This window comes from Bombina bombina, chromosome 2, assembly GCF_027579735.1.
Source record: "Bombina bombina isolate aBomBom1 chromosome 2, aBomBom1.pri, whole genome shotgun sequence".
Taxonomy (NCBI): Eukaryota; Metazoa; Chordata; class Amphibia; order Anura; family Bombinatoridae; genus Bombina; species Bombina bombina.
In genome coordinates this window covers 1,247,742,330-1,247,814,418 of record NC_069500.1, presented here as the reverse complement: position 1 = coordinate 1,247,814,418, position 72,089 = coordinate 1,247,742,330, and the positions used below count along the sequence as shown (strand labels likewise).

The 72,089-nt window shown below is 38.3% G+C and overlaps 2 protein-coding genes across 2 annotated transcripts; one reads left to right on the top strand and one right to left on the bottom strand.

The window, feature by feature from the left end:
- Window positions 1-19,094: 19,094 nt before the first annotated feature.
- Window positions 19,095-29,057, bottom strand: RPL9 (ribosomal protein L9). Its single transcript, XM_053704047.1, has 8 exons — window positions 28,968-29,057; window positions 28,112-28,158; window positions 27,906-28,021; window positions 25,201-25,296; window positions 22,764-22,896; window positions 22,188-22,268; window positions 21,276-21,380; window positions 19,095-19,145 (listed from the first exon to the last, which is right to left on the bottom strand). The coding sequence occupies exons 2-7, from the start codon at window positions 28,155-28,157 to the stop codon at window positions 21,277-21,279; spliced, it is 576 nt and encodes a 191-aa protein (XP_053560022.1). The 5' UTR covers window position 28,158; window positions 28,968-29,057; the 3' UTR covers window positions 19,095-19,145; window position 21,276.
- A 69-nt stretch (window positions 29,058-29,126) lies between these two features.
- On the top strand, window positions 29,127-65,246 carry LIAS (lipoic acid synthetase). The gene is made up of 11 exons (XM_053704046.1): window positions 29,127-29,340; window positions 31,746-31,912; window positions 32,787-32,880; window positions 43,854-43,934; window positions 45,146-45,302; window positions 56,906-56,963; window positions 57,616-57,744; window positions 58,981-59,126; window positions 62,398-62,468; window positions 62,597-62,708; window positions 64,572-65,246. Exons 1-11 carry the CDS (start codon window positions 29,287-29,289, stop codon window positions 64,622-64,624), a joined length of 1,122 nt encoding a protein of 373 aa, XP_053560021.1. The 5' UTR covers window positions 29,127-29,286; the 3' UTR covers window positions 64,625-65,246.
- Window positions 65,247-72,089: the final 6,843 nt, after the last annotated feature.

Sequence of the window (72,089 nt, the reverse complement as noted above, 5' to 3'; positions counted from 1 at the left end):
ATTCAGGTTTGAGGTTTATTGGCATTTTGGATTGTCTAAGAGCACTGTAGTTGTTCAATAATTAAATTAATCCTTGAAAATACAACTTGCCTAATAATTGTGCACACAGTGTATGTATGATGTGTATTTACAGCTGTGCAACTTGTCCAACACTCTTCAGAAGCGAAATGCAAGTGTTGCAGATGTCCATAACAGTTTGGAAGTGAAAAAATAATAATCCTTATCGCTAGGAAGAGGCGAAGATTCCAAAACCCCTCCCACTTCCCACATACCTCAGTCTTCACTTTGCCTTCCACAGATTGCGGAAAAAACAATAACACTATAATACATTTGAGCTACAATTTAATAAAACTTATATAATAGTTCATTATTTAGATTTGACCTTGGAACGTAAAGCTAAGGATATTACATCTAAGAGCTATATGAAAACTACAGCAGGAAATACTATATTGCATGCCACTTCTCAACATCTGAATTTACAAGACTCAGGAGAAATACAAACCCAGATTATGTTTATGATCAACAATCTGAGGAATTGAAAGACAGACTAGTGGGGTATAATGTTAAAGATTTAGAAAAATTAAGAAATTATATCAAACATTATGACAGGAACAAAAATCTTGGAGAAGGGCTAGATAAAGCATTTAATCATAATACAGTATTTTTTTCATCAGAATATACTGAACAGTATGAAACTATTGAGAACATATTGAAAAAAAACACCTGTATATCTTACAAAGTGATGAAGTTAATAGAATTTTTTTTTTTTTTAAAGGCAATTTCAAATGCATTAGCAGAGGGTGTAATACCTGTATTAATATCAAAGTAGGGAATAACTTTTCTTCTAATGTAAACAAAAAGTATTTTCTATTCATTTCCAGGGTAACTTTTGTAGTTAATTTACTGACCTGCAATTTATGCAATTATCAATATGTAGGTAAAACGTCACAAGAAGTGGGGAAAAGATATAGTGAACATGTGCGGGATGTAAAATATTACAGTAAGAAATTTGCAGTAGCCCAACATTTTAACTGTGTTCATTTTACCGTTCCTGATCTGAGGATACAAGAAATAAATATAGTAACAGTGCCATCTAGAGGAGCTAACAAAAATAAAATCTTGGAAAGAAAGTAGTTATATTGAATTCTTAAAGGGACAGTAAACATAAAAAATATGGGCTAATTTAATAAAACTGTTGATGTATACAAAGTTTGCAATTGACATGCATTAGTTATTTTGCTTCTAAGCAGTTACAAATGAGGAAGAAACTTGCTGTGCTTTCACTGCATATGGAGACAATCGTCCTACACACTAGTTAGAGAGCTAGAGTTTCTCCCTCACTCCCTAACTAGCGTGTTTACAGACAGCCCTCCTGCTGGAGCTATCTGTGTAATGTTTCTTTTCTCAGAGCAGGAGGATTTTTTTTTTTTTTACTAAAAACAAAACAACTTTGAAATTAATCATAGAAAACACATAATTTATGTAAGAACTTACCTGATAAATTTATTTATTTCTTGGTGGCAAGAGTCCATGAGCTGTTACGTATGGTATATACATTCCTACCAGAAGGAGGCAAAGTTTCCCAAACCTCAAAAGCCTTTAAATATCCCTCCCACCTCACTCATATCTCAGTTTTACGAATAGCCAAGTGATGAGATGTTTAAGGAGTAAAAAAATACGAGGAGCAGGAAAAAAAGATGTGCTTTAACCCCTTAATGACCACAGCACTTTTCCATTTTCTGTCCATTTGGGACCAAGGCTATTTTTACATTTCTGCAGTGTTTGTGTTTAGCTGTAATTTTCCTCTTACTCTTTTACTGTACCCACACATATTATATACCGTTTTTCTCGCCATTAAATGGACTTTCTAAAGATACCATTATTTTCATCATATCTTATCATTTACTATAAAAAAAAATATAAAATATGAGGAAAAAATGGAAAAAAACACACTTTTTCTAACTTTGTCCCCCAAAATCTGTTACACATCTACAACCACCAAAAAACACCCATGCTAAATAATTTCTAAATTTTGTCCAGAGTTTAGAAATACCCAATGTTTGCACGTTCTTTGCTTTTTTTTGCAAGTTATAGGGCAATAAATATAAGTAGCACTTTGCTATTTCCAAACCACTTTTTTTCAAAATGAGCGCTAGTTACATTGGAACCCTGATATCTGTCAGGAATACCTGAATATCCCTTGACATGTATATATTTTTTTTTAGAAGACATCCCAAAGTATTGATCTAGGCCCATTTTGGTATATTTCATGCCACCATTTCACCACCAAATGCGATCAAATAAAAAAAATTGTTCACTTTTTCACAAATTTTTTCACAAACTTTAGGATTCTCACTGAAATTATTTACAAACAGCTTGTGCAATTATGGCATAAATGGTTGTAAATTTTTCTCTGGAATCCCCTTTGTTCAGAAATAGCAGACATATATGGCTTTGACGTTGCTTTTTGGTAATTAGAAGGCCGCTAAATGCCACTGCGCACCATGGGGTCGATCAGATATAAAGCGTCGCCCGCAAAAGCCGGCGACGCCAATATTTACGCTGATTTGGTATCACATATACGGCGTAACCTAGAAGTTACGCGCGTATATTTCTGCCGTCGCCCGTAGTTTTTTGGGCCATAGGCAGGTATACCAAACCAGCGCAGTTTGGTATCCAATATGCAGCGTAAGGACTTACGTGGCGAAAATGGAGAAAACTTACTCCATTTTCACCTCGCCACAAAAAGCAGCCGTAAGAAGCCTTACGCTGACTATTGGAGCCCCGTAACTCCCTAAACTGGCTGCTAAAATAAATCTAACACCTAACGCATGCGCAATGTCTATCTCCCTGTCAACCGCGATCTTCTAAAATAAACCTAACACCTAACGCATGCGCAATGTCTATCTACCTGTCAACTGCGATCCCCCCCCCCCCGAAATCCCTAATAAAGTTATTAACCCCTAAACCGCCGCTCCCGGACCCCGCCGCCATCTACATAAACGAACCCCCTACTGTGAGCCCCTAAAACCGCCGCCATCTACCTTATCTATCCCCTAATTAGAACCCCTTACACCGCTGTCATCTACCTTATCTATCCCGTAATCTGACCCCTTACACCGCCGCCTCCTATATAAAAATTATTAACCCCTAATTTAATCTACCTACCCCGCCGCCAGCTATATTATCTATATTAACCCTAAGTATATTATAGTTAATATAGTTATTACATTATATATATTAACTATATTAACCCTAATTATATTAGGGTTAATATAGTTAATATAGTTACTATAGTATTTATATTAACTATATTAACTCTATCTAACCCTAACACCCCTAACTAAATTTATATTAAATTAATCTAATTAATTTATAAACTAAAATATTCCTATTTAAATCTAAATACTTACCTATAAAATAAACCCTAAGATAGCTACAATATAATTAATAATTACATTGTAGCTATGTTAGGGTTAATATTTATTTTACAGGTAAATTGTTAATTATTTTAACTAGGTATAATAGATATTAAATAGTTATTAACTATTTAATATCTACCTAGTTAAAATAATTACCCAATTACCTGTAAAATAAATCCTAACCTAAGTTACAAATACACCTACACTATCAATAAATTTAATAAACTACAAACATCTATCTAAAAATACAATTAAATTAACTAAACTAAATTACAAAAAAAAACAAACACTAAATTACAAAAAATAAAAAAAAGATTACAAGATTTTTAAGCTAATTACACCTATTCTAAGCCCCCTAATAAAATAATAAACCCCCAAAATAAAAAAAATTCCCTGCCCTATTCTAAATTAAACAAATTTCAAAGCTCTTTACCTTACCAGCCCTTAAAAGGGCCTTTTGTGGGGCATGCCCCAAAGAATTCAGCTCTTTTGCATACAACAAATACAATCCCCCCCCCCCATTACAACCCACCACCCACATACCCCTATTCTAAAACCACCCAAACCCCCCTTAAAAAAGCCTAACACTACCCCCCTGAAGATCTCCCTACCTTGTCTTCACCACACCGGGCCGAACTCCTGATCCGATCCGGGCGATGTCTTCCTCCAAGCGGCAAAGAAGAATTCTTCCTCCGGCGACGTCTTCCTCCAAGCGGCAGCAAAGTCTTCATTCTTCCGGCGGCATCTTCAATCTTCTTTCTTCGCTCCGCCGCCGCGGAGCATCCATCCAGGCCGACGACTGAACGACGAATGAGGTACCTTTAAATGACGTCATCCAAGATGGCGTCCGCCGAATTCCGATTGGCTGATAGGATTCTATCAGCCAATCGGAATTAAGTTAAAAAAATCTGATTGGCTGATTGAATCAGCCAATCAGATTCAAGTTCAATCCGATTGGCTGATCCAATCAGCCAATCAGATTGAGCTTGCATTCTATTGGCTGATCGGAACAGCCAATAGAATGCGAGCTCAATCTGATTGGCTGATTGGATCAGCCAATAGGATTGAACTTGAATCTGATTGGCTGATTCAATCAGCCAATCAGATTTTTTTAACTTAATTCCGATTGGTTGATAGAATCCTATCAGCCAATCGGAATTCGGCGGACGCCATCTTGGATGACGTCATTTAAAGGTACCTCATTCGTCGTTCAGTCGTCGGCCTGGATGGATGCTCCGCGGCGGCGGAGCGAAGAAAGAAGATTGAAGATGCCGCCGGAAGAATGAAGACTTTGCTGCCGCTTGGAGGAAGACGTCGCCGGAGGAAGAATTCTTCTTTGCCGCTTGGAGGAAGACATCGCCCGGATCGGATCAGGAGTTCGGCCCGGTGTGGTGAAGACAAGGTAGGGAGATCTTCAGGGGGGTAGTGTTAGGCTTTTTTAAGGGGGGTTTGGGTGGTTTTAGAATAGGGGTATGTGGGTGGTGGGTTGTAATGGGGGGGGGGGATTCTATTTGTTGTATGCAAAAGAGCTGAATTCTTTGGGGCATGCCCCACAAAAGGCTCTTTTAAGGGCTGGTAAGGTAAAGAGCTTTGAAATTTGTTTAATTTAGAATAGGACAGGGAATTTTTTTTATTTTGGGGGTTTATTATTTTATTAGGGGGCTTAGAATAGGTGTAATTAGCTTAAAAATCTTGTAATCTTTTTTTTATTTTTTGTAATTTAGTGTTTGTTTTTTTTGTAATTTAGTTTAGTTAATTTAATTGTATTTTTAGATAGATATTTGTAGTTTATTTAATTTATTGATAGTGTAGGTGTATTTGTAACTTAGGTTAGGATTTATTTTACAGGTAATTGGGTAATTATTTTAACTAGGTAGATATTAAATAGTTAATAACTATTTAATATCTATTATACCTAGTTAAAATAATTAACAATTTACCTGTAAAATAAATATTAACCCTAACATAGCTACAATGTAATTATTAATTATATTGTAGCTATCTTAGGGTTTATTTTATAGGTAAGTATTTAGATTTAAATAGGAATATTTTAGTTTATAAATGAATTAGATTAATTTAATATAAATTTAGTTAGGGGTGTTAGGGTTAGATAGAGTTAATATAGTTAATATAAATACTATAGTAACTATATTAACTATATTAACCCTAATATAATTAGGGTTAATATAGTTAATATATATAATGTAATACCTATATTAACTATAATATACTTAGGGTTAATATAGATAATATAGCTGGCGGCGGGGTAGGTAGATTAAATTAGGGGTTAATCATTTTAATAGAGATGGCGGCGGTGTAAGGGGCTTACATTAGGGGTTAATAATTTTAATATAGATGGCGGCGGTGTTAGGGGCTCACTTTAGGGGGTTATAGATATAATATAGCTGGCGGCGGGGTACGGGAGCGGCGGTTTAGGGGTTAATAGCTTTTTTTATTGTTAGGATAGTGAGGGGGGATAGCGGATAGAGGGTTAGACGTGTCGGGCTATGTTAGGGAGGCGTGTTAGACAGTGCGGGCTATGTTAGGGAGGCGTGTTAGACAGTGCGGGTGTTTTAGACTTTAGTCAGGTTTTATAGGCGCCGGCAGTTTCTAACGTGCCGCAAGTCACTGGCGACGCCAGAAATTTGTACTTGCGCAGATTTCTGGACATCGCTGGTTTGTGAGACTTACGGCACGTTAGCATCTGACGGCGACTTATATGGGATAGCTCGAGTTGCGAGCTGAAACTGCGGGCGACGCCGGTTCCCTCGCTTGCGCCGCAAACTGCGATCTATATCGGATCGCGCCCCATGCGTGTATTATGCACAGCAGGGAAGGGGTTAATAAGGGAGCATGTAGGGAGCTTTTTGGGGTAATTTTAGCTTTAGTGTAGTAGACAACCCAAAGTATTGATCTAGGCCCATTTTGGTATATTTCATGCCACCATTTCACCGCCAAATGCGATCAAATAAAGAAAAACTTTAAATTTTTCAAAATTTTAGATTTCTCACTGAAATCATTTACAAACATTTTGTGCAATTATGGCACAAATGGTTGTAAATGCTTCTCTGGGGTCTCCTTTGTTCAAAAATAGCAGACATATATGGATTTGGTGTTGCTTTTTGGTAATTAGAAGGCCGCTAAATGCCACTGCGCATAACACGTGAATTATGCCCAGCAATGAAGGGGTTAATTAGGTAGCTTGTATGGAATTTGCAGGGTTAATTTTAGCTTTAGTGTAGAGATCAGCTTCCCACCTGACACATCAGACCCCCTGATCCCTCCCAAAGAGCTCTCTTTCCTCCCCCACCCCAAAAATTGTCCCCGCCATCTTAAGTACTGGCAGAAAGTCTGCCAGTACTAAAATAAAAGGTATCCTTTTTTTATATATAGCATATTTACATATGCTGCTGTGTAAGATTCCCCCCCTTAGCCCCCAACCTCCCTGATCCCCCCCAAAACAGCTCTCTAACCCTCCCCCTCTGCCTTATTGGGGCCATCTTGGGTACTGGCAGCTGTCTGCCAGTACCCAGTTTGCATGTAAAAATGTTTTTATTTTTTTTTATTTTTGTTTTTTTCTGCAGTGTAGCTTCCCCCCCCAAGACTAATCCCCCACCCCCTCCCAGATCCCTTAGATGACTTTAATCAGGGATTTTATCCCTCCTTTCTCCCCATAATAAAAAAAAACGTTTCTGTAGTGTAAGTGGTTCCCACCCGCTCCCTCCCCGTGCACGCGCCCGCCCACCACCCCCCGTGCACGCGCGCGCCCGTGCGCGCCCCCGGCGATACCGCCCCCGATCCCGCCCCCCTCTCTGACCAAGAAGCCATCGATGGCCGCCCACCCACCTCCCACTTCAGCTCCCACCCACCAACGAATGTGGCCATCGATGTCCGGTGCAGAGAGGGCCACAGAGTGGCTCTCTCTGCACCGGAGGGGTAAAAAATGTTATTGCAGGATGCCTCAATATCGAGGCATCCTGCAATAACCGGAAAACAGCTGGAAGTGATCAGGATCGCTTCCAGCTGCTTTCCAAACCGAGGACGTGCAGGGTACGTCCTTGGTCGTTAAGTGACTTTTTTTAAAGGACGTACCCTGCACGTCCTCGGTCATTAAGGGGTTAAACAAAAATATAAACCCAAAAGGGTGGAGCCTAGTGGACTCTCGCCACCATGAAATAAATGAATTGATCAGGTAAGTTCTTACATAAATTATGTTTTCTTTCATATAGGTGGCAAGAGTCCACGAGCTGTTACGTATGATATATAATACCCAAGATGTGGAAGTCCACGAGTAACAAGAAGGGAGGGATAAAATAAAAAAAACTGCTTTTTTCGCTGAGAAATTAAATCCAAAAACATCAAAATGGTAAAAATTTTTAAAGATATGCAGAGAAGATCAAGTGGCCGCTTTGCAAACTTGATCAACTGAAGCCTCATTCTTGAAAAACCAAAAAAAATAAAAAAATGTGGCAACCAATTTAGAGTGAGCTTTAATTCTCTGAGGTGGAGGCTGACCTGCCTCCAAATAAACTTTGTGAATCAAAAGTTTTAACCAAGAGGCTAAGGAAATAGCCAAGGCCTTCTGGCCTTTCTTAGAACCAGAAAAAAAAAAAAAGAACAGACTAGAAGTCTGTCTGAAAACCTTAATAGCATCAACATAATATTTTAATGTTCTAACAACATCCAATAATGCAAAGAAAAAATGTTAAGCCAAAAGAAACAACATTTTCCAAGAAATTATTTTAATTTCCAATTTTTGCATTGGTTCAAAAAGGAGTGTATATATATATACAGGTAGCCCTCAGTTTACGTCTGGGTTAGGTTCCAGGAGGAATGGTTGTAAATTGAATCCGTTGTAAATTGAAACCCAGTTTATAATGTAAGTCAATGGGAAGTGAGGGAGTTAGGTTCCAGGCCCCTCTCAAAATTGTCATAAGTAACACTTAATACATTATTTTTAAAGGTTTGAAATGAAGATTTTAAATGCTAAAGAGCATTATAAACTTAATAATATAGATTGTATCATCATCAAACTAAGTTTAATGAACAAAAACATTTGCTAAACATCACCTAGTAAAATAATTACACAACAGACTGCATCATCATCATCAAACTAAGTTTAATGAACAAAAAGTTTCTTTACTTGCATTTTTCTGCAATCAGTTCTCTGCATTGTTAGCATGTTAGATAATATTGGTTCTGCACCTATTCTATGCATTTCAATCTGCAGTGATTAATAGGCAGTTAGGCACCCTCACCTCAAGCTGTTGGAAAGGGAGATAATAGGGAAGTGGCTGCAAGATTTTGTTTGATAAGTCTTGTCTGATCTGTGTACACAGATCAATTTCAGACTGTAAAAATAGCTTAACTTTGCTGAAACACAAGCGACAGCTCCACCTACTGGCTATTTTAATTAGTGCACTGATTTTTAATGCATTTCAATAGCAGTCCCATGACTGAAAAAAAAGGTTGTTATTCTGAAACGGCGCAAATTGAACCGGCATAAACCAAGGGCCACCTGTATATATATATATATATATATATATATATATATATATATATATACTGTATGTATCTTATAGCCTGTAAGAAGTTTAATATTAGGTTAAGACTCCTCCAAGGAGGAGCAATAGGCCTAATAACGGGTTAATCCGGATTAAAGTCTGAACAAAACAATGAATATCAGGAATATTAGCCATTTTTCTTTGTAACAATACAAAAAGATCAGAAATGTCTTGTTTCAAAGTACTGGCAGATAAACCCTTATCTAAACTATCCTGAAGAAACCTTGTGATAGATCTTTCTAGAAACAGGCTTGTGGGCCTGAATCATAGTGTTAATCACAGAGTCAGAGAATCCTCTATGACTGAGAACTAAGCGTTTAATTTCCATGCCTCAAGTTTAGAGACTTTAGATCTGGATGGAAAAAGGGACCTTGAGACAGAAGGTCTGGCCTTAGAGGAAGAGGCCACAACAGGACCTTTCTACCTTTAAGACACTCGCCCACTGAAAGCAAACAGCCAAAACAGTACAGTACTGAAACATATCAGCAGAGGTAATGGAATAGGAGTATAACGTCAATCTGTAAAGGGAGGCAGAAGATGAATCCCTGCAACCGAATTTACAGAGAGCCCATGAAAAGATTTCCCAGAGGTGAAACCATGGTGTTATGAGGCAGTACTCCCTTCACTTCCCTCTGACAAGCACTGTACTCTGAGGGGAACTGGGCTTCAATATGTTCTGAAGCACCTTTCACGGAAGAATCAAGCACATCATGCTTTAACCACCTCCTAAGGAGGCAAAGAATAAAAACTGAGGTATGTGTGAGGTGGCAGGTGGGAGTGATATTTAAAGGCTTTTGAGGTTTGGGAAAACTTTGCCTCCTTCCTGGTAAGAATGTATATCCCATACGTAACAGCTCGCTGACTTTCGCCACCTATATGAAAGAAAATACTTTGTCTCTTTAACTCATAAAAACTAGTTTAATGCACAGCTAAATAATGTGGGTAACAAGTAAATAGCTAAAGCATTATAATATGTTATAAACGTTAACAGAGTCTAGGTAGGAGATAGCTCTATGCAAACATCCTCTGTGCCCTCCATTGTATCTCTGCAGGAATTCTCCCCCTTTCCCCCTCCCTGTTAAACAGTGTGTTAGAGGTTCCTCCACTGTCTGCACAATGTAATTAAATGCCGTGGTAACTGGGAGGGGAAAATCCCTGCTGAGATACAACAGAGGGGAAAATAAGCGGAGTTTAACTGCTTCTGTGTATATCTGCATCGTTTCTGACGTTTGCATAGAGCAACCTCCTAGACTCTTTTAGTGCTTATAACATGATCTATAGTGACTCACATAACTCTTGGAAAGCTGTGGAATGAGAAGGGGCGGGGCAACGTTACAACACCATGTGTGGCTGGGAGTCCTGGAAGAAGGCCGTTGCATGGGATGCTGGTCGGCTAAGCGAGCTGAAGGTTTGACTCATAAGTGGATTTTTGGGAAATGGTAACACACGTGTTTCATTATTTTTAAAGTAGAATCTAAATACCGATATATCTTAAAAAGCACTTACCAATATTGGCTACAGATGATGTACTTAGTGAATACACTCATAAATTTAAATTTGTCCCTAAAAAATCTAAGACATTGGGGCAAATATTGTCTCCTAGTATGGTTAAGAATACATCCCAAGGTATGCCAAAAAATTGGCTGTCCAAAAAAGGCACCTATAAATGTGGGGCTAAAATTTGTTATGCATGTCCTAACATCTTACAGGGTGATACCTTTCGTTGCTCTGCTGATAACATCTATAATATAGACTTCTATGCTAATTGTTCCACTCAATATGCAATCTATCTACTTGCATGCAAACTTTGTTTCTGCCAGTATGTAGGCATGACATCACGTCATGTTAGAACTAGATTTAATGAACACATTAGGGACACCAAGAATTATGATTCTGATTCTGCTGTTGCAAATCACTTTATGTTCATTTTTCAAATCAAGCTGAACTGGCTTTACAAATCATAGATATAGCTACAGTTCCCCCAAGAGGAGGCAATGAATCCAAGATTTTAGAGAAGAATTATATTGGATTTTAAAACTCAAAACATGCAATCCAATTGGCATGAATAGGGAATGTGATGTTAGTTATTTTATTGATAATCAAGTATATCTTGAAATTATGAATGTTTGATATCTATGGCTTGTACTTTCTCTTTTGTCCAGATAGAGTTTTCAAGTAAGGTATTTTAATAGGGATTTTCAATATTATATGTTTGCTCATTAGCTAACTTAGCAATGTCCTTACAAGTGTTTTTCCTGTTAGCAATAACATAAAAAACTATACATATAATCTTTTTTCTGTAATTAATAGTGCAGTTTTCTTTATCTTTTAAAAAATACTTTTTCTCAAATCTTTCTTAAGTTTTTCTAATAACTTTTTCTAATATATTTTTTTTCTTATGTATTTTGATGCATTTAGCAGCACTTTTTCTAGTTTTCATATTTATTGTTTGTGTACTTTGAAACCTTGTTAATTATTATTTATAATTATCCTGTTTCTACCCAGAACTATCTATGTTTTTAAGCTGTTTTTATTTGGCTGCTGAGGGGTTAATCTTTTTCTGCTTAGCCTATAAATTGTAAAGGTTGTAACATAGACAACAGTCTATGAGTAAGCGCCACTAGGGGGCACGAAACACGTAAGACCTTGTATGTTCTGTTCCCCTTGCCTGTCAGTCTGCCTTTTAACTTGGCTAAGTGCCTAAATAAAGCTTTTGTATTTTTTACTACCTATGCTTGTGGGTCTGTCTAGTAGTGCCTGCCGCATCCTTTTCATGTGCACTGTCTCACGGGCTAATCCTCCGTTTTTTGGCTACGGCACTCCGTGAGTCTCCTGGGGTCTTTCCAGTGTCCTCTTTCTGAGGATTGCATTTCCGGTTCATGCCGAGGACGCTACAGCTGCGATTACCCACTTTCTCTCAAGCTTCATAGAAGTGAGCTTGTTGCAAACAGAGTGAAAGTTCCAGAGTGCACAAGTGAATGGGGTAGTAGCTTTAGATACAAGAGGAATGCAGATTTTTGGAAAGCTCTTCAAAATATTTTGGCTGAATATCCGCCTTGCAAAATTATTATTGGGGGAGATTTTAATATGGTTCACTCACCAGTATTAGATAGACAAAAATATAATAAGAAGGGCCCTTACTAGCTATCCCGAGAATCTAACGGCTAGATTATGAGTTGTGCGTTAGGGTTAAAAAGCAGCGTTGAGAGATCCCAACGCTGCTTTTCAACGCCCGCTGGTATTACGAGTCTTGAAATGACAGGCTCACCGCTCATTTTTTTGGCCAGACTCGGAAATACCGCAAATCCACTTACGTCAATTGGGTATCCAATATTTTTAATGGGACTTGCATAGCGGCAGTATTACGAGTCAAACCAAAAGTGAGCAGTAGACCCTCTTACTATATCTAATAGCAACCCTTAACTGCTCGTTTGGGCTAGGGGTCTGACAGAGAGGAAACATGCAGCAGAGACAGCAACAGTAAACAGTGAATCAATAATACAAGAAAAGATTCACTGTTTACATGAGCTGCTGTCGGCTCTTTAAGATAGGTGTCATAAAAATTCCTGACCGGAACATTTGTGTGTGAGAAGGGGGTCTGTTGGAATGCTCTACGTGTCAGGTTTCAGATGTCTGCATGTACTCCGTGAGAATGTTTGAGTGAGTACACTGCTGCTGGTTGTATTTTCCTTTTTAAAATAAATCTACAGATACATTTCTTTGCATATTGTAGTATTATGTTTATAAGTGCTCTTCCATCTTTCAGTTGTTTAAAAGATTTTTTTTATATATACACACACAATATATACAGTATATGTATATTTATAGTGTGTATATCTACAGTATATTTATGGAATAGAACAAGTTCATAAAAATCATGGACAGTAATTGTGATGCATCACAAAATCGAATTGAATCGTTGACAGGATAATAGTAATCGAATCGTGAGACCAGTGAAGATGCACACCCCTATTAGGGAACCCCCATGATTTCAGTAGAGAGCTAAGACGGTACACTTTAAAATGAATGTGAGGAACTCTGTGCAAAATTGGGGGAAAAGTATCCAATTATCAAGCTCATAGAAGTCAGTGATGTGTGATTTGAAGGCTTTGCCAAATTTCTATATAGGAATCTGGGAGACCGTAAAGGGCACTGGCTAGTGTGAAGGCTGGGCAGGGACAAGGAGCAACTCCAGGGTTGTGTCTCACTTGGTCCAAAAACTGAAGGGTATCCCGAATTATAGGATGAGCTTTACCTAAGTCTTTTCAGTGATCTGGGGGTATCGAAGGGAGGTCCAGGAGTCCTAGACCTGATGGTAGTGATGACATCTCTAAGTCATGCCAATTCAGGACCTGTTCTATTGTGTTCCAGGTTAGGTGTGATAGTCAGGCATCGTAGTACATGTTGGGTAGGGCTAAGCCCCCCATGTGATAATGGTCTTTGCAAGGTTTGCCTGGAAGTTCTAGGTCTTTTGTTAAAATACACATATCACACTCTAGTAGGAGCTGCTGCTGCTACTTGGTGCCTGCACACGTGTGTCTTGTTATTAGCTAAATAGATATTTTCAGCTTCTTGTCAGTAGCGCAATGCTGTCAGCAATGGATAACAAGAGAATGAAGAAAATGCAATAATAGAATTCATTTGGAAAGTTGTTTAAAATTGTATGTTCTATCTGATTCATAAAAGAAAATTAGGGGGTTTACTATCCCTTTAATAAGCTTTTGAATTCCAGTAGTCTATCAGAGTAATTTTTTGAGATGGTGATGGAGGGATCAGCACTCAAATGTTCCCAAGATTTTAATGGACTGAGTTCCACAAGACTGATCGCTGTAAGTGAACTAAATCTTGCGGGTGTATATTAATAGGTAAGGCTTCCGTTTTGGAGAGATTGGAGTTTATAATAACTTAATGAGCTAAAGTGGTTGAGGAGTCTGAAGACTGCTGGTATGGAGGTGTCAGGGGAAGAAGAGTGATATCGGCAAATAATCACATTTTTGGCTGGGAGCTTCCTAGGGGGTAGCCAGAAATATTAGGCTCAAACCTGATAGCTTGAGCTATTGGTTCTATAGCTAAGAAAATAAGTGGTAAAAAGAGGGAGGGGGGGCAGCATTAGTTATAAGGATACTGGATTGGAAACCTACTCTGTTAGCAATAGGGCAAGTATATAGAAAAAATACTTATTAAAAAGCTGCACCCAAGCACATTTCAATTTGGACCCCTCAACAACCAGCATCTTTTGCCCTTAAAGGGACAGTCAAGTCAAAAAAAAACCAACTCATTTTTCAAATAGGCCATGTAATTTTAAACAGCTTTCTAATTTACTTTTATCAACAATTTTGCTTTGTTCTCTTGGTATTCTAGTTGAAAGCAAACCTAGGAAGGCACATATGATAATTTCTTAGTATGCAGAACTACCTTATACGAATGAAAGATAAGGAGATTCACACTGCAACGCCAAGAGTTCAGAGACTCTACAAGCAGAAGAAATTGCAACAAGAAACAACTTTCTAAGATAACATCTTAATGTCTAAGGAATGCATAGGCTCAAATGGAGCCTGCTGAAGAACTTTAAGGAGGTTAAGAATCCAGGGAGGAGTAAAAGGTTTTAACACAGGCCTGATAGGATTGCACATCCGCCAGATGTTTATGCAACAATATAGACAAGGCAGATATTTGACCCTTCTCCAGGCCTTCCTGGAGAAAGGACAAAATTCTAGGAATCCTGACTCCACAAGAACCCCTTGGATTCACACCAGAACAGATATTTGCGCCATATCTTATGGTAAATCTTTCTAGTCACAGGCTTACAAGCCTGGATCAAGGTCTCAATGTCAGACTCCAAAAACCCGCACTTAGATAGAATTAAGCATTCAATCTCCAAGCAGTTAGCTTCAGAGAAACGAGATTTGGATGAAGGAAGGGCACTTGAAGTAGAAGGTCCTTCCTCAGTGGAAGTCTCCAAGGTGGAAGAGATGACATCTCCACTAGGTCTGCATACCAGATCTTGCAAGGTCACGCCGGTGCAATGAGGATCAACGACGTCCTCTGATTCGAGCAATGATCCGTGGAAGGAGAGCGAACTGAGGCAATACGTATGCTAGACTGAAATTTCAATGTACCGCCAGAGCATCTATCCTTACAGCCTGAGGATCTCTCGACCTGTACCTCGGGAGCTTGGTATTCTGAAGAGATGCCATGAAATCCAGCTCTGGCTGTCCCCAGTTTGAGAATCAAGTTGGAAAACACCTCCGCCCCCGGATGAAAGGTCTGACTGCTCAGAAAAGCCATTTCCCAATTGTCCACTCCTGGAATGCGGATCGCAGATAGACAGGAGTTATGGGTCTCCGCCCACTCAATTTTGGCTACCTCTGTCATGGCCAAGGAACTCTGAGTTCCTCCATGATTGTTGATCTAAGCCACTGAAGTTATGTTTTCCGACAGGAACCTGATAAACCCAGCTGAAGCTGAGGCCAGGCGATCATTGAAGATTGCCCTCAGCTCTAGGATGTTTATGGGGAGAACTCCTCCCGAGTCTATACCCTGAGCCTTTAACAAGCCCCAGACTGCTCCCCATCCCAGCAGGCTGGCATCCGTGGTCACAATCACCCAAGGTAGGTCTGCAGAAGCAGGTTCCCTGGGAGAGATGATCCTGAGACAACCACCACAGAAGAGAATCTCTTGTCGCCTGATCCAGTTCTAATCGCGGAGACAGATCTGCATAATCCCAGTTCCATTGTTTGAGTATGCATAACTGCAGAGGTCCGAGATGGAACCGAGCCAACGGAATGATGTCCATGGCAGCTACCATCAGACCAATTACCTCCCTACATTGGGACACTGACGGCCGAGGAGAGGGCAAGATCTTTATTTTTCTGACCTCTGTCAAATATTTTCATTGAAAGGGAATCTATTATGGTTCCTAAGAACACTACCCTTGTAGCTGGAATCAAGGAACTTTCCCAAAATCACCTTCCATCCGTGGGAGAGCAGAAAAGACAAGATCTCGGTATGGGAGTTTGCTTGTTGAAAGGACAGCGCCTGAATGAGAATGTCGTCCAGATAAGGCACCACTGCAATGCCAAATGACCTGAGCACTGCCAACACAGTGCCAAGGACCTTTGAGAAAATTCTGGGAGCTGTGGCAAGGCCAAATAGAAGAGCCACAAACTGGAAGTGTTTGTCTAGAAACACAAACCTCAGAAACTTGTGATGATCCCTGTGGATGGGAACATGAGTTACATGTTCATATACATATACATCCTTTAGGTCTACGGTTGTCATGAACTGACCCTCTTGAACCAAGGGAAGAATGGAACGAATAGTTTCCATCTTGAAGGATGGTACTCTGAGAAACTTTAGACTTTTGAGGTAAAAAAAATCTGTCTGAAAGTTCCCTCTTTTTTGGGAACCACAAACAGATTGGAATAGAATCCCAGACCCTGTTCCTGCATTGGAACAGTAACTATCACTCCCAGGTCGGAAAGATCCCTAACAATGTAATAAAGCCTATATCTGGTCAACAGAATCTTTAGAGGAGGAACCTGCCCCTGGGAGGAAAGGTCTTGAACTCTAGATTTGTGTCCCTGGGACAATGTTCACCGCCTAGGGATCTAGAACATCCCGAACCCAGGCTTGAGCGAAGTGAGAAAGTCTGCCCCAACAAGATCCGCTCTCAGATCGGGGGCAGACCCTTCATGCTGACTTTGAATCATTTGTGGGCTTCTGAGATTGCTTGCCCTTGTTGCAAGACTGATTGGACTTCCAGGAAGGCTTGGACTATTCCTGCTTGGAAGAGGGGGGAGAGCTTACCTTACTCTGACATCCTTTGTTTATTCCTCTTATCCTGAGGGAAGAAATGTCCTTTTCCTCCCATAATATATGAAATAATCTCGGCCAAGCCCAGCCCAAACAAGGTCTTACCCTTGTAGGGAATCGCCAAAAGTTTGGACTTGAATGAAACATCTGCAGGCCAGGATTTCAACCATAAGGCTATGCAGGCCAGTATAGCAAAGCCAGAAATCTTTGCTCACAACTTAATGACTTTTAAGGAAGCATCAGTGATAAAGGAATTGGCCAACTTAAGAGCCTTGATCCTATCCTGATTTCCTCAAGAGGAGTATCTGAATAGAATCAAACACATCAAACCAGTAGGCTGCCACGCTGGCGACAGTAGCAATATACACCGCAGGCTGCCATTGTAAACCCTGGTAAGTATACATCTTTATTGACGCCTCAAACTTCTTATCCATAGGATCCTTTAACAGCTATCCTCTATGGGAATAGTGGTTCTCAGTGGAAATTGCACCTTCCACCTTGGGGACCGTTTGCCAAGACTCCTTAGAGGTAGCTATTGGAAACATTTTCTTAAAAATTGGGAATGGAAAAAAGGAATACCAGGTCTCTCCCACTCACGTGCAATAATCTCTGTAGCACGGTCTGGTACAGGAAAAACCACTGCGGAGGGAACATCAAAGTACTTGTTCAGCTTACTAGACTTCTTAGGATTAAACTACAACAGTCGTATCTGAGTTGTCCAAGGTAGCCAAAACTTCCTTAAGTAACAAAGGTGTTCCAGCTTAAACCTGAAGGATACAACTTCAGCATCAGAAGAAGGAATTACACGGAGTCAGATCTCACCCTCAGATGCAACCAAAGTATCTTCCTCAGACTTCTGAGAGGAAACACTGAATAGCCACGACTGTCAGAAACCTTACTCACTGATTCTTTACATTTCCTTTTGTGCTTTCCCTGCAGCATGGGAAAAGCAGACTGGGCATCAGTTACCACAGAGGATATTTGGGTTGCAATGTCTTGCAAAGTAACTCCTACCAGAGTGTGAGAGGAAACGCAGGGCACTGCATGAGTAAACAAGGTTTGGAACACTTGATGAGAAAGCAGCGGCATATCATGAACAGGAGACCCCTGAACAGCATCCGCCTTTGCTAATTATGGTTTAGAATCAAAAAGTCTATCCCTGTAATGCAATGTTCTTTTAATACATGAACAAAAATGGATTGGTGGTTCCACCTGGGAGTCAAAACACAAGCTACATGTAACATTTTGTAAGGCCTCCTGGTTCATCTTTAACCAGTAACCAAACACTCAGACTTTTCTGATGCAGCAGAGCTGCAACGAAATCACTTCTCTATTTCGGGACTCACAGGAAGTGAATCCGGAAAGTCGCACAAAAAAAATCTTGCCGTCTCCTTAATCGTGGGCGTTCCTTAACTGATGTAACTTCCTGGCCGCTATTAACTCTAGTAAAGCAGCAGAGAGTACTTGCACACTAAAATACTACGGATTTTTTCCACCATGTCGGCAACAAAACCGTAGGAAACCACATAACCGAGCCCTTCAAATAAATGATCCTCTCGTCCCCAGTGCCGGCATAACCTGCCTACAATTATCCTATTAACCCTTAGTAGGATTACTTGTCCCATACATATTTAACCGTCTAGATTAAATTAATTATCTAGATCTGCCCAGCAGGACAGCTCACCTGGTTTGAGAGGGTATACTCCCTCACATGGACCTGTGGGGAAAAAAGACTGAATAATCTTACTCAGCCTTTCAAGGTAGGGCAGCAACAACTGAGAGGCGCAGTGGGGATTATACCCCACAAGTTCCCAATTGCTTAAAAGCCACCACTGCTCTACTGAAGAGACCGACATGGGCTATGGCTAGACCCCAGAAAAAAAAAAAAAAAAAAAAAGAGCAAACCTGCTCTGCTTTAAAATAATAAAATTGTGAAGAAATTTCTATCAGACACCTAAACTTTACCAAAGAGAACGACTGGGGTTTGTGGGAAGGGAAGTGATACTTAACAGCTTTGCTGTGGTGCTCTTTGCCTCCTGCTTGCCAGGCGTGATACTCCCAAAAGTAATTGATCTGTGGACTCACCGGGTCATTAGAAATTATATCAGCAAGTCAAGATACACATTTTATAGTATTTAGCACAAAATATGATTTTATTTAGAAAAACTAGCCAGTGTTTGATATTTCTAGATACTTAATCAAAATGTTTCCAGTTTTACTTTTTTCACCCTAGTGTGTTCAAATACTTAGAAAAAGTTGGATTTAGTTAAAAATAAACAACAAAACAAAAAAGTATTTTTATAAAGGGCTTTATTGATGGAAACGGGAATTCAGAATGTGAAACCTATAAAAAAGGAAAACAAAAAGTCATTAAGGTCAGACAGTAAAAGTTACAGTATGTTTTATAAAATGATTACTTAACAGTGTTTTTCAACCAGTGTGCCGTGGCACACTAGTGTGCCATGAGAGATCCTCAGGTGTGCCACGACAGACTGACAACCGTGTGACATTTTTTAAACTTTGCTTGTTTTTTACTCCCAGTGCAGGGGTAGTTTGTAGGAGGCATGGCATAACAGCACAATACATACAGTATGTGTGTGTTTGTGTATATATATGCTGTATTAGGCTACAATGTGTGATTATTTTTTTAAATTTTGGGATGGTGGTGTGCCACAGGATTTTTTAATGTAAAAAAGTGTGCCACGGCAACAAAAAAAAAGGTTAAAAATCACTGACTTAATACATATGGAACGCAAAAGCAACACTTGATAGTTGCACAAACAGCTACATTGTTTTGCCTTCACCATGTGTCTAAACGGACTTTTAGAACACTGGATATGGTAATATAAAATTATATATACGCAATATACTTTCATTATTGTGTACCCTTCTGCAATTGCATTCTGAAATTGAGTTTCTCAGTTGCTATTAGAAATGTAAGTGCAGAACATTTACATTCCACACAGCCATTGGCTGCACACTCAAGTGATCTATTTATAACTGTCCCTAATTGGCCACAGCAGAGAAGGTAACCCTAAGTTACAACACTGAAACGTTTTATAGAAATTAAAACTTTGCACTTATTTTAACATTTAAACAGCCAATTAAACCTAAAATAAATAAATCCATCTACATGTTATTCTCAGGCTAATCAAGCATTAATTTGCCGTTTAATATCCCTTTAAAGAGAAAGGGATAGAAAGGTCAAAATTGAAATTTGCATGGACGCATTCAAAGGAACAGTATACTGTAAAATTGTTTTTTCCTTTAATGTGTTTCAATGATTTGTTATACCAGCAGCAGTGTATAAAAGCATTTAAGAAAATTATTCTTTAGGTTTAAGTTTGTATTCGAAACAGATTATTTTCTCTGACACCACAACCCATCAAAAGGGGGTGATCTTACAGATCTTATGTCATCACTACATAAATGCTTATCTCTGGACACCAAATCCCAATACTGGAATTTGGAAATTAACGTTACAGCTATTTCAATTGCTAATATAAGTGTAAAGTATTTACCATCACTAAAAATAAAGGCCGCCTTCATTCATCAAACACACAATGGACGAAAAGGCACCTTTACTGCTAAACCGAGCAGATGACACAGCTATTGGCTAAGAGGTGGAAGTGTCCCCTCATTGAAAAAAATAAAAATGGAGCAGTGTCGTGGGCCGTTAGCTGCTAAGCAGTGAAGCCGTAATATAAAAGGTGACTAACTGAATAATGAAGGTGGCGTTTATTTTTAGTGATGGCAAATCCAAGTGTTTTTAAAACGCTAGGATTTACTACCACTTTAATACACTCCAGCAGGTAAATGATCATTGGGAACAAATTAAAGGGTAGAAAATTGTAAGGTAAAAAGTACTTTAATGCACCCATAACAAAGCAATGTATTTTGCTAACAGTGACAAGCTTGGTTTACTCCTTACATACAACGGTCATGCAATTAGAAGGTGCTGGTGCCTTTAAAAAGACAATATTTATGCATCGTATTTCAGCAAATGCACACAGCATAGCAAAAAACACCTGCATACAAATTAAGGGTTATAAGCATCCAAAATGGTAATTTACTATGCAAAATTTGCTGAGTTGCAGTCCATGGACATAAACTTTATGCCATGGACAATTAAGGACATAAAATGAACTGCCACTCAGATTAAGGAATCATCATGAATACTTTAGCTACACTCCAAAATGTGTGTGTGTGGGGGGGGGGGTATTAAACAATTTGCAGAGGTATTTGAGATAAAATGAATGAGTGTATACTGCAATTGCATTTTCATTAAACATTTTAGAGGGAATTAAAAAAAAATATATATATATATATATTTGTTCCTTAACTTCTATTGGACAAATTGCGATTTAACAATATTTTAAATGTATCTGTACATTTATCCATGTTGCAGTAAGCCAAGTCTATCCATTAAGATATTCAAGAATACTGAGCAACTACAAAGTCAGTAGCTACTAACCTTATTCTGGCTGCTGGACTGTTCCCTTTTCAGAGACATAGATACCATCCAAGAACTTTCTGATATCCTTGTTTTTAACTGTAGTGGCTTGCTGAATCAAGGCAGCTATAAACAAGGACACATCCATATAGTAAAGGTTAAATGTATTTTAAACCAGTATTTACAAAGAATCTCTTTAGCTAGTGAGAATTAAAAAAAATAAATTAAAAAAATTACTAAAAATCAGAACTTTTGCCTAGTACTTGAGTAGGTATAAAGATTTTGTGGCTTTGAAATATGTAGTTAGTAACAAGTTATGCTAAGATGATAACTAGAGTATAGAACCCCAAAACACACAAGCATATTTTGATATATACTATTGCATATGGCAGGGTTCAAAATTTTAAGTCCTAAACTATTAATCAGGCCAACATTACTGATTCAATCCATCATCTGCCACACCACACACCTACCTCGCCCGCTCTTTAAAAACGTTTAGCCATTGTAAAACACCTTATTGTGCAGTAATTTTTCAAATTTTCTATTTTAAACCATAACAGTCATTTTAATACAATTACAAATTTGCTGTGTATAGACAGCATTTATCTCGCTCTTATCGCCCCAGCTCAATTTCTACTAACCCAGGGTGAGTGGGCAAGTGGAAATCTTGAGCCCTGCCTATGCAATCCTTAAAAAGTAAACCTAATCAAAATATTCTAATTGGTTACTATAGAATACAGGCAAATCAGCCATTAACAGCAGCTGCTGTTGGTGGATCTATTTGTTCACTACTGTGGGGACCTCAGCAGCCACAGAACTGCTAAACCCAACATTTGACTCTTACATAAATAAAACAGGAGCTTGAACTTAAGAGAAAAAAAAAAAAAGGAGAAAAAAAAATGGAGGGAAAAAAGGAAAATGTGCACAGGATACCTGAGTTTGATACAAGCTCAATGTCATTGCCTTCAAGAATCAGCTCATCCTTCTGAGCTTGGGAAACAGCGCAACTCACACCTACAAAGCCAAAGTGACAAATGCTAGATTAGATTATTTTAGCAGATAATATATATTAACATAAATCAATGCCCTTGTTTACTTGTAAATCATAAACTCACTGAATACTGAAGGATTCAAATGCATTGAGACGACTATATTTATGATGTGGCACTCAAACCTTCCAACAAAAAACTATAATAGGGATTGGTAACTTTATATAACAAAAGTTCTGTCAAACTTAAAATCCAATACATTCAGTGTACTAGATAAAGGAAAGTGTATAGTAAATTATTAAGTGAACACGTTCCATCAGTCTCATCTGGATATCTTAGATTTCTCATTAGAACAATTATGTAAATGCATAGTCCTAGAAGAGTGAATAAAGGTTTATTTGTTTCAATGTAGTTACGTTTGCTTGTTTCTCGCATTTTTTTTCCTTTAGCAATGATCTTTATTAATTTTATTCACACACCTACTGCAGAGCAAAACCATTATACATGTATATTCTCATACCTGATCTCATGCGAACTCTACGGATGTACTTCTCACCCAAGAAGTTACGGATTTCAACCAGAGAACCAGTCTCTTGGATAACCACGTTAATGGGAAAGTGAGCGTATACGGACCTCATTTTGTAACGGAATCCCTGTTTGGAGGGAGGGGGAAAAAAAAAAAAAAGAAAAAAGATAAGACTTCAAAATAAAGTAAGTGTTCTCCACAGAAAACATTGCCAGGAAGGTGGCATTTTGAAATAGTGAGTGTGTCTCCCCCCCCCCCCCGAAACCCTTGTTTGCACATGTTCACTTCCACACAACCATCGACCTGGCAATATACACAATACATTGTGGAGCACACAGCATCACAAACCAGTTTACTTTGCTGTGTAGCTGTTTGTGTGCAGCGAGAATAAGATTAACCCTTTCAAACTAGCAAAACTAAATGGCAATAGCTTTATTCCCCTTTAGAAACTTGATAACTCAAAAACTAGCCTTAATGGTAAAGATCTATACACACCAAGTGAAACGAGTAATGTTATATTAACCTATAATAGCTTGTATGAATGCTTAGTAACTATGTATGATTTGACTACTTTAAGTTCATAGGGAACTGTTCAAATTGGCTGTATGGTGAATTTCTAGAACGCCTTAAAGGGACAGTTTACCCAAAGAGTGTTACATTTTTAAATACAATAGCAGGAATAGTTTTGTATAGTGGTGCCAAACATTCAGTTTTAATCATGCTCTGTATTTAGAAATATTTTTTTGAAATGTCTGTTTACCAATTAAATTGCCTAAACTCTTTAGAATATTTTCTGGCCACGCGACCAGTCTGCTGTTACTCCCCCTCAATGCATTGCACGTGACGTCCTCTCCAAAAAGCTATTGTAAACAAGCTGCTTGATGAGCTGTGCCTGATGACTTGAGTGCACGCTTTATTTCAATACATTATATAGCTGTTGCACTTAAGATGCCGTGGATGCCCTGTAATGCCTGCTAAACCATGAAAATACATCACCTTTAAAAAATCCCTACGTGTAATAAATGTCAGAGCTTTAACTGCAGACATAGTCACTGTAAGATTGATGAGACAGGCTGTAGAACCATACCGCAAAACGAGCAAAGAAATCACTTCAGCTAAACTTCTCAGCCTGCTTGTAACCTGATGCAGCAAGACCGGGTAGTGAGAATGTCAAATACAGAGGTAAGAATTTCAGCTCCAATGAATTCTGTTTTGTTTCAGTCTTGCTGCATCAGGTTACAAGCAGGCTGTGAGAAGTTTAGCTGAAGTGATTTCTTTGCTCGTTTTGCAGTATTGTTCCTGTTCCAGTCTCAATCTTACAGAGACGATTTCTGCAGTAAAAGCTCTGACATTTATTACATGTTGGAATTTTTAAAGCGGATGTATTTTTACTGTTTAGCAGGAAAAAAGGATTAGTGCAGGAATAGTTCTAATATACATTTGAGATAGGAATTAACATATAGCCTATGATTGGAGGGTGGGCGTGCTATACTAAAGCACAGCTCAGCCCTTTCCTGTGGGAGTGCCACCCCTGTGAATACATGAGAAGGAATAAAAAGCTAAAATTTACAAAATGTATTGTTAGCAAGTTTAACTATATAGGTCTAATGTCTTTAGTCACTGTATTTCCTTTAGGAACATAGACTTGTGATTGCTGTGTAAACTGGCCCTTAAGTTAGGTTGCTTTTTCAGAGCTTAGGGGTATAGATTGAATATATGGTGAGATATCACCTAAACACCTTCCTCCATTACATATACTAACTACAGAGCTGTTCCCTAAGATAACGTAAACAAGTCCCAATCCCATGGTCACTTTTTAAAATTCGATTTCTATCCTTCATAAGATTCTGGTAAACGATGTTTCAAGAGGGTACTATTGAGATTTTACCCTCTTTAAAGACATGAAGGAACTGTATATATTTTTCTTTAAGAATTTTAATGGTTATCAAAGATTGAATTTAACACATACACTCCACACCCACATTTTTTAAATATCTATACAACAAGTTTTAATCACAAAGTCCACTCATGGGCAGTGCCACAGAATTATAGGAAGTGAACCTTGCGGTCACAGGAGGAGGTCTTAGAATACCTGCAATAATGTAAATTGTATATTTTTTGATAGAAAATCAAAATCACTTTTTAATGTTCTAGCATGCATTGTTTACTGGCATTTTAAGTTATCAAAAAAAAAAACTGCATTTAATATGTTGACCATGATAATTGGTGCAACAGTGAAAAAAAAATTGAGCCAATTGTTTCTGAATGTTAAAGTTTTTAGCTGGATGTTTAGTAAAACCAGTCGATGTGGCCATTAAATAGGTCTTTGGAGAACAGTTATTTCTCCGACAGCTGAACTAGCCTGCAATGCTAGACCATCTACTAGTTAATTCATAATTTACGCTTTCCTTAGGTTCAACTGTTTACTTACAAGTGTAACGCCCTTGATCATGTTCTGTACATGGCTGCAGATGGTTCGCACTGTTGCCAGCTCCTTTCTATTACCCCACCATTTGTCAACGCGGAGCTAATAAAAATAAAATAATTTCAGGTCATATATAGAAATGATGCCCAATTTCAAAATGTTGTGCAGTTTTGATTTTAAAGACAGATAATATATAAAAATAAGAAAAGCACAGACACAAATAAATGTGCAGACTCTAAACTGATTGTACTCAGCAAAGAATAAAGTACTGCTATCCACAAAAAGGGAACTTTGCATTCTAAATATTAAAAACCAGATACTCTGTGCAGCACCTAATCAAGCTTTGGGTCTAGTCACCATCTAAAATAACAAGCAGACTCCACCAGAAAGACCTATCATCTGGCTGCTGATGAGTAAATGGCATACCCTTTAACTCATTTTTCATACCCCGTTTCCTTTTGAGTGTATTTTATCATATTTTTATTAATAAAGTTACCACTGTCTTTCATCGATTCTCGCTGGATTTTTGTTGAATCCACCAGAAAGATCGCTAATTTTAATTAAAATCCTATAAATTAGCATTATTTTGTCAATACCTGGGCCAACACAAGCAAGGCTGGAATAGTAATAATAATCCATAGTAACTATATATTTAAAGTTAAATTAAACATTTTAACTCTTAATAAATAACAAAAATAATGTAACTTGCACATTACAATATAATTTTATTATTGTGCTCGATTTTTTTGTGGAAAATGTTCTTGTAATACTCCCTAGAGACAGGCAAGTTCAGAAATTAAAGTGAAAAATCTACTTTTTAATTTATGGCTTAAAAAGATAAATAACGCCTTTACTACCCACTGTCCAGCTGTGCACAACCAACATTGTAATATTTATAACCTCAAAAATCTGTTACTAAGCCCCTGCAGGTGGCCTTTTATTTCAGTGCATTTTATTAGCTTCTCACAGCCAGACAGTGCTAGATCATGTGTGCCACATAGATAACATTTTGCTCACTGCTGTTGAGTCATGCATGACCCAGCACCAATTGGCTAAAATACAAATTTCTAAAAAGCACTGAGAAGTTTTGGTTATGCAGAACTGGGGAATGGGAAATAAAGGAATAATGTATCGTTTTAAGCAAATTTTCAAGTAGTTTTTTATTTTTAAAGAGAAACTTTACCTATTTACTGCCTAGTATATACAAGTATAATTAAAAAAGGGGCACTTTCATTGATTACATTTTTTTTTTAAGACTCTTTATTTGTAAAATATTTACCATTTAGCGATGGTAAAAATTGCACTGTTCCTCCCCAAGCTTCTCATACTTTATTAGCTGTGAGATGACGAATTTGGCTTCTTCCAATCGTTGCGTGCCTCAGAAGCTGGATGCAAAGTGGGGCATGTAACGATTGGATGAAGCCGGATTTGTCATCGCTCAGCAAAATAAAGTATGAGAAGGGGGTGGAGGAACAGTGCAATGTTTTCCATCGCCAAATGGTAAATAAAATACAAAGAAAGCTTCTTAAAAGAAATGAAAGTGCTATTTTTAATAATGTTATATACTAGGATGTAAATAGGCAAAGTATACACTTTAAGTCAGCATGCTGGAACAATGCTGTGACCTGCATGGCCAAGCTACATCATACACAGTGGTTGCTTAGAGTAATGAACTCACAGCAAACTGTAGTCAAGGATATAAACACTCACTAGCATTTTCACATGGATTGCAGGTTTAGTTATTAAGTGACATTTAAGTAATTTTGCATGCAATGTTTTTTTGCAACCAAGTACCTAATTTTGTGCATATACATAACTAAAATGAAAAAAAAAAATGACTGTCACAATTAACAATTTTAAATATCTTTAAATATTAAACACTAACAATATCCTGCCGTAACTTACAAATTGTTATTTTTTTTCCTCAGTAAAGGGATTAATAGAAATCTAGGTAAATGTTCAGGTCTACAGATAAGTTAAAGTGAATTTCAATTTTCAAACATCTGTTTCTTCCTAACACTACTTGTACACACACCTATGTATTCAAACCGCTAGTTTTTAATATTATATTTTCTTTTACCATTTCTTCTATTATAATCAATAACTTTGCTCCGTTTTCAATTTCACTCCTCCCAGCCAGCACTTCCGTATTTTCCAGTGGGTGACTTATAGAGCAGTCCCACTAGCTCTATACATATGTCTAAAGCACGCACCTGTGGAGCTCTTCACCTGTGCAAGAATCTGATCTAATTACTCTGCGCATGCGTTTATTGCTCTAACGAAGTGTCGTATAGAGCATTTTCGTCGCGTGAACGTGCATCCGTTCTCAAGCTGCAGATTATGGTCTAACGCATGGGCAGAAGAAGCGAATGACATTTAAAAAAGGGGGTTGAACGCCCCGGGGGGAGTGAGAAGGCTTGTCAAACGTCAATCAATATGAAATAGAGGGACAATATGGCGGGCAGAGGAAGCACGGTAAGAAAATAAAGAAAAATAAGGTATTATATAAACGTTAGAATTAAGAAAATTAAAAAAAGGAATTAAAGCCCACCTAATTAGTATTCATTAATATGGCATTAACTGGCCCTGCTGACTTTACATTCACTTTAAGTATTTCAGTAGTACCAAGTATGTAGTACGCTTAGCACCATAAAGGTGTCTGCAACACATACTACATCCACGTTTGAATCAGGCCGGGTAAAACCACTTACTTTCTTATTCTTCTTGCCGAGTAAGCAAAGTTCTACATTGATGTGGTTGAAGTTTTTCCGTAGTGTTCCTCTGGGCCCCTTTACAGTTACTGTGCGGCCCTTCAAGGTGATATCCACTGTACAGAGGATATTAAAACAGGTCAGCATCACAAAACAAATAAAAATTAAAAATAATTAATACTTTAAACGTTAAAACACATGCTCACCCTTCTCAGGAACATCAACAGCCTGACTGCTGAGAATGGTCTTCATTCTGTGAACAAAAAGTCGCTAAAATTAACTTTTTTGGTCCCAAACATTTTTGCACTTTAAAATGTTAACCCAATATACAATAAAAATTTCTTGCGGATGAATCTTAAAGCAAACAAAACTTATTAATGAACTCATAAGCAGGCAAAATGCCAAGTAGTCATGACAAAAAAAACACTTTAGCACTAGCATATAAAGGTCTTGAGTAAACTTCACACACAAAAAAACTTTAAACATAACAAGTATCGACTGACTATGAAACTCACAAGTCCTATGAGGAACCAGTTTATGGCGATTTCAGAACTCACTTTATAAAGGATCAAAATCTAATTCTTAAAGTCTATACGCACCTAGCCAGTATATCTAAATAATGCTGTTATAATAGCGTTATGGTATGCAGCTTATAGGGAAGCACTATATAGTTAAACATTTGGAAGTATAAGCAGACGACCAACATGTCAGTTTTCAGAAGCAAGTCACTACTCACGATTTAATATTAACTTAATGCCCCAATATAGAATCTTAGGTGTCACTTGATGCTCAAAATGACGGAGGGTTATAGAACATGTAAGAATAAAGCATAAAGACATATAGCTTCTAGATTGCCAAGTACGAGCTCCGGTTCGGCTAGCTATAAGGCCAGGTAAAAAATATCCTTTTAATATAACACACTAATCAATCCTAAAGCCGCCGCGTAGAGAGGAAATCACTTGTTCGCTAAACGTGCATTGTTAGGGGAATGTGTATTCTGACAGCGAGGATGCAAACAGATTAAAAGAAACTAAATTCCGCAGAAAATAGCCACCATCTTACCTCGCTGACTATACGTGAGGAAAGGGCAGACGTTTGACGTCATCACGCTTTTGTAGGCCCGGCAACGTACAGCAGCAGAGGACGTGAGAAAAAGTTAGTTCTTGGATCGAACATCTCGGTTATCTAATAGTAAGGCCTCAGTACGGATACCCGGAGGTAGCTTTGGAAATGTTTGACAGCTAGTCGTGCAAATTATGGAGGAAAAATATTTTTCTTGACAGACATTGGTAGTCGATAGCCGAATACTGATTCTTTAGTTAGTGCCCTTCGTATTTAACTTCTGTATGTCTGTTTCATTTGGAATCTAAGCTCAGCTTTTATGATGAGACTCTGCGGGCTTCGGAGAGGCTCCCATTTACTCCGTGCAAGCGGGGTGAGAATTTATTTGTAGTACTTGATGAAATGAAAATAATGTTGCTCTCCTCATTATAGATAGCACATATAGTTGTCATAATTGAAGCTATTAGCCGAAATAGTACAATCATCTGACAATATTATACTGTACAGCTGATAAAGGTCTGTACTGTAATCAGTAACACCATTTTAACATTCTTTTTAATCCATTAATGAAGGTGTATGGAGAATAGCATCGTTCTCTCTTGCGAATAGATTTCTCAAAACTAACTGTTCCTAAAATAAAAATACTGTCTGAAAAGTTATATATTAAAATCGTTACATACAATTCTGTTGTTGAAAGTGGAGGAGCAGGCTAAACCCATGTGCCCACAAGTCAAAATATTCAAAATCGAATGTATTGATCTTTTATAGGACATTGGTGTTAAAGTATTGTTGGTATTATTTCATGATTCAGGTAGAGAATACAAATTTAAACAACATTCCAATTTACTTCTATTATCTAATTGGCTTCATTCTTTAGGTATCATTTGTTTAAGAAATAGCAATGCACATGGGTGAGCCAATCACAAGAGCAATTTATATGCAGCCACCAATCAGCAGCTACTGTGCCTGTTTCGATATGCTTTTAAACAAAGTATATCAAGATAATAAATCAAATTAGATAATATAAGTACATTTTTTTGAATGTTGTTTAAAAATGCATGCTCTTTCTGAATCATGAAAGAAAAAATTGGGGTTTCATGTCCCTTTAAAGTGAAAGTCAATCCTAGTGTTGTACAACCCCTAGGATTGACTATTGAAACAAATAAAGGGGACTTTCATTCATGAAGTATAAGATACTTCATGTAGAAAGCTCCTTTATTTGTTTCAACCGATCTCCATTTTTAGCTGCTACAGCAACCCACGGCTAAAACATTTTTGCTAAGAGGTGACGTTTTCACCTCTTAGCCAATAGCCGTGCCGTAAATCCAGCTCCCATGGATGCCAAGCCGGATTTACCGCACGGCTATTGGCTAAGAGGTGAAAACGTCACCTCTTAGCAAAAAACTTTTTTAGCCGTGGCTGCTGTAGCAGCTAAGAACGGCGTTCGGTTGAAACAAATGAAGGAGTTTTCTACATGAAGTATCTTATACTTCATGAATGAAAGTCCCCTTTTATTTGTTTCAATAGTAAATCCTAGCGTTTGTACAATGTATAATTATTAAAGAATAATACAATGGGTGATTTTTACCTTTAAACATTGCTCCTGTTATTTAAAGGGGCCTTCTAACCAAAATGCTTTTCAGTTTTGAACAGAATTATTTTTATAATATACATGTATTGGTGAAAATTCTTCTAATAAAAGCTATAGCTGTTTCAAAAATATATTTAAGTATGCACAGTGCACCTGCATTTTAAAAACATCACTTACATAGAGAGCCTAAGGTGCTTGTACCATCTGGTAATGAGTCAATTTGTTAATTGCTGGCATGATACAAGCCCCACTGGCACTCTGAGCAGCTGCAGTTTTTTAAAATGCTGGTGCACTGAGAATACAGTGCAGAGAAAAATGCTAACACTAAAATAGTGATAAATTTTAATAGAAACATTTTTGCCAATACATGTATATTGCAACTTTGTTTCTATTCAAAGATGTCTTTATCTATGTGCATCTAAATTGGTCTGGAATGTCCCTTTAAAACATATCATATAACCTTTCATAAGTATGAGTGACAATAATTAAAATACATCTTCCTTGCTAATATCTAGCCATAAAAAACAATAAAAGAAAGCAAACCCTGTTACTTTAAAAGTAAAGAACATCACTATTTAAGAATCCCATCTAATATTTTACTCTTTGTATAAAGAAAATAATTCTGTTCTGCACCCACATTCAATTTAAATCATTCTCAAGAAAAGTGACTACAAATATTTTATTTTAGTTGTTATCAAAGGCCTATACTTATTTTTATTTATTTTAAAGAAGAAGCAAAGATGTTACAATCCGAATAGGCAATGTATTCCATTGCTGTTTTTGATTTCTCAACATAGTTTATAGTGTTGTTACATTCAAAAACTTTGATTTACATGGTCTAGAAAAGTCTATAAAATTGCATGCTCTATCTGAATCCTGAACATTTAATTTTAACTTTCATGTTCCTTTAAATATTTTGAGTTCAATGTCCCTCAAAGAACACAGAGCCTGTTCCTGATAAGGTGGCACATGATGTGCACATGCATTTACTTCCTGCACATGCTTCAAGTGCCACAAGTAACTTCAGGCTAAGAAACATATACATGTTGTATAATCCAGGTTGTCCTGTCACTTTGCTTCATAATAATTGTTCCAGATCAAACTAACTTTCATGTGGCCTAAAGATCTGTTTTTATGTTTATTTACAGTTTTATTTCTAAATATACCTTTACCTGCTTGTTTTTCAGTTAACAGAATTTAACATTCAGTACAGAGCATGGGCCAGTCTACCTGATGAAAAGAAAGACTTTATTCAGAACGGGCCAGACCTGCAGGATTTCTTATCAGGGGACTTAAAAGACAAGAGTTTGTGGTCTGAGTACAGAGGCAACTTAAAGCGACATAAAGGAGAGAGGTACTTGTTTTCTAAATCTTGCTCTAAGGAAGCTATTGTTGTTTTTTCTTAGAATATGACATGTGACACACAATTTCTACAGAGCCAGGGACCTGTAAAGCTTCTGTCTCAGTCTGCCTTCCCTGTATCATATTTACTTACATTACTAACTGCTTGGCTATTAATTAATCTGATGGCACAATACAAATACAGATGACAAGAGTAATAAGACAATTTTCCTGTACATTGACATAGAGAGGGGGATATATATGTCTGTATATTTGTTTGTTTGCTCACCAATATAGGAGAGACAGATGTATGTAAGTTTGTTTGTTTGTGAAAGTGTTGGTTAGACTAGTACTGCACAAACATTCCCTTTAACCTAACCCTTATTTATTTTCAAGATACTTTAATGTTTAAATAATGATTTATTGTTGTATGCATTATGTACATTTTTAGAATGTAAAGGGCCATTACAGGGGTAAATGTCATGCTTTAATTAATTAGCATATCATTTTAACACTAGTGACCCTGCAGTGCAATATTTTTAACTTAGGGGCTGGTCATGAACAGAAACTGTCAGTCACTCAGTCATCAGTGGTAGGTATTTGCATAGCTGGGTCATCAGACTATGGCTGCTGATTGGGTCAGTGGGTGTGTTCATTCAGGACTAGCAATGCTCTTCAGCTCCTGAGTGGTATTTTAACTGTGTGTTTAACGCCTTTGCCGTGTTGCTAGTGTTATGTAATTTTTCCACTATAATGGCCCTTTAATTTAAGAAATTTGTTTGGTTTTACTATCTTAAAACTGTCAAGTTTTCTATTCTACTCATTAATTTCAGACACAGCACAAAGCACTTGCTCATTTGATATATTTTATTCCTTTTTATATTAAGATTAAGGCTCCCTCCTTGGTTAAAGACTGAAATTCCAATAGGTAAAAACTACAATAAACTGAAAACCACTTTGCGGTCACTAAACCTTCACACTGTGAGTATTGAAAATATACCTAACAAAATGCACCAAGATATAATCCCACAGTAGGCGAGAAGGTACAAATCATCTAGCTTTACTTTTCCAGTGTCACTGAAATGTTACCTTTGCAAATAAAGAAATGTTCACATTATGTAATTTAGTATAGTCTTTGGGTGATCATTAAACCCTACAGCTTAAATTGTGTAAATATGGTAACACACATGTCTAATATGTTATTACCACCTTGTTAATCAATTATTGTGTTTGCTTTATGTTAAAGGGACAGTCTACTCCAGATTTTTTTTTTATTGTTTAAAAAGATAGATAATCCCTTTATTACCCATTCTCCAGTTTTGCATAACCAACACGGTTATATTAATATACTTTTTTACCTCTATGATTACCTTGTATGTCCCGTTATCTAATTTCTTTTGACAGACTTGCATTTTAGCCAGTCGGTGCCAGGGATCGGCAAGGTGTTCGTACACGGACAATGGTGTCCGTGATGGGACCTTGCGGTGTCCACCGCTCGTTTGGGGCAGGGAGGGTCCCGAGGGTGGAGTACCTGGCTCCAGTGGTCTCCTCCTTGATGCATGCAGCACCACATTTGTTTTGCAGGTTTGGGGGGTCTATGCCCACGTCACGTGACGCCGTACTCATAGCCTAGTCAGTATCAGTAGTGATTGACACACAACCGAGTAGGAGAGAGGGAAGTTTAGACGTACTCTAACTTAGAAGAAGTCAAGACTCGATAGAACTTAGAGTTAGATTTGTGCGGTTCCCATTGTGTAAGCACGGTAAGACCTGTATACTGTATATATGTAAACCCACTGATGTGATATTTTTAAAGGGACACTGAACCCAAATTTTTCCTTTTGTGATTCAGATAGAGCATGCAATTTTAAGCAACTTTCTAATTTACTTCTTTTATCAATTTTTCTTCGTTCTCTTGCTATCTTTATTTGAAAAAAGGCATCTAAGCTATTTTTTGGATCAGAACGCTGGACAGCACTTGTTTTTTGGTCGGTTGAATTAATCTACCAATCAGCAAGAACAACCCAGGTTGTTCACCAAAAATGGGCCGGCATCTAAACTTACATTCTTGCTTTTCAAATAAAGATACCAAGAGAATGAAGAAAATTTGATAATAGGAGTAAATTAGAAAGTTGCTTAAAATTGCATGCTCTATCTGAAACACGAAACAAAAAATTTGGGTTCAGTGTCCCTTTAATTTAAATGTCACTGCCATTAAAACCAGAGTCCCTGCAACAAAACTATTAATAGTGAAGACAAATGGGTTTTATTCTTCAAATGAATCTCTCTAGCCAGTTAAAATTCAAATTGAATCCTCATCCATCATACTTGATTTCCCTCTCCTTTTCTTTATGTGTACTTGTTCATATTGATAATGATATTAAGCAGTACAAGGGTACTAAAAAACAACAGGTTTTGTACCTGCGTGTACTGTTGTAGTTTTGAGAGACATGGAGGGACATAAGTTGATTTATGCATTTGTTTTTATTTTCAGTTACTAATCTATACTCAGTTTCACATGTGCTGCTATACAAGCTTGCTTCTAATGCTCTCAATACTATGAGCTAAGATTATAAAAAATGTAAAAAGTATTTTCTCCAAGCTGTTATATGTGAGCGTTGTTAAAATGTGCAAACTAAGAGAGAGAGTGTTTTTAGAGAGACAAAGAGATTTTTCTAAAAAGAAAAGGGAGCTATGCTTGCTCTTTAATATCTGCCCTCAAGTCCAAATGCAAGTAATTATCTCAGATTACTTTTATTTCTGGGCAAACTGTAAAACAAACACTACTACCTGTGAACAATAAATGTTAGTACCTCCTGAAGTTATTTAGTTAGCAACATTTCATGGGGGCAAAAAGTATGTCCTTCACTATAATAAATGAGCGTGTGTAATTAATCAGTATATACCCTGCATCTTAAAAGTCATTTGCCCATTGAGAAAGTTTTAAATGGACAGTCTACAGCAGAATGTTTATTATTTAAAAAGATAGATAATTTCTTTATTACCCATTCCCAAGTTTTTCATAACTAACACGGATATATTAATATACTTTTCACCTCTGTGAGTACCTTGTATCTAAGCCTCTGCAGACTGCACTCTTATTTCAGTTCTTTTTACAGTCTTGCATTTTAACCAATCAGTGCTGACTCCTAGGTAATTCCACATGCGGGAGCACAATGTCATCTATATGGCACACATGAACTAATGCCCTCTAGTTGTGTAAAAGGTCAAAATGCATTCAGATCCCTGATCCCACAGCAGCAAGACACTAGACTTTATACACACCTTATAGAGAATACAGTAATCTTCCCCAACAGCTCTTACAAATGTCCCACTTCTCAGAAAATTCACTTATAGATCTGTAGACCCCTAGCACCCTTTAATAAGGCTAATACGCCACAGACTTGCACAACTAAGCAAGACTCTTAATGCCTAAACACACTAACATAAATAGACCCTGGAGGGTGTTATGACCCCGACACCCCAGTAACACACCTCAGCTCCTCTCGCTAAAACCTTACTCGGTCCGTTAAGGACACCTATAATTACACTCAGTAGCTCCCCCCCCCCCCCCCCAGGTACGGGATAGTTACTCACGGGTTCTTTACCCACTTTCCTAATCCAAGCGGCTCTTGCCCGCTGCACTCTTTCTCCTCTTCTTACTTACTTTATTAACTACAACTCAGTCAAAGTTACTAGCTAACGGAACACTCCTGGAAATACACCCAGAGACCACCTTACTACAAACCCGTAGGCACAACTGCACACCTTACTCCCCCATTACCCTCCCATTTTCCTACATAGTCCAGATTTAGCCGACCATGGAGCCCCTTCATGTTGTCTCACTGAATGTCAAAGGCCTTAACTCGCCAACAAAGCGCAGTCTTCTTCACAACTACTTACATAAAAATAATGTAAACATCGCTCTACTACAGGAAACCCATTGGATACCCACTCCACAAATCCCCCACACAACCAAAAAATTCCCAATAGTCTTAGAAGCTTCCTTTGCATCAAAATCCAGAGGAGTAGCCATACTCATTAATAAAGATGTAAAGTTTAAGCCCATCCACACTGAGATTGATATCCAGGCCAGATATATCATAATCGTATGTGAAATCAACTCCAAACTGATCACTATTGCAAACCTATACTCCCCAAATAATAGGCAACTACGCTTCCTCACCAAGACTTTACACTTATTATCAGAGGTAAGACAAGGAGAATTAATCCTAGGAGGCGACTTCAACCTTGTATGGGACCACCATATAGATAGATTAGGGCCTAAGATCTCCTCAATAGACAGATCGGTCTCTTCCCTCTCCAAAGCATTCAGATTCCTAATCTGCCAATATGATTTGTATGATGTCTGGAGATCTCTCCATCCGCAGGGTAAAGACTACACCTTCTACTCCCCCCCCCTCATAAATCGCACACTCGAATCGATTACTTATTTATACCTGCTAGACTATTAGAAAAAGTTTCTCACGTCAAAATAGATCAAATATCATGGTCAGACCATGACGCCCTACATATGACATTAGACGCTCGCCCCTCCCCACCTTCGGGCCCGTCTTGGAGAATGAGAGATTACCTACTCACAAACCCCCCTACCAAAGTAGCAATACAAGAGATAATCACTAACTTCCTAGAAATAAATGACGACCTCCAGACATCCAATGAAAATCTATGGGCCACGCTAAAGGCTGTTTTAAGAGGACACCTAATAGACTTAGAGACTGATTTTAGACAGCAGAGAGGGGCCAGCCTTGCCACTCTAGTCGCCCAAGCTAGACGGCTGAAAGAACAGCTAACCAAGTCATACTCAGTCACCATTAATGACAAACTCCAAGAGATTAATAAACAACTACAGGACGCTGAGCTACAAAGAACACATGACACCCTAGAGAGGTTCAAAAAACTGTATTATCATTTTGGTAACAAAGCCACGTCCCTATTAGCCAAAAAATTACGTCACCGTTCAGCGCAATCCAGGATACTAATCATTAGAAACGCACATGGACAACCCCTCTCTTCCCCGGGAGATATAGGTAAAGCCTTTAAAGACTTTTACCAGTCACTATACAACATTGAATCAGACCAAGCTAAACTTTCCCTCCCCCTACTGACACATCCACCTTCCTAGCAAACCTACATCTGCCTACCTTAGACCCAACCCTCACCCCCTCGTTGATAGCCCAGGTCACACCACAAGAGGTCATTAGTGTCATTAAATCACTAAAACTAGGGAAGTCCCCAGGCCCAGATGGCTATACAGCCTGCTTTTACAAAGACTATCAAGCCTTACTAGCTCCTCTACTTTGCAGAACCTTTCAGGAAGTCATGCAAAAAGGCTCATTCACAGCTGAGTTCCTTGAGGCAGTAATTATCACCATTCTTAAGCCAGGGAAAAATCCAGAGCATTGTGGCAGTTACAGACCCATTTCCCTCCTCAACCTAGACATCAAAATATATGCAAAAATTTTGGCCAACAGAATGTCAAGAGTAATTCCTTCCATTATACACCCGGACCAAGTGGGATTTATCCCAGGGAGGGAGGGTCCTGACGCCACTAGACGGATTTTAGACATACTTAACCTTGTGTCCAGGGACGAGGCCCAATTTTTGGCCTTGTCTCTGGACGCAGAAAAGGCTTTTGATAGGGTGCGTTGGAGTTATTTATGGGAGACATTAGAGATTTTCAAGTTTCCAGCTCCCTTCATCAGAGCCATCCAAGCTCTTTACTCCCACCCCACTGCCCGAATAAGAGGCACAGGCTTCCAATCAGACACATTTACCATCACTAATGGCACTAGGCAGGGCTGCCCCCTTTCCCCATTACTCTTTGCCATAGCCATAGAGCCCTTAGCGCAGGCAATCAGGAAGGACCCCATGGTGAAGGGTCTGGAAACCAGTAATTATACACACAAAATCTCGCTCTACGCAGATGACATCACCCTATTCTTGTCTTCCCCAATAGATTCTATTCCGGCAGTCTTCAAGATCATCGAGACATTCAGCTCTTTAAGCTTCTATAAGTTAAACATAGATAAGACAGAAGCTCTTTCAGTAAATATCCCACCTCAGACACTCAAAGCCCTTCAGGACCAATACCAATTTAACTGGAGAACTGATTCAGTTAAGATATTGGGTGTGCACCTGACTCCAGATCCCACATTAACCATATACAAAAATTACACAGAGCGACTTACGGAGTTCCATAAATTACTTGACACATGGGAATACAGAGAAATATCTTGGTTGGGGAGAATCGCGGCCGTTAAGATGTCCTTTCTCCCCAAAATCACTTATCTGTTCCGCAGCATCCCATACAACATCCCAAGGCCTGTATTGAACAAGCTCCAAGGACTAATCACTAATTATATCTGGAAAGGCAGACGGCCTAGGACTGCCAGACACACCTTAGAACGACCTTATGCACAAGGGGGACTAGCTCTCCCTAACCTCTTCACCTACTTCAACGCCTCCAGACTCTCACACATACTAGACTGGAATAATATTAAAGCGAATACTTTTGGCTGGTTCCTAGTGGAATCTTCAACATTACCACCTAACCTTACCCTTGCAGATCTCTTGTGGATCCCATCACATCACCGACATAAGCTAGGACCTCTACACCCCACACTTCATGATGCTTTAAAACTTTGGGACTCTATCCGACATGACCCCAACATATCGCCTCACCCATCACCCGCCCTCTCTTTGTCAGCAGCTTTGTTTACACTGCCCGAGACACACTTTGACAATTGGCAGGCCCTGAAAATCAAATCAGTCACAGACTTCTACGACTCGGGAAATTGTCTCTCTCACCCGCAGCTCTGCACCAAATTCAACATACCCCCGAAATTACAATTTGAAGCCTACCGGATTAGCTCCTTACTTCGCTCCTGGGGATACCCGACAAAGGCCCTTCGGCCACTCACCATTTGGGAGCAGACGTGGACTAACGCACATACCATCAAACACCCACTATCCCTACATTACACCCTTTTGACCAACAGGACACCTTCCCTCAAAATCCCGCAACATGTCTCCTGGGAGAGAGAAATAGGATTCCTGGTGGACATAGACATATGGCAGAGCAGGATACAGAGAACTAGACAATTACTTCACTGCGCTTCTCTATGGGAACTATATTATAAAATATTAGTCAGATGGCACCTAGTCCCAGTCCACCTGCACAAAACATATAACGCACAATCCCCTCTATGCTGGCGGATGTGCGGACTAACAGGTACGCAAATACACATCTGGTGGTCATGTCCAAAAATTCAGCCCCTGTGGAAAAAATCATACGACACACTTAACCGCTTAGGTATTTATCCTCCTTATCTACTGGAAGTTGCCCTACTGCACATGCCAGTCCCCACATTGGACAACCCTACAGAGGCCCTCACGATATACCTTTTCATGGCAGTTAAACTGACTATAGCCAGGTCATGGAGAAGCAAAAGTATCCCCACCTTCGCGCAAATCCTGTCTACCACCAGACACATCAGATTGATCGAACAATACTCCTTCCGGATACTAGATAAGACAGACATGCACACTAGAAATTGGCACCAGTGGCTCATACTTTTCCCAGACTAGCATAAAAGCTCACAGAACTCTCACCCTGATAAAACTATCCCCCCCCCCCACCTCCTCTTCCCCTACGGCACCAGTAGTATTGTATCCCACTATCTTGACACAAACACACACATATATACAGTCACATCCCTGATTGGTCCAATGTAAGGTCTCTCATGGTACAAACTCCCTCTTCATCTCACCTGTGTATATTCCGTAGCTTATTACTTCATACAGTCTCCCAATAACCACACCCCTGATTATATGTTAGATGATCTTTCCCTAATCAACTCTGAGCTGTAAGTTTTACATTATTTGGTTGAATAACTATGTTTTACTGTTATTTATTTAATTTAAAAAAAGTAGGCAAAGCATTTATGTACTGGTAACCTTTTGTCTTTTTCCTCTGCAACTCCTGGAGATGTAAAGCGGCTCTAAGTCTACTCAAAGCTTATTATTACTACAACATTTAATTCTTTAAGATGTAAATCTCAATCTTAACCTTATATCCAGGATGTTTAGTAATGACCATGCTGTAAAGTTTTCTACCTGCCTCTCCTTTTTTATGTAACCTTTCTTGATTGCCTCAATAAAAAACGTTTAAAAAAAAAATGCATTCAGATTAGAGGCGGCCTTCAAGGGCTTAGAAATTAGCATGAGCCTACCTAATTTAGCTTTCAAATAAGAATACCAAAGCAAAATTGATAATGAAAGTACATTGGAAAGTTGTTTAAAATTACATACTCTATCTGAATCATGAAAGTTTATTTTGGACTAGACTGTCTCTTTAAGTTAAGTTTATCAATAGGTAACTGTTGGATGTAGGATATATACTGAGTAATTATGCAAACACATGCTCATCATTTTAACCTTACATCTGCTGGAAAATCAAAGAGAGTGTTTTTCGGATGTTTTTAATTTGAAATGTACCTTGGTGTCCTTCACTAACGTCTGTACTTTGGAAAATGTCCGCCACAGCCTTGGTCCGTGCCTATCCCTGGTCGGTGCCGACTCATAAGTAACTACATGGGAGTGAGCCCAATGTTATCTGTATGGCACACGTGAACTAGCACCATCTAGCTGTAAAAAACTGTCAAACTGCACTGACATAAGAGGTGGCCTTCATGGGCTTAGAAATTAGCATATGAGACTACCTAGGTTTAGCATTCAACAAAGAATACCAACATAGCAAAGCAAATGTGAGGATAAAAGTAAATTGGAAAGTTGTTTAGAATTGCATGCCCTATATGAATCATGAAAGTTTAATTTTGACAAAACTGTCCCTTTTAACAAATACAGAATTTTCAACATTTTAGGATTTAGGAAATAACCGACTAGATTACGAGTTGTGCGTTAAGGTAAAAAAGCAGCGTTAAGAGGTCCTAACGCTGCTTTTTTACACCCGCTGCTATTACGAGTCTTGAAGGTTTAGGGTCACCGCACACTTCTTTGGCCTTAGCGCAAAACGACTTACGTAAACTTCGTAAAGTATTTTCTATGGGACTTCCATAGCGCCGGTATTACGAGTCTGTCCTGGGAGGCCAAAAAGTGAGCGGTACACCCTACCCTACGCATTCTAAAGTCAGTAGTTAAGAGTTTTATGGTACAACCCCGTAACATAAAACTCATAACTAAAGTGCTAAAAAGTACACTAACACCCATAAACTACCTATTAACCCCTAAACGAGGCCCTCACGCATCGCAAACACTATAATAAAATTTTTAACCCCTAATCTGCCGCTCAGGACACAGCCGCGACCTACATTATATTTATGAACCCCTAATCTGCTGCCCCAACATCGCCGACACCTACATTATATTTATTAACCCCTAATCTGCCGCCCCCAATGTCGCCGCAACCTACCTACACTTATTTACCCCTAATCTGCCGCCCCCAACGTCGCTGCCACTATAATAAACATATTAATCCCTAAACCGCTGCACTCCCGCTTCACAAACATTAGTTAAATATTATTAACCCCTAATCTGCCGTCCCTAACATTGACGCCACCTACCTGCATTTATTAACACTTAATCTGCCGCCCCCAATGTCACCTATTAACCCCTAAATCTAAGTCTAACCCTAACACTCCCTAACTTAAATATAATTTAAAAAAATATAAAGAAAATTCCTATCATTAACTACATTATTCCTATTTAAAACAAAATACTTACCTATAAAATAAACCCTAAGATAGCTACAATATAACTAATAGTTACATTGTAGCTAGTTTAGGATTTATTTTTATTTTACAGGCAATCCTATCCTCAATCAGCCAATAGAATGCGAGCTCAATCCTATTGGCTGATTGGATCAGCCAATAGGATCAAACTTCAATCCTATTGGCTGATTGCATCAGCCAATAGGATTTTTCTACCTTAATTCCGATTGGCTGATAGAATTCTATCAGCCAATCGGAATCTAAGGGACGCCATCTTGGATGACATCACTTAAAGGTACCTTCATTCGTCTTTAGTCGTCGAATGAAGAGGATGTTCCGCGTCGGATGTCTTAAAGATGGACCCGCTCCGCGCCAGATGGATAAAAGATACCGTCTTGATGAAGACTTCTGCCCGTCTGGAGGACCACTTCGCCCCTCTTGGATAAAGACTTCTCCCGGCTTCGCTGAGGACTTCGGCCCGGCTTGGATCTTCAGGGGGTTAGTGTTAGGTTTTTTTAAGGGTGTATTGGGTGGGTTTTATTTTTAGGTTAGGGTTTGGGCTTGCAAAAGAGCTAACTGCCCTTTTAAGGGCAATGCCCATACAAATGCCCTTTTCAGGGCAATGGGGAGCTTAGGTTTTTTTAGATAGTATTTTATTTGGGGGGTTGGTTGTGTGCGTGGTGGGTTTTACTGTTGAGTGGGTTGTTTGTATTTTTTTTTACAGGTAAAAGAGCTGATTACTTTGGGGCAATGCCCCGCAAAAGGCCCTTTTAAGGGCTATTGGTAGTCTAGGCTAGGGTGTTTTTTTTATTTTGGAGGGGGGGTTTATTTTGATAGGGCTATTAGATTAGGTGTAATTAGTTTAAATATCTTGTAATTTGTTTATTATTTTCTGTAATTTAGTGTTTTGGTTTTTTGTACTTTAGCTAATTTAATTTAATTGATTTAATTGTTGTTAATTTAGTTAATGTATTTAATTATAGTGTAGTGTTAGGTGTTAGTGTAACTTAGGTTAGGTTTTATTTTACAGGTACTTTTGTATTTATTTTAGCTAGGTAGTTATTAAATAGTTAATAACTATTGAACCTAGTTAAAATAAATAAAAACTTGCCTGTAAAATAAAAATAAACCCTAAGATAGCTACAATGTAACTATAAGTTATTTTGTAGCTATCTTAGGGTTTATTTTATAGGTATTTAGTTTTAAATTGGAATAATGTAGTTAATGATAGTAATTTTCTTTATATTTATTTAAATTATATTTAAGTTAGGGGGTGTTAGGGTTAGACTTAGGTTTAGGGGGTTAATACATTTAGTATAGTGGCGGCGACGTTGGGGGCGGCAGATTAGGGGTTAATAAATGTAGGTAGGTGGCGTCGATGTTAGGAACGGCAGATTAGGGGTTGATAATATTTAACTAATGTTTGTGAGGCGGGAGTGCGGCGGTTTAGGGGTTATTATGTTTAGTATAGTGGCGGCGATGTTGGGGCGGCAGATTAGGGGTTAATAAGTGTAGGTAGGTTGCGGCGACATTGGGGCGGCAGATTAGGGGTTAATAAATATAATGTAGGTGTCAGCGATGTTGGGGGCAGCAGATTATGGGTTCATATGTATAATGTAGGTGGCGGTGGTGTCCGGAGCGGCAGAATAGGGGTAAATAAGAATAATGTAGGTGTTGGCGATGTCGGGGGCGGCAGATTAGGGGTTAATCAGTGTAAGATTAGGGGTGTTTAGACTAGGGGTTCATGTTGGGGTGTTAGGTGTAGACATAACTTTTATTTCCCCATAGGAATCAATGGGGCTGCGTTAAGGAGCTTTACGCTGCTTTTTTGCAGGTGTTAGACTTATTCTCAGCCGGCTCTCCCCATTGATTCCTATGGGGAAATCGTGCACGAGCACGTACGACCAGCTCACCGCTGACTTAAGCAGCGCTGGTATTGGAGTGCAGTAATGAGCAAAATTTTGCTCAGCGCTCACTTCTTGTCTTTTAATGACGGGTTTGCAAAAACCTGTAATACCAGCGCTGTAGGGAAGTGAGCGGTGAGGGAAAACTGCTTGTTAGCACCGCATAGCCTCTAACGCAAAACTCGTAATCTAGCCGAACATTTGTAAATTCTTACAATATTACTAAAATTATTACATAAATGGACACATTTTATATTTTACATAAAACAAATTAATAGCATTATTTTCTACCTCCCAGGTGTGTGAGGAAGCTCGGTGTCCTAACATAGGAGAATGCTGGGGAGGAGGAGAATATGGCACAGCAACAGCTACAATCATGGTAAGAGCGTCTCATAATCTATGATGTAAGAGAATACCTCTTTCAGTGGACATTCAAAGTCACTAGGAAGTTACAATGGTTAAATTCTTGAGCTGGACTGGCATCTTTATTGTGCTCATAAATTCTTCATGTCTTCTTTGGAAAGAGCTAAAGGTATAAAACTCAAAATTAATTCTTCCAAAAATGTCAGCCTATGGACGTGGGATTGGCTGAAGAAATGTTTCCAAAACAAAATTGTGTGTGCACTACAAGTAAGGTTTTTATGCCCCTTTAAAGGGACATTAAACACTTTGAGATGGTAATATAAAATGATAAATCGTATATTTAAACAAAACTCTGCAATAAACTTTCATTATTTATTTTGTCCCCTTTTCCTGTAATTCCATTCTGAAATTGTGAGCTTTTCAGTTCCTGTAAGAAATGGAAGTGCAGAACACTGTTATATTCCACACAGCCATTGGCTGCACACTCTAGTGACCTACTTATAACTGTCCCTAATTGGCCACATCAAAGAAGGTAACCTAAGTTACAACATGGCAGCTCCCATTGTTTTATAGACACTAAAACTTTACACTTATTTTCTCAATATTTAAACAGCTAATGAGACTTTAAAAAATACATCTACATGTTAATCTCTGACTAATCTTTTCTTTGAATGCATCATTCTATCTTGCATGTATTTAGTGTTTAATGTCATTTAAGTACATGTTCTTACTAACTGATTTCTGGGTAATTATTTTGATATATCTTTGCAAGACCTCTATTCTGGTTCTTTTTGGTATTTTTTTTCACAGACAGCTGTATATAGTAAGGGAGGCTTTAAATAAAAATCTTATATGTATAACCACAAAAAAAGATAATAGAAAACTAAATTGTCATGTATATAAAAGAACACTGTGTAAATCATTGTTATACTAAAATGCTAGCTATGATATTATGTGTGTGTTTCTTTATACCCCCAGCATCCTGGGAAGGTTATAGTTGTGTCCCTGATAAACATGTCATTTGGTACTAGTTTTGAAAATTACATTTTAAAAAGCAATTTCTTTAAAACTTACTTGGTCTTACACTTAACCCTATAGTGGTGATCTACCTTATTAATCTCTGTATCTTGTACAAAAGATTACGTCTCCTTATATCGGACTCATGTCTCAATGAGTGTTCCTAGATTCATAGATTTATTTAACTGTAATTCTTTGTTTTTGTCTTAGTTAATGGGTGACACGTGCACCAGAGGATGTCGGTTTTGTTCAGTAAAAACAGCAAGGAATCCACCTGCCCTGGATCCCAATGAGCCATACAACACAGCTAAAGCCATTGCAGAGTGGGGGCTGGATTATGTGGTACTGACTTCAGTGGACAGAGATGGTTAGTATGCAGCAAGTTTAGGTAGTTAGTAGACATGGGAGTCATTTCATATTCAGTATTCCTTTCATAAACAAATGCCGAATATGGATTTCCACAGATATTTGTGTGTAGATACTGTGCTGAAAATAGCCAAATATCACTGCCTGTGTCCATATTCGGCATTTGTTTGTAAAACAAATGCCAAATATGAAATGATGTCCATGTCTACTAGCTAGCATTGCTACAGAAGATTAATGTGTTTGGCTTTTTCTATAATCTGGAAATGTTTAGAGTAAACCATGGGTGATTACCAAGTCATATACTCATAACCATATTTGTGTATTGGAAGTTATTAGACATACATTTTGACCGAAAGATTAATTGCAGAGAGAATTTTACATCTGCATAGATTATTTTCCAAACATTGGGAATGCACCGTCAAAGCTATTTTGCAAATAACTTTGTGGTGTTATGTACCATATCTCTCCTGAGGCCTTTGACTGGACACTAATCTTTAATGGGACACTAAATACATTTCATGCACAGCCCTCTAATTATGGGTGCTGCCATTATGGAAGCTAGGTTACACTGCAGGCATCTGAAGAACTGCTGCACATGTACAATCAGGTCAGCAATGAAATGTAGTGAAGTATTTCAACTTGGAAAACTATGACTAGAGGAAGGCAGGGAATAGCCACCAATCAGCAAACACTACCCAGGTTCTGAACCATAAATGGTACGGCCCCTTAGCTTACATCCCTGCTTTTCAAATAAAAATACAAAGAGAACAAAGAAAAATTGATAAAAGGAGGAAATTAGAGAGTTGCTTAAAATTGCAAGTGAGAGCCTGATCATTGGATGCTGCTACACAATAGATGCGCCCACGATTTCTCTGGGAGGAGTTTGCTGCCATCCTACAACTACATTTTTTTAAATACTTTTTTTCTTTTGCCCTGCATGAGGTGGCACAGGACGGCGAGGGGTGTCCGCAGCACAAAAATCCAAAACAAGGTGCTTGCAAAACAGTGTAGACTGTCCCTTTAAGGCAACATAAGTACATGGAAGAATGACAGCTATATATCTGTAATAACACGTGAAACCAGACCTTAGACAGGACAAACCAAAGTAGATGCAGAATAATGACCAACAATACACCGAGCAAGAAATGACCTGCACGTCTTTGGGAAGGCAATGGCTGAAAGGATATAAAAGAAAACCAAGCCAGCACCATGTAATGCAGGGAATTGCATAGAACAGATAAAGAGAACAACCAAGTGTCTAAGAAATAATTGCTCTAAATGACATGAATGGCATCACAAATTGCAGCAACACTGAGTAGTTAGGTTACAAAGCAGTTCTTTGGGTCCAAACGAGATCTGCAAACACCAGTGAATATGGCATTTTGCAGTCACTCCATCATTACTTATTTGAATAGTAAAATCTAAAGTTTAAGACTTAATTCTAGCCAAAGCTATGAATATATGAAATATTAACAATCTTCTAACGGGAAAGAACTGAAGGAGCTGAAATCTGACCATTCAAAAAGAACTGGCGGCTAAATCCATATCCAAATCATCCTGCAAAAACTGCAAAAAAACTAGGAATTCTAAAAGAATGCCAGGAAAAAAACATGGTCCTTGCATAAGGAAATAAAGGTCATTTAAACTTTATAATAAAACACCCTGAATATAGGTTTACAAACCTGTATCTGAGTCTCAATAACTTATAGGACCAGTAAATACAGTAGATTTGTATAATCAACAAATGCATGATAACAACATAATACAATAGCACTTAGTCTGAACTTCAAGTGAGTAGTAGATTTTTTTTCTGACAAATGTCATATGACAGCCATCAGCCAATCACAAATGTGTGTGTGTATATATATATATATATATATATATATATATTCTGTGAATTCTTGCACATGTTCAATAGCAACTAGTGACTTAAAAAGTGTAAATAGAAAAAGACTGGGCACATTTTGTTAATGGAAGTAAATTGGAAAGTTGTTTAAATCTGCAAGCTCTATCTAAATCATGAAAGTTTAATTTTGACTTGAGTGTCCCTTTAATAAGAGAAACCTCTCTGCATAAGAACTATTCGTTCAATCTCCATGCCATCAGGCTTAAAGATTTGAGACCAATATGAAAAACCAGACCTTAGACCAAAAATCTAAAATGCAAAGGAGACCAAAAAAAAAAAGGGCAACTGGACATGTGAACTAGATTTGCATACCAAAACACTGTTGAGTCCAAGTCGGAGCAAATAGAAACACAGGCGCTCTCTCTATACTGATTAGGCAACAGGCCGAAAAAAGCATGTTAGTCGAAATGACCAAGAAACTACCTAAGCATCCACAAACCCTTCTTGAGGATCTATGGACCTCACACAATACCTGGAAAGTCAAAGACTGAAACAAAAGACCATCAGAACTATCTCTAGGAGACTCCAAAGATCCACTATCTGATAGAAGAAATCCAGATAAAGAGACCACTCTCCTGGATGCCGAGACTTAACAACTGAGAAAAACTGTTTCCCAGTTGTTCACTCTAGGAATATGAACAGCAGAAATTAAATAACAATTAACTTCTGCTCAGGAAAGAATCCACATTACTTCCCTTATGGCCAGGGGACTGAGATTACCATTTTGATGATTGACATATGCTGCTGAAACATAGCCAAACTGAAATCGGACATAAGACTCAAATTCCAACAGAGGCCAACTCTGAGGGACTCTGAAAATATTAAAAGGAAACCTAGCCCCCGAGGAAGCCCCAAAAAAACCTTGTACTCTCTGAGACCCCCAGAGGGCCCCTCATCCTGAAAGACTTACATCTGTAAAGAATACAGATCTAGCAGGATGAACAAAATAAGCCCCCTGTGAAATAAGTTTATGAAACAGCCACTGAAAACTGCTCCTTAAAACTGTCAAGGAAGGATTACTGGAAACTTATTTTTCCAACTATGATGCTGAATAAACAACAATTTTTTTTTTTTTATTGAGATTTAAGATAAGGCATACAAATTTTTGAAACCAAAGAGTTACAATACAATATCAGGTCATAATATAGAGAATATAAAGTACACCATACAATCTTCAAGCCTTACGGTGATCACAAGGGGTCACTTTTGGACCTCATAGAAAGCATAGTAAATACAGAAGGCTCCTTGAAATATATGAGACCACTCATGGATCTCACCTGATAAACCTCATGTTTGTATTAGAATAATTGTTAATAACATCAACCAAGTATAATTAGTGAAACAACAATTTTAACCAAAAAGGAAACCCTGCAATACCCTGAGTTCTGATTGCAGACAAAAGGGAGGGTATCCAAGACCTAGGAAATTTTTCTGGGAGCTGAACAAAGACTAACCGCATGATCGCATTTGGAGATGAAATGGTGGCATGAAATATATCAAAATGGGCCTAGATCAATACCTTGGGTTCTCTACTTAATAAAAAATATAACGTTTTGACAGGTAAATAAAAAAAAAAAACAAGGCTCTATTTCTGTTTAAATAGAGTGATAGCAAAAATGAAAAAGATTCTCCGGTATTTTGTGCAAGTTCTTCTCTGAAACTCCCAGTAGTGAAGGGGTTAAAGAAAAGGAAACACCCCTTCTGAAAAATGATAAAAGCAGAGATGCCGTAGAACACAGTTTACCTGTTCTCTAAATAGCGTACATAAGAAAGGAGGTGCGCATAAAACTGGCCCATAAAAAGTAAAAAAGTGCGCCAAAACGTACGCTGAGGCACGAAGGCCGAAAGCCGTATTGTGTAAAAAAAAGTATGTGCATGAAAAAAACAGCGTTCGTTTAATAATATATGCACGTGTAAAGCCTTTAAGCAACACAAAATTATAAATACTTAATAGTAAAGGGGAATTACCTAAAGAATATATGTGTCCTCAAGGACATATACATATATAATAAATATATATAACAGTAACCTAACTGGCTTACAGAGTACCAAATATATATATATATATATATATATATATATACTGTAGCCGGTGGCCTAGCACTCCTTCCACATTTGTGTTGCCAGAGCCTGGGTGCTATCCTCAAGTAGACATAATAGAGCAATTGTGTTGATGGAGGGCACTCACAGGACTTAATTCTTTAAGTATCCTTTATTTACATTACTGTTTACATATATTATATATATATATTATGTGCATGAAAAAAACAGCGTTCGTTTAATAATATATGCACTTGTAAAGCCTTTAAGCAACACAAAATTATAAATACTTAATAGTAAAGGGGAATTACCTAAAGAATATATGTGTCCTCAAGGACATATACATATATAATAAATATATATAACAGTAACCTAACTGGCTTACAGAGTACCAAATATATATATATATATATATATATATATATATATATATATATATATACTGTAGCCGGTGGCCTAGCACTCCTTCCACATTTGTGTTGCCAGAGCCTGGGTGCTATCCTCAAGTAGACATAATAGAGCAATTGTGTTGATGGAGGGCACTCACAGGACTTAATTCTTTAAGTATCCTTTATTTACATTACTGTTTACATATATTATAAAGTGTCAACGTTTCGGCCTATCCTTAGGCCTTCTTCAAGACAAATTCATACTCTTGGTAAGTGCGGACCGCACTCTCAGAGACGTACTCCCGATACTCCCGATGCTGGAAATATAGATATATATTTCCAGCATCGGAGTACGTCTCTGAGAGTGCGGTCCGCACTTACCAAGAGTATGAATTTGTCTTGAAGAAGGCCTAAGGATAGGCCGAAACGTCGACACTTTATAATATATGTAAACAGTAATGTAAATAAAGGATACTTAAAGAATTAAGTCCTGTGAGTGCCCTCCATCAACACAATTGCTCTCTCTCTCCATATATATATATATATATATATATATATATATATATATAAGTACTTACCAATAGGTGCTACTGGAGGAAACCATCAGGAAGTCAAAACCACAGCAGAGGATCTGGAATAGGAGTATATTGACAAACCAACAGAAGGAGGCCAAGGACAAGACTCTGTGACATCCGTAGAAAGGCTTGTGACTAAATCCCAATAGGTGAAATATATGCAAAGGGGGCTGGATTTTTTTTAAAAAAACTACTTGTCCAAGGGACTAAAGCGGGAGCCCAATCTTCTTGTCCCTTGTGACAATCTACTTGTCCTGATTCGCAAATTTAACCAAAACTGTATTTAAATAAGGTTTTTATTGATCTGTATGTAGGTCACAATACACATGGTGGCAGTCCACACAGAAGCAGCTCAGGGCTGGGAAATGAAGGATATGCAACAATGTTGCGGGAATAGAGAAAACATTGCGACATGAAAACTAGGAGTTGAATATATCAATGGCCAAATATGTTTAATGTACGTTGTGATAGTATCTGATTATTGATTTGACTGGCGTTTATAGCCAGCGTGGCAGGTTTTGGAGACCCTGCGCAACCTCATGCAGGTTATGGGCAGCATGGAGGAGGAGTGGGATTTCTGCACCACACAATATTATCGCTACAGCAAAATTCATAAACTATAGAATCTCTACAAATATTTTTTGTATTACCCCACCCAATTATGAAGCCATATATTATACTCCCCTTAAATACGTATAGAACCAAGGCGGAAAGGGAGAAAAACCGGTAAACTGTTTTTAAAATAAAAACAAATTAAATCTAAAAATGGGATTATGTCCTTAGGATAAACGGCACGACTGTTTATTGCACAACGAGGGTGTTTTTACTATTTAAGCAGGTTATAATACCTTGGGGGGGGGGAGTTTCGGTGTTCGGACAAAACAGCAAACCACATCACTTTCTGTTTAAACATTTTTTTATCTGAATGTGCTTGCGTGCTGCTTCATACATTCCTGCCTGCATACGTCAGGGCTTCAGTGTCCCTGGACTGTGTTTAACATGCATGGAAGTGATTTTTAAAGCTTTATATACCGCGCCCCTCTACACCGGGGCAACTTTTTTTTTTTCTCTCTGATTTGGATGCGAAGGGTGTACATACAAGATACATCGCATTTCTCGTCCATGGTTTTTATTATGTGGCGCTTCATTAGTTTTTATAAAAATGTGACATGTTCCTTAAGCAATATAATACCACTCAGTTATTTAAGTCAGTATGACACCACTCATTCATTTTTTAAATCAGCATGGAACAGTGGCGTCACTAGGGTTGGTGTCACCCGGTGCGGTAAGTTATGGTGTCACCCCCCCAGAAAGCAGACACACACAAAAACACAGGCACACACACATACAAACACTCAGACACACTTAAAAACATACTCAGATGCACACACAAACACTCGGAAACACACTCAGACACACACACACAAAAACACTGAGACACACACACAAAAACTCAGACACACACTTACAAAATATGTAAACTACACTGCATTAATTATAAAGCGCATGCCTAGAGCTGCTCCCTGGCTCAGCAGAACATCAAATGAAAGATAAACAGAGCACTCTAAAAATAAATCACTAAAGAAAAGGTTTAGGTGCAAACTATGAAAATTCTGCTCTCTGACTCTGTTCCAAGCCTGTCAGTGCACAGCCCCGGGCCGTGTGCCTACCGCTTCTTATGGCCAATCACCTCTGCATTCTGCCCACCCCCAGACCCCCGCCCGCCCTCCTACCTGTTCAGTGTGCACTTAGTGTACCGTAACCGTAATGGTCTGGTGGGCATCATACGTGGCTCCTTCACTTTAAAGACAGTGTCAAACAGTCATGCGGTCAGGTGCCAGGCATCCCCTCATGATTTGCCAGTTCCCGTTTAGAGAGACAGCACAGCAGTGAGTGACTCCACTGCTCCACATGTCACTGAGCAGTGAGCACAGATAGGCAGGCAGGTTTAGGCTAGCAGCGCAACATTGCAAGCCCCACGGCATGCCCACAACATTCATAGCGAAATTGCGAGAAGCAAAGTACAAACAAGCAAAAGCAGCCCGGAAAACTATTTGTTGAAATTGCAGCACTGGCTCAAGGGGCAAAAAATGTGTGTGTCTACAACTTCCCCAATCCCACCAATGTTCACAAATGCCAGCCCCTCTAATAAAAAAAAAAAATCTATGCATCTCAACATTGTATTTCTTTGAATTTCAATAAAATAAAAAAAATAAAAAAATAAAAAAAAAAAAATTTTTTTTTTTTTTTTTTTTTGGTGTCACCCCCTGGAGGGTGTCACCCGGGTGCGGCCCGCCCCCCCCGCCCCCCCCCTAGTGACGCCACTGGCATGGAACCCCTAATTCATTTCTTAAGTCAGTGTGGCACCCCTCATTCATTTCTTAAATCAGTTTGGAACCCCTAATTCAATTAATTCAGTATAGCACCCCCTCATTTTTTTCATTTTTTTTTAAAACAAAGTACAATTTAACACCCCTAATTAATTTCTTAACTTCCACTTTTTGTTTTTCAAATATCTTTTTATTGTTGTCCGGTAAAGCAATACACACATTCCAGTGATTACATTTTGTGCGGTTATCATGTCTGGTGACAAGATTTACAATGCAGGTCCAAAATTAAACACAGTATGAAACAAAGCAATGTCACATTATGAGGGGTGAAATATTTTCTTCACTTGTCCACACTACGTTTCTATCTTACATGATATTTACTTGGTCTGAGTGATTGCACTTCCCCGACATAATCTTTTTCCATTTTCTTTGATATACCTATAACTAAACACTTAAGTAACCTATTCTAACTAGTAACCTAAATAAACCTTTTTTTAAAAAAAGAAAAAAAAAAGGACAAATATTATTGTCCTTGAGGCCCGGCGGAGGAAAAAAAAAAAAAAGGGGGGGGGGGGAGGGAGGCTGTGGGAGGTGAGGAAGGAGAGGAGGGGAGGGGGAGGCAGTTCACCTATGAAACAATTGTCGTTTAAAATAAATGTGCCCACTCCCCTCTCAGTTCCGCTTCTATGAAAAGAACTGAGTCCCTAAATGGGATCAGAATAAGTCTCTGAATCTCCAACTCGAAGGTAAGTATGAGTCTGCGCCATTTACGCAGGAATAAACCCAGCCTGTTCTGAACATCCATCCTAACATCCATTTGTTCCGTGAATATTTGTGTTCTAAGTAGGTTCCTAAAGCCCACAAAGGAGGGGCCCTTCCTTACTGTCCACTTTTTTAAGATACATTTTCTAGCTAATAAAATTACTAGGCTTAATATTGCGTCTTGTTGCCTGTGTTGCGTTTCCCAATGCAAAAATAGGATAGTTTCTGGGCTAAGCGTGATGTGTATCTGTAAGGACTTATTGATCCAATATTGTATTTTATTCCAGTACTGTCTGACTGACGGACACTCCCACATATAATGTAAGAGAGTAGGCGCCTCTGCTGCACATCTCACACATTGGTTAGGGCGCATATGAGCCCATTTGGCTAATGTTCTTGGTGTGAGATAGGCCCTATGGAGGAAACGTATCTGGGACTCCCTGTACATGGCGGACAGTGTGGCTGATTTAGTTCGTTCGAGACCTCTTCTTATGTCTTCCCAAGTAATACCCTCAATTCCCACATGGGACCACCCCGTTTGCACTGAATCCCTTGTGCTCTGTGCTCTATGTTGTATGAGTGTTTGATAGATTTCCGATAAGGAAAACCTACCCATGGTGTATAGTGTTTGTGAGATGCGGAAGGGGGAACCCTCCCAGAATTCAGGTGTGCTCCGAGTTAAAGAGTTGATATAGTGACGTACCTGTAGAAAGGCAAAGAAATGTGTTCTCGGTATCCCGAACTCTCTCTGTAAAGCACCAAAGGTTTTAACATCTTTTGTTAGCGGGGTTAATAATTGTTTAAGGGATGTCAGCCCTTTCTGCTCCCAGACCACGAAGGGCTGGGTTTCCGAACCCGCCGGAAAGTCTGGGTTTTTAATAATAGGCAGGTAGCTTGAAGCATGACAAGATTTCTTCAGGAACTTATGAGCCTGATGCCAAGCCTTTAGTGGTTCGCTAAATAACATATTAAGGCCTAGAGCCCTCACCGATCTCATGTTTGAGACATGTGGTAGGTATGCCAGGGAGACATCCCCCAGAGTAGCCTGCTCCATAGAGGGCCGACAAAAATGATGAGTTCCCACTTGCCAGTCCAGCACTAGGCGAATCAGAGATGCCCAATTGTACAGCCTGAAGTCTGGCAAAGCCAGGCCTCCATTAAGAAAACCCATGCTCAATTTTTCCCTCGAAATCCGTGGCTTACCCCCCTTCCAAATGAAGCGGGTCGCCGCCGCGTTTAGCATTTTGACATCAGCCTTACTTAATAGTAGGGGAAGCATAAGAAGCGGATATAGAAGGCGGGGGAGTATCACCATTTTAAGAAGATTGATCCTACCTGAGAGTGACAAAGGAAGGGATCTCCAGCTGTCCATCTGCGCCTGTAGTTTTGCGCATATGGGTGTCAAATTATTAGAGTATAGCTTGTTTGGGTTTGCAGAAATCTTGATGCCAAGATATGTGATGTCATGTTTAGCCACCGAGAACGGAAATTCCCCACTTGAGTTAGTTTTTCTGAGAAGCCACAGAATCTCGGATTTGTGCATATTGACTTTATAGCCTGAAAATCGGCCAAAGTCGGTAAGGGTTTCTAGTATATGCGGTATATAAGTGCGGGGGTTTTGTACAAACAAGAGCATGTCGTCCGCATATAGCGCCAGGTGTTGTGGATGCCCTGCCAAGTCTATGCCAGGAAAAACCTGCCTTAACTTGATAGCCAGCGGTTCCAGGGCAATGTTAAAGAGGAGGGGTGATAAGGGGCAGCCCTGCCGGGTGCCTCTATGTAGATAAATGTTTGCCGAGAATATATTGTTAACTAGTATATTAGCTAGGGGGGCACGGTACAAATTTTTGATAAAAGTTAGAAAGGGGCCAGAACTTCCACTTTTTTTAAATATGTCACTGCATTAATTTTTAAGGTAGTATGACACACTTCATTCATTTTTTTAAAAACAATATTGACAACCCTCAATTTGTGCAATAAATAGGACACTCCTCATTCATACTGACTTATTATTGCTTAAGAAAAATGTTGCATTTTTATAAAAAAGAATGAAGCGCCACTTGATAAAACCATGGACAATGCCATGTATTTTGCATGTAATTTAGGGAATGCCATGGCTATTGTAAAACCAAGAAGGGGCCGTTTCACTAAGCCCAGAGGCCCACCCTTTGCTTCCCAAATAGCAAAAAAAATAATTAGTTGATTCCCAAGTGCCCCGGTGTAGCGGAGTGCGGTATAGAAATTGTTACAAAATAATAATAATTGCGTGCATGCGTGTTAAACACAGCCCAGGAATTTGACAATGAAGCCCTTACACGTGTGGGCAGGAATGTATGACGCGGTACGCATGCGCATTCAGATGACGGTTCGCTTTTACAAAGAAATTTATTTTTGCTCTGAGAGTTGCCGGGCAGCCACGTGTTTTGAGAGCTGTAATGGCTCCACACACTGTGCACACGTTCCCTGCAAAGCCCATAGGAGATCATAGGCATTTTCTGCTTGTGGGATTTCACTAGTGTGATAGCAGAACACAACGATTAAAAAAGGATAAAATAAAAATAAACTTGTTACACAAATATCAAACCCGATACATTTAAACTACCCAACAACATAAGCCTATATTAAATAAAGACTCCAACACAATTACTACACACAAAAATGCAGCTTACAAAGATGGGAGGGTTAAGTACTTACATCAAAGAGTTTCCTCTTTCTCATTTCAATGGTGAATATGTGTATATATATATGTGTATATATATATACTGTATATATATATATATATATATATATATATATATATATATATATATATATATATATATATATAAAAGGGGAATAAACAATGCAACTGATGCTTTCAAAACAAGTCTGCACAGCAGTCATGATGTTCCGCCCTATGCAGTGGACAGCGGCAAGCATTACACATCGGACCTCAGCATAAGACATACTCCGCTCAGATTTGCCCACCCCTCTCTACAGAAGCCCGCACACAGGCTGTAAGCATTTGCTGTACGTAGGCTTCTTTCCTGCTGAATGCCCTCAAGTTCTCACACCGCCGCACCCCCTGCCGGCCGCTATTAAAAATAAAAAAAATTTAAAAAAAGTTTTACGTTTGCATGCAGGGCTAAATGTAAAATAAACCCACATGCCCGGCACAGAAAACTGCATGTCCTGGGCATCGGGCGATAGGAATTGTGCATCCCTGATGCCACTACCTATACTCCAAATACATCCCTTCAACAATTTCATTCTTCTATCTCCTCTAGCGGAGGCAAAGACAAGACTGAGTTGACAGTGAGGTGGGAGGGGTTTTATAGAGTTCTTGGGAATCTTTGCCTACTCCTAGTGTTAGGAAAGAGTAATTCCCAGGAGTAATGGATTGTGGACTCTCACCACCTGTATGAAAGAAAAATATATATAATTTGTGTGGGTCACTCACCGAAGCTTTTAAATTTAAGTAGCAAAAAAAAACAAAAAACTGTTTGATCTAGAATTTAATTTGTATTTTTTTCCTATTTATTTATTTTAGGTTTGGCAGCCACTCAGACTTTACATCCTTAAACGTCTTCTCTTTTTTTAGTATTCTTTTTGTTTTTCTTTAGACATCTCTGATGGAGGAGCTGAACATTTTGCAAAAACAGTGTCTCTTTTGAAGGAAAGGTAGTTATTGTTTTAATTCACTCTTGCATGTTAAGTGTGGTAATGCAAAAAACAAATGCAACTTAGTAGAGCATATACTTTTAACACCCCTAACACTGCAATTCTATGTGTTTAGCACCCCTAACAAATGTATTAAACACATAGATAAAGTCTGTTTAGGAGCCGCCAAAAACTGCTGGTCCTGAGTGGAAACTGCCATTGGCCTCATTAGCAGTGGTAGTCACACAACACAGCTGCATGACTGCTGTTTATTAGGTCAATTTCCGCTCAGGGTCAGCAATTCTCTGCGGCTCCCAAACAGTACTTTGACTGTGTATTACACAGTTAAGGATGATACATTTTCCATATCCATTTTAGCCTTTTTCGCTTGTGACGATACATCAAGCAATCAGTTTGGTGCTAAACACTGTTTGGGTTATACTGTCATTAGGATTCTGTGCTGAGGAAGAATGTCCCATAAATGTCACGTTTAATAAAAGTCTGTTTATTGATGGGACCAGAGAGTTCTGGTTTCTCTGTGTGTCATGATGCCATAATAAGGATACAATGCTATATTCACCATTTTAAAAGTGTATCTGATTATTTGTAAATATAAAATATAATAAGACTATGGAAACTGACATAATTTTTTTTTTACTTTGTTTTTCCTTAGAAGCTCTAAGATTCTCGTTGAATGTCTAACACCAGATTTCCGTGGGGATCTAAATGCTGTTGAGAAAGTGGCAAAGTCTGGTTTGGATGTTTATGCTCATAATGTGGAGACTGTACCGGAATTGCAGAGGTGACTTACTGTCTGTGCCAGTTTAATTTAATAATAATTTTATAATTTACTTACTTTACAAACCAAAACCTAAATCAATACAATTGTTAGACTAAATATTCTATAATATTTTGGGTTGTTTATCAAAGAACAAGTTAAATATTTTTCTAAAGCAGACATGTTGGCCACTAGATGGCGTGCTGAGAGTGGTTTGTCAATGGAAAGTTCTAGTCTTAGAAGATCATTTAATGTGTATTTGAGATCACGTTGCTCCTTTGTAACTGACTATAGAATTTATTTCATTTATTAAAAAGGTGATTAACTAGACTTGATAGACTGGGAGCTCAAAAAGACTTATTAATTAAAGAATAGTTTGCCTTGTATATGAAAGAGAACCAGATTAACATGCTAGGAAATCTTTATCTTGCATAAAAAGGTTACATAAACTCTACTAGCATTTAATTGAAGCCAAATGGAAATATGCATCACAGATATTGCTCATTGGCTGATAAAGACAACTCCTACAGATCTGTTATTACAAGGCTGACATGTAAAATGCCTTCTAGATTGATTGAAAGGGAAGTGTGTGTAGGGTGCTCCAATATCAAGGATTGCAAGTGATTTGTAGGACGATTCCCCCTCAAAAGTATTAAGAGACTAATAGCATAATAGTGTTCTTAGACTCACACATAAATGGTAAAAGGTGTAGCACTCTATAGGTGTATGTCAAACACACAATCACCACTATAATTAATTGGTGACATCACCATTCATAACATTAACACACACACAAAAATAAAAAAGTAAGTAGGAGATAACCCCTGAGCAGCTAAAGCAATACAGTAACTATTTATTCCAAATAATAAAAACAATTTAAAAACTTGGGGTTACATTTGGCTTAAACGCAAGGGCCAGCAAACTTGCAAATATAAATACCAATAGCTAAATAAAGAAGCTTTGGCTAATTTCCTAGAATTCCTTAGTATTCTTACAGTGTCTGTGATCCAGTACTCCCCTTCTCACCGACGTGTTGAGTAGCAATATGACCGACGTACATTTTACTACTGAAGTAGCTTCTTCAAGGAACTGAAATTGATATTGGACTTTGCCAAGAAGTAGAACTCTTCACATATATAAGTGCTTTTGTATTAGTGTTGCTTTGCCCTATGTATGCCCCTCGTACAGTGTACAATGTTCTGTAAATAACTGTCTAGTGAATCTCTGTGATTTTTATGTGATATTGAGAATTCTTTACAGGCAAGTGCGGGACCCACGTGCTAACTTTGAGCAGTCTTTACGTGTTTTGAAACATGCCAAAAGTGTACAGCCTGACATCATATCCAAGACTTCCATTATGCTTGGCTTAGGGGAGACAGATGAACAAGTCTACAATACAATGAAAGGTTGGTACATTTCAATAACATTTTTGTAACAATACAATGAGAGATCATTACATGTCAATAAAGTTTTCATAAAAATTGAGTGACATGCCTGTACATTACAATATAGTTTTTGTAACACAATAATAAGCCGTTATAGTTCAATAAAGTATTTGCAACAGTACAATGACATAAGAAAACGGCCCTTTGAAGTATGGGAAAATGTTCAACACAAATTAAACGCAAATTAAGGAGAAGAGAGAAACTATTGGAATGATAGACAAGATGCATTTGCTAACAATATTTCTCCACATTTCCTTAGATCTTTAGATGTTGATGCATGTGAGATGCTGCACATTAATATTGTTCCCCCATAAATCTTATATCTTACCAGCAGTTCTCATTTAAAAGGTCATCAAGTTAGTAATATGCTGTGGCTGTTCAGTCTTCACATGCTATTGCAAGCCACTTCGATATACAAAGTATGTTAAAAAAGCTGCATTCGCTTTAATTTTTAACACTAAGAATCGCACCTCTAAATCACCCCAATTGTCTATCTGGAAGAGTACTTGGCTGCTAATTACTAAGCACACCCCATGTGCTAGCTTAATAGACAGACAGGCTAGTGTACGTTGCATATGCACCAGTCAGTCGCTGCCTAGCACCAAAATGAGCACTGTGCATGTGGTGCCAGTCTCTCAATGAAAGTTTAACCTGATGCAGCCTTTTTAATACAATTAGACCAGTGACACCAACTGTTGCGCATAAGCAACATCGGGTTTATTACTGCTGTGCGCGTCAAAAGTATTGTGATTATTACAAATTGAAAGTAAACGCGTTGGCTCAAGTGCAATTAAATTTAACATGCGTCAGGTTAGCTCGACCTCAGAGCTCAGGTTAACTGTTTCACTTTAATAAGAAGTTGCACAAAACAGTAGTTACTTTGCGAAGTATTATCTATGTTAGATATGTTGGATTATATGGTAAATACCCTGTTAAACGACTAGCTAATGCTCAACATTGATTTAAAAGACATGACTCTGTACTCAGATTTTGTACCAAAAGTTATTTTCTTTATTCACAGTATTTTTTACTTTGTTACAATGATGTTGTACTTCTCAATTACCTTTTGAAAACTTTAATAAAAAAAAATAAACTTTAAAAAAAAGTACAGTTACCCTCATAATAACACCATCTAATTAAAGTTATTTTAAAAAATTGCAATCACAAGTTATAAGGGCTCGAAGATATGAGGTCTCAGGTGTAAGAAAAAAAATGGCATCCAAAGGGCTTTACCATAGAAATACATATATATAAATGTGAACAAAATATCACTATGGTTTACTAGTCAGGGGTTAAAAGCTATTAGTCCAGAGGGAAAGAGTTACTAGTCCACTCAAAGTTACAGATAGGAAAAAGTTAAATTTTTAAGTCATCCAGGACTAGTCGACCACTGGAAATTTCAAGCCCTGTGTATATGTGTGTGTATTTACAGACATATATAAACACTTAAATAGACATATATTTAAAGTAATTGTAAATCCTAGAGTTTGTGAAACGCTAGGATTTACCATTGGAACAAAAAAAGGGGACTTTCAGTCATGAAGTATAAAATACGGCGCCAAGCCGGATTTACCGCACGGCTATTGGCTAAGAGGTGGAAACGTCACCTTTCAGCCAAATAGCGTTCTGCCGTGGGTGGCCTGAGCAGCTCAGTGCTGTGAACACTGCAAACAAATAAAGGATCTTTCAGCATGAAGTATTTTATACTTCATGACTGAAAGTCCCCTTTATTTGTTCCAATGGTAAATCCTAGCGTTTCAGAAACGCTATGATTTACCATCACTTTAAGTACATTGGAGCCCTTTGCAGTCATGTAGCTGAAAACATGAAACATTTTTATGCAATATTCATATTTAATGAAGTGTTTATCTGTGTATTTAGTGTAAATATTTTACATTCCAAAGTTCTTCACATAAGGAAATATGTTCTATATATTTATAAATAGATATTGCTATATATGTATATACAGTGTATGTGTGTGTGTGTGTGTGTATATATATATATATATATCTAAGTATATACAGGTATAGATATATACAAGTGTATATATACTAGTTCTAAAGCCCATGTACACGGGCCATTTTTTGCAGTACAGTATATGTGTGTGTGTTTTTTTTATATATATATATATATATATATATATATATATATATGTGTGTGTGTGTGTATATATATATATATATATATATATATATATATATATACTAGTTCTAAAGACCATGTACACGGGCCATTTTTTGCAGTACAGCGGTCCCACCCCTTGTGCTCTCTCTCTCTCTCTGTCCCCCTCTTTTTTATGCTCTCTCCCCCTCTCTTTTGTGCTCTCTCTCTGCCCCCCCCCCTCTCTTTTGTGCTGTCTCCGTCCCTCTCCGCACCAACCCCGTCCACTCCCTCCAGGCAGCAGATCAGGTTAGTTTGTGTAAGGCCAGGTGTGTTTGTCCTCACACTATCTCTACTGCACATGACAGCTTTGGACAAACAAACTTGGCCGTTTATATTAAAGGATATATATATAAATATCTATTTTACAATACAAAGAACATTTTCCCTATGTCAAGAACATTGGAATGTAAAATATTTACAGTAAATACACAGTAAAACACATTATAAAATGTATTTAAATGTATTTTGAGTGGGAAGGGCTCAAAAATGTGTGTGTGTGTGTGTGTGTATGTATTTTTATATATTTACATATGTATGAATATATATTATAGCCCATTGCAGTCAAATGCATGGCCATATACCTTTGAACCCTTATAAAAAAATGTTTCTTAATTTTTTTATGAATAGCTTTTATCCGATAGTGTATATATTAGTGTAACTGTTTATTTTAATGTGTTTATGTTGTGTTTAGTCCACTTTTTTATTAGTTTTTTTAAGTCTTGGCCTTTACACAAGGTCTTCAGTCACGCTAACCCAACGTGCATTAAATTCAATTGCGCTTGAGTGAACACATTTACTTTCAACTTTTAATATGTGCGCAAGTTAACGCGGTTGCAATATTGCAATATCGCACCCATGCTAACGACAGTGCGCCACTTGTAATCTAGCCCATAGTAAATAAGACACTTTTTTTCATTATGGCATTTTATTTTTTAAACAGACTATTGTATTTTTACACTAAAATGTCTTTTTTACAGTCTTTCTTCAAATTGTCTCATATACAGTATCTGCAGTCTGAACACATGTAAATAAAATATTGTATTTCATATGTTTCTCTTTATTTTGGCAGCTTTGCGAGATGCAGGTGTAGACTGCTTGACACTCGGGCAGTACATGCAACCAACAAAGCGTCACCTTAAGGTAGCTTATCTATTTACGTGCCTTTTGAAGATTTGATCATTTCTAGCATGAATGCACCCTTTATGTTTCTGCCTCCTGTGATCTTGTAAGCTTTTTGCTGCCACTGGATAATGAGACTCCTTTTACAGGTTGAAGAATATATTACTCCTGAAAAGTTCAAACACTGGGAAGCTCTTGGTACTGAATTAGGTTTTCTTTACACCGCAAGTGGACCTCTTGTACGGTCGTCTTACAAAGCAGGTATTGAGAACAATGGGTCGTTTTGTACAACCGCTATGTGTGGAAGCAAGAAAATGGTTAAATTAATGACTGACACATAAACACGATTTACTGCTTTGGGAGGAGGATTAATTAAAGGGACAGTCAAGCCCAAAAAAAAATGCTCATGTTTCAAATAGGGCATGTAATTTTAAACAACTTTCCAATTTACTTTTATCACCAATTTTGCTTTGTTCTCTTGGTATTCTTAGTTGAAAGCTAAACCTAGGAAAGCTCATATTATAATTTCTAAGCCCTTAAAGTCCGCCTCTTATCACATGCTTTTTTATTTGCTTTTCACAACAGGGGAGAGCTAGTTCATGTAAACCATATAGATAACATTGTGATCACGCCTGTGGATTGTGGCAGACACTGCACTAATTGGCTAAAATGAAAGTCAATAGATAATAGATAAAAAGACATGTGATCAGGGGGCTGTTAGAAGATGCTTAGATACAAGGTAATCACAGAGGTAAAAAGTATATTAATATAAGTGTGTTGGTTATGCAAAACTGGGCAATGGGTTATAAAGGGATTATCTATCTTTTAAAACAACAAAAATTTTGGTGTTGACTGTTCCTTTAACTCTCGTGGCCCTCAGAGAAATGGCAGCAACGCGTTTCATTGCAATGTTGTAATGAAGTTAGTTTATGTGAGAAATGAATGTTATACGGCCCATTCCAGTTCATAATCTTTAAAGGGACATTCTACTCAAAACTGTTCTATTAAACATATACAAGAATAGTTTACATAGGTAAGATTATTTTTTTTGTGCCTATAAAATATTGTGTAAAACAGTATGGGTTTTCTACTTCCTGCTAATCTTATTGGTTGATAAGGACAACTGCTTCTTCTTTACTGGTTGAGAGAGACACCTCTACAAGCGTAATAAATACATTGGTTTGTTCAGGACAGTAAACAAGTTATTGAAATACATTTTGAAATGTCCTCTTTTTACCAAGTTGTGGTGTTTTCATTTCCGGTGTACAACTACTTATGGTTTTGTATATTTTTGTATGACTTCATATTTAAAGGGCATAAAAGTGCAAAAGAAAATGATCTAATGTGTAATTGGATCCTTCGTTAGGATCTGAATGCGGAAGAAGGCAGCAGCTAGTGGCACTTTTCGGAGACGGATTTATTCTCGTGAAAGTTCAACATATTAGGATCTGGATTTACACAGATGTTAGTGTGTGTGTTACAGTTTCACAAGAATAAACCCCCGAAAAGACTTGACTGCAACCTAACGAAAGATCGAAATGCACATGTCTAATTTTATTATTGCACTATTGTTTGCATATAACTGTTTAATGGGTGGAACACATAGTTATTCAGCTTTAGAGCAACAATGCACTACTGGTAGCTGAACATATCTGGTGAGCCAATGACTAGAGACGTGTGTAGCCACTAATCACCCTTAGCTCTCAATTGTTCATTGCTGCTCCTAACCCTACCAGCAAAGTATATCAAGAGAACGAAGCCAATTAGATAATAGGAGTAAATTAGAAAGTTATTTAAAATTGCATATTCTTTCTAAATCATGAAAGAAAAATTTTGGGTTTCATGTCCCTTTAATTACGTTAAGTTATTTAAAAGTGTTTGCTCTGTCTGATCCATAAAAAAAATTTTTTTACTTTCATGTCTCTTTAAAGACGTATAATTATTATCATTAAATTCAACATCATTTATTTTTTATTTGCTTTCAAGTGTATTACAGTTGTGTAGTAAAGCAGGAAGGAAATATACCAGTAATGTACAGCTTATTATTTAAAAAAAGCAACCAATAAAAACATTATTGCAGTAATCTTTACTGATATAAATGCTTTCACTTCTCTTTTTTTGCAGGTGAATTCTTTTTGAAAAACTTGGTTGAAAAAAGAAAAACTAAAGCCATTTAAAGTGTTGTGAGTGAGACGGTTAATCCATAGCAGAAAACGTACCAGCTTATTAATGGATAAAATACTCCAGATGTTGTGAATAACTGCAAGTTTAGCCGGATAGCTTCCTGGAAGGTTAATCTGCAGGAGATATGGGGAAATACAGTGCTGAATGCAGAAATTCTAATTGAATATATTTTTCAGGTCATTACACAGGTTAACAATACCGGTGTATGTCTCAGAGCAACGCGCCCAGTGAAACTCTACATGAAACGTATACAATTATAAATTCAAATTAATATTATAATATTACATAGCAACATGTTTAATGTAACTGCTAATTTCATGTGATATAAGTATATTTAATTGATAGTTTATAAGATAAATAAGCTTTCTGTTACTTTATATTATTTCCTCGCGTTTACTAGATGCATAGCAGAAATATTAAAATGTGTTTCTCACCAGTGAACACTTTTATGGCGCTGCCTATAAACCAAGGACATTTCTAATCAGGTTCCTGTAGGTCAATATACAGTGTGTGTGTGTGAGTGTGCGCCTATATGTGTAAAATGTATATGTAAACACTTCCAAGCAACTTGTCACTTCTTAAACATTAAAAATAAAAGTAATTTATGCCTCCTCATTTGACATCCGTTTGCCTTCTAAAAATACCAGTATTTACAAACTCTGTAGCTGTGTTTTTCTTTTATAAGATGGTGAGAGTCTACGAGCCATCACATGTGGGTTTAAAGGAGAAGAGAAACCATCCTGCACAACAGAGCTTTAATACCTCCCACTTTCTCATGATTCCTTAGTCAATCTTAAAGTACTGATCTAGACGTTGGTCCTCAGACCAATGTGAGACCCATTATCCCGGGAATAAGACAGAGGCGTGTAAAGGAGTACATTGGTAGTGAGAATAATTCTCCCACTGGAGTTTGCCACTTGCCTACCACCGTTGTTGCTGGGACTTGTCCTACAGCCTCCTGTGCATCAGAGTACTTCTTCCTTAGATCCTGAGTCAGTGAATACTACACAAAATGGGCTCTTCTACTGCAAGTAGGACCCCTGCAGCTTGGTTTGCACGGTAGAGTGAATGTTGACAAGTAAATAGGTACTTACACTCACATAGCGCACAGGCTATTAACATGAACACGTACACATGATTCACATAGCCTGGTATAAAGGTAAATACACCAGATAACACTACATACTACTGTATTAGGCACTTTTTAAAAGGAAAATACCTAAAAAATGGGTTACTATAATTTTAGATTCATCAATTTAAATATAACTGCTCTGCAATGTGGTAGCCACCTTCTCAAGCAGGGAAGGAGCTCTTGTGTGGGGGGTGGAGGTCAGTTAAACACTCAGGCTTAACAGAACTGGAGCAGATTTCATTATTCTAATATCTTGTTTGCTGGACTTAATATTTTAAATTGAGTTTAAAATAACTTACAATAAAAATTGCTTTATGTTTAATTAGTGTAATGCCCTGTTGTTTCTGATTCCCTTTTAGGGTCTTCAGTATTAAATTGTGCCAACATGTGTATGTTCCTCTTAGCGGGTTAACCCTTTCTGTTCCTCTTATATTGTATTTCTGTGCTGCTATCTAATTTATGATGGCTAAATATGGTTTTATTTCGTTTTAATCACATTTTGGAAAATTATTTTAGTATATGGGGAAATATGTTTAAAAATGATTTTTTTGTATTAGAGAAATTAAGTTTCCACTAGGAGGCGTAGTATGTAAGCTATGTATGCACATTTGGATGCAATAATATGTTTGTCCACTTAGTGGGGCTATTGTATTATTTGATTTTGGTGCCCTATGTAGACTTATTTATGTTTTAAATATTTTTTATTAACTTTCATAGGTTTTATGAGACATATACATCAGAGTTAGTGTAACAAATTCCAGAACATATAAAAAACACATGTTCCCAGAGATTGCAAATCTCAGGTTCATGGAACTCAAATATTTGCAAATTAGATGACAAAATTCCGTAAATATGATGCAATACAGTACATTCGACATTACTAACCAACGTCATCTATACATAAGAGATCAACAACAGGTTAACTAATGTTAGCAATTCTAATTCTTTGCTGGGGGGGGTATCAAAAAAGATAGTGACAACTTAAAATGATAACTCGGTGAATGCTCAGCAAGAAGCTATTCCGCACCATACAACTAGACAGCCACAGTTAAACGTAGTCAATTGCTCACTGTCACCCTACCGATCCAGTAGTACCAAAACTGATTAACAGTGTCTCTATTGTTCAGTATCCCACCTGATAACGTGTACATATTATGGGTGTGTTGTATTTTATTTTCTATTTCTGTCCACGAGGGGGTACCTGACTTCCAAAGTCTTGCAATGCAAGTTCTAGTGACAGTACAGAGGATTCTGATAAAGGTGTTGAGATACTTGTTATATTTGGCAATATGTTCATGTAGCAGGGCCTGTTGCATTGTAAGTGCAAATTCCTCCTCTATTAAGTGGCTAATGAAAGTGGATAATCGTGTCCACATTGCCCTCACTTCGGGTGCATTCCCACCACATCTGTTTATATGATCCCACCTCCCCACATCCTCTGTAGCATAGTTTATTGCTGCGTGGATACATATGTGCGGTTTTAACTGGTGTCAAGTACCATCTAAAGAGTGTCTGCATTGTATTCTCTCAGGTCTGCACTCAGCAGGCCTTTGTCAGCAGATTGAAATATCCGCTCCCACTCCTCCACCTCCCTAGATACATTCAGATCCTTTTCCCATGCTATCATTATAGAAGATTTGTCCTTTTTTGGGCAGGATTGAATAGTCAGATAGAGTTTGGATACAGAGTGTTTGGTGCGACGGGAGTTGACACTATAGGGGCCCTTCTCAGGGACTGTCTCAAAAACGACCGAAGTGAGAAACCTAATTGTAAATAAAAGTACCAATGAAGTGGCAATGGCGCTATTCTCTCTTGTAAGTGGCAAAACGAAATCAAATTTCTATTTTCTAAGCTATCTGCTACTCTGTATAACCCCTTATTTTGCCTTTTCGTTATCTGCACTCTCAATTCGCTAGGCATTAGGTATCTTAGTGGGGTTGAGAGGTACAATTCTGGTAGTAGGTTATTCTTTTTCACTACTGTCGCCCATGTATGTAGTGTGTGGTCAAACGTGAAAGGCTTGGATTGTGATAGTCGTGCATCCCAGAAGATTGAGTCTGATTCACCCCAACCCCCTATCCCTGCTTCCAGCTCTCCTCAGCATCAGTTTATCTTGAGCTACTCTAGCTGCTTTGTAATAGTCCATTAACTTAGGAGCTCCTATACCGCCCAACGATTTATGTCTAGCTGTTATGTCTTTTGAAACTCTAGCCGACTTGTTTCCTCTAATAAAGGAGATCAAATCGGTTTGCATCTTTTCCATCTCTGGTCTGACAATCTTAATAGGTAGAGCTCTGAATAAGTACAAAAGTCGTGGTAGGTTATTCATTTTTACGGCTGCTAATCTGTCTAGCCATGAAAAATTGTAACCCCTCCATTTCAATAGGTCATGTCTGATCTGCTTAAATAATGGGGTGTAATTAAATTTATATAATGAGTGGGTTTGTGTTGGAAGGTGTATTCCCAAGTATTTAATTGTGTGTTTCATCCATTTAAAGTCAAAATTTAATTCTAGCAATTTTTGGGTGTGGTGGGGAATCGCTATGGGCAGGACCTCAAATTTATCGGCATTGATCTTATATCCCGAAATTCTCGAGAAGGTATCTAGGACCCCATATAGATTAGGAAAAGACAGAAGCGGTTTGGTAATAGTTAGCATTATGTCATCCCCGAAAAGGGCAAGTTTGTATTCCGAGTTCGCTACCTTGACTCCCGCAACATCAGGGTGTGTTCTAATCCTTGTCGCTAACGGCTCAATACAAAGGGCAAATAAGAGTGGTGAGAGAGGGCAACCCTGCCTCGTGCCATTCAGTATAGGGAAAATTTTGGACTTATAGCCCGCTGACGCCACCTGAGCCCCGGGGGATGAGTATATCGCCTGCAAGGCTATCATAAATGAACCGTCAAAACCCATTTTCTGTAATTTTGTGGACATATACTTCCAATCAATTCTATCAAACGCCTTCTCCGCATCCAAAGAGAGGAGTAAAGAAGGCGTCTGTGATCTATCCAAGTAATGTATCAGGTTAGTCATTCTTCGGATGTTATCCGGGGCTTCCCTGTCCATTATAAAACCCACCTGATCTGGGTGAACTAGATGGGGCAAAAGTAGCTTAAGGCTTGGGAATCACTACAATCTTAGCATGCAACAATTCCGATGGTATAGGGTTGCCTTCCATAATATGGTTGCATAGTTTAGTAAGGTGGGGGACTAACGTAGATTTAAACAATTTATAACATTCCCCTGGAATCCATCTGGTCCCACTGCCTTGTCTGGTTTAAGGTCTCTAACCGCCCCAGCACCTCCATGCTAGACAATGGTGCATTGAGAGTCTCTTTTTGTTCCTTAGATAAGGTTTTAATAGGGGTTTGAGCAAAGAAGTCCTTGGTAAGGGTTTCAGTTTCAACCGAGTGAATGACTTTTTTCCCGTCATATAAATTCCCGTAGTATGGGGCGAACGTGTCAAGAATTTGTTGTGGGTGTGAAGTTGCAGTGCCCTGGGCTGTTTCAATCAAGGGTATAGCCAAAGCTCTACACCGTTCTCTAATTGTTTGGGCCATATATTTGTCTGGCTTATTAGAGAATACAAAATATTGTGCCTTTAACCTCTGAATAGCTCTAGTTGCTTGCAGATTAAGCAACAACGCTAGTGTGTTTTTTTGGTTTGTAGAGTGTGTAGAGTGGAATTCTGTCTTGTTAGCCTATGCTGCCTCTCCAGACTCTCTCTTTCCTTATACAGCTGCTCTAATTGACTTTTAAGCTTTTTAGTCTGTACTGCTTTTTCCTTTATAAGCTGCCCCCTGACTACCGGCTTGTGTGCTGCCCATGTATTGATTGGGTTGAGAGTAGTGTCTGTGTTAATTCTCCAGTATTCTGTTAATGCCTTTAAAGTGGTATCGTATGCTATAGGGGTCCTAACATATGTTGGGTCAAATGTCCATGTCTTACATATATGGGGGTCTCTCAACCCATCTAAGTGGAGGGTGAGAATAGAATGGTCCGACCAAACACATGCATGTATTCTGAGCCTCGCAATAAGGGTTGGAGAACTTGGCTGGTATATATGTAATCTAGCCTCATGTATGATTTATGTGCAGCGGAGTAGAATGTGGTGTCTGTAGTTACCCCATATAATGTGTACCATGTTTCAATCAAGGAGTGAGGCATTAAGGAGTCTTCTATCGATTTAATCAGCCTATTATGTCGGAGGTTTTTATTAGTTAATGGATTGTTAGAGGTTGGAGTTATCAGGGTCATAGTAATATTAAAATCTCCCGCAAAAATAATTTTGGTCTGTGACCACTGTGTTAATAGTTGGGAGATATGCCTTAAAAAGTTTGCTGGTTTTCATTGGGCGCATATATATTGCATAGTAAGGCTTCTACATCTAAAATTCGACCTTTAGCAATAAGGTATCTCCCCTCTGGGTCTGTGATAATGTGTTTAAGTTTGAAATTGATGGAGGAGTGAATTAAGATTGAGACGCCTCTCTTTTTAGTGGGTGCAGTAGCGTGAAAGTGTGTGGTGAATTGTTTTGCCCACTACTTGGGGATATTAGCTTTAAGTAGATGGGTTTCTTGTTATAATAAGATGTTGGCTTGTAGGGATGTGTATTGAGACATCGCCATCTTACGTTTGATATATGTGTCTAGTCCTCTAACATTGTGGGAGATCAATTGTATCCTAGAGAACATAGGTATGGTTTGTTCTGATTGTGGTTAGTGTAGCTTTAGTTACCTGCTGGATCAGGGTCCTACCTCTCGCCTGGGGTCTCGGTAGAGTGTGTCTGCTAGTGTCTGTAAGCATAGTGGAGTTGTCACTAAGATGGAATAAAGAACTGGGGAAACAATAACATGTTAAGTAAAAACAAGCATTCAACAGATCCCCAACCTTGGGACCACTGAGCTGAAAAAAATATTGTGTCAATTGACGAATATTCAATATTCAACATGGTAGGGGGACCCTCCATAGGTTTGAGGCTGTTCTTAACCACAGGATGCCTCAATCCGTTATCTGAAAAACAGAATCATATGTAGTTTTCAGCCTATTGCAGTTTGTGAACTCTTAAACATCTCAGTAGCCCACAGACAGGGCTACAACACAGTCCCTCTCTCTCTCTGTCCTTTAGGGCCCCGTGAATGGTCCAGGGGTGTTCAACATTCTTTTCCTTTTTCACTAAAGGGGCTCTCAAGGTGTACTAAGTCCCATTGCCTCTGCCTTCCTTTGTTTTTTTGTCTTTTGTAGGTGATCTTGTGCCATTTTGTCTGTTCCGCTGGTTATTCCGAAGTGCTTCTGGTTAAAGGGGGTGATTCCATTGGAGGTAGTGGTGGAGTCTCCAGGCCCAAGACTTTGCAGATTTCCGGGATATCCTCCCGCTCTTTAATGGTGATCAGCTTGGAATCTTTTGTTATGATAAGGGCAAAGGGGAATCCCCACTTGTATTGTATCTGCTGTTTCCGTAGAAGTGTTGTCAGGGGTCTAAGGGCTCCTCTCTGCTGCAAAGTTCTGAGGCTCAGGTCCTAATAAAATTGGACCACATTGCCCTGGAACTTGAAGGTGGGGTTCTTTCTGGAGGCCTATAAGATCTTTTCTTTGTCTGGGAAGAAAGTTAACCTTATCACCACATCTCGGGGTGGAAGCCCATTCTTCGGCTTACCCTTTAGTGCACGGTGAGCCCTCTCAATGTGAAAAATGTAGTCAGCTGGTGTTCCCGTGATCTGGCTGAAAAGTTGGGAGATATAAGCTGGCAAGTCCTTATTGGTCACTCCCTCAGGTACTCCCTTTAGCCGAATGTTGTTCCTCCTGCTCCTATTCTCAAGATCCTCTAGTTTTTCTTGAAGTTCCAGCAGGGTTTGTTGTTGAGAGGAGACTGTTTGAGTGACTTCATCCATATTTTCTACCATGGTGTCTTTTTGATCTTCTAGGATTTCAATTCTGTTTCCCATATCAACCAGGTCTGATTTAATCTCAGATAGGCTACTGGTAATCGATGTGTGTATGGAATTAATCTTTTCCCAGAGTTTTTCAAAATGATCAGCAATCTTTTTTAGAAACTAAAGTTTGTAGGTCTGCTTTTGTTAAAGGGGTGTTATTCATTGTCGGTATCTTCTTCTATGTCGGTTTCTTTGGTTGTCTTACCAGACTGGGGAGGTTTAAAGAAAGTGGACATTGTTGTGGTTTTTAAAGACTTATCTCCCTTCACTGATCTTCTGGAGGCCATGTCCCAATCTTTTGCTCGCCGTCCCTTGTTTATTTACTTCGTAAGAGAGTCACTTCTGTACCTGACTTGGGTATTAAAGGTGCATACACAGCTATCCCCTACCAG

Bases quoted from the DNA above. Each gene is read 5' to 3' on its own strand.
- RPL9 (XM_053704047.1), bottom strand. From the start codon at position 28,157: ATGAAGACCATTCTCAGCAGTCAGGCTGTTGATGTTCCTGAGAAGG. The intron at 25,297-27,905 runs GTAAGTGGTTTT...TATTTTTATTAG, and splicing joins TCGGCAAGAAGAATAAGAAA to CTCCGCGTTGACAAATGGTG. The intron at 22,269-22,763 runs GTATGAGAATAT...TTGGCTTTGTAG, and splicing joins TAGAGTTCGCATGAGATCAG to GTGTGAGTTGCGCTGTTTCC.
- LIAS (XM_053704046.1), top strand. From the start codon at position 29,287: ATGATGAGACTCTGCGGGCTTCGGAGAGGCTCCCATTTACTCCGTGCA. The intron at 32,881-43,853 runs GTGAGTATTGAA...TCTACCTCCCAG, and splicing joins GGTCACTAAACCTTCACACT to GTGTGTGAGGAAGCTCGGTG. The intron at 56,964-57,615 runs GTAGTTATTGTT...GTTTTTCCTTAG, and splicing joins GTGTCTCTTTTGAAGGAAAG to AAGCTCTAAGATTCTCGTTG.